The sequence below is a fragment of the Erpetoichthys calabaricus genome, chromosome 2 (assembly GCF_900747795.2).
Source record: "Erpetoichthys calabaricus chromosome 2, fErpCal1.3, whole genome shotgun sequence".
NCBI lineage: Eukaryota > Metazoa > Chordata > Cladistia > Polypteriformes > Polypteridae > Erpetoichthys > Erpetoichthys calabaricus.
In genome coordinates, this window is record NC_041395.2 from 296,156,729 (window position 1) to 296,228,817 (window position 72,089).

Sequence of the window (72,089 nt, forward strand, 5' to 3'; positions counted from 1 at the left end):
CATAAGAGGTTAAGCCTTAAATGGTACAGGTAGGTCCCTACTATTTAAAAAATTGTTCAGCTAGGCTGTAAGCGGCCACATAGGCCTAGCTTTTTAAGGGCAGATTGTGTGATGTGGTGCAAAAATCACAGCAGCAGCCGGAGTGAATTGTGACTACTTATGAGCAAAATGAATTGCACAAAAGCGAATTTGAAACCAAACTCAGTGCAACAAATGACATTTCACTCCCTGCGAAATCTGTGCCATTGACACTTATTTGGTACTTATTTCCTGTCTGAAAGTTTTTTCATGTATTAGTTCCGCATTCATCTGCCTGTCATTTAATATTTACTAGTATTAGTATTAGTATTTGCAGTAAGATGTTGCAGATGTTCTATCAGACGGTTGTGGCGAGTGCCCTCTTCTACGCAGTGGTGTGCTGGGGAGGCAGCATAAAGAAGAGGGACGCCTCACGCCTGGACAAACTGGTGAGGAAGGCAGGCTCTATTGTGGGCATGGAGCTGGACAGTTTGACATCTGTGGCAGAGCGACTGGCTCTGAGCAGGCTCCTGTCAATCATGGAGAATCCACTGCATCCACTGAACAGTATCATCTTCAGACAGAGGAGCAGCTTCAGCGACAGACTGCTGTCACTGTCCTGCTCCACTGACAGACTGAGGAGATCGTTCCTCCCCCACACTCTGCGACTCTTCAATTCCACCTGGCGGGGTAAACGTTAAAATTATACACAGTTATTGTCTGTTCTACCTGCTTTTTTATCACTCTGTAATTTAATATTGTTTCTGGAGTATGTGAATTTCCCCTTGGGATTAATAAAGTATCTATCTATCTAAATAAAATGTAAAAAAAAAACAATATCATGAAGTGTGAATGGGCCTGTAGGGAGCAATATTCTTTGTTTTCTACCACAAAAACACTTCCACTTCAACCACACTCTTAAGTGGCTTTCACGTTTTACAATTGCAAAATACCCAAGAAAATGAATTTTTAGTGTCAGTTTTGCAAAAATTGCATGGGATTCGATCTTCCCTGTTTCACTTATCACTGATTATGACATAAAACCTGACTCAAAGTTGTGCTAGAAGTGTTTCTAAAGGATGCTTCATACTGGTGAGTAATTGATTATTGAGTTAGAGAGTGTTATGATTAGGGAATTGTTTATCATTTTTAATGCTGTTTTTTAGGTCCTTCTATCACCTCCTTTCTGAGAGTTATTGTTTACACCGCTTCCGCCATTTTTGGGGTAGGGCTTCTATGGTTGTGACTACTGGTAATCGGCAGGATGGGATAAAAGGTCGTCTGCTGATTGCTTTTGTTAAGTGATCTGTGGAGACAAATTTCCTAAAAAAAGAAAACTGAGAAAAAGCAATACTTTGTTATAGTGGGTAGGAACAATGACAATAGAAAAGAGCGAAAGAGACAGATGATAAAAAGCATGTTTTTTGAAGAATTGTGAAAATTGAAAAGTCCTGGAGAAACCCCACTTCATAGAAAGGGTCATCCTTCTTCTCAGTTATGACCCACGGGGCTGCAGAATTCAGTTTTCTATCTGATGATATTTGACCACTTGCATTCTTCTTGTGTGTATCACTCCGCTCGTCATTTTGTTTGGAATAAAAACACCATTTTTGTGAAACCTTTTAAATTTTAAAAGCATTTTGTTGTTGGAGTGAATACTAGGTGGCACCCCTTGTTATAATGAGCATTATTATCTCAGTTTACACCAAAGCTTGGCTGGATAGGAGGAGTGTTTGTGTGTAAATTTAAGTCCTTCAAGTCATTAGCACAGTCATCTGAATTAAATTCTTTTGTAAAATTATTAGTGTTGGAAACTATTTTGAAGTTATAGATAGCTAACATGTGCTTTATTCTCCACTAGAGAACAATGACTTTGTCATCTGTGGAAAAGGATTTAAATCCATCATCCATGTAAAAACTGTGTCCATAAATCGTCTGGTGCAATTGCCAAACTCCAGTTCTCCTTTTTTGGTCAGTTGACTAACAGCCACAGGAGGTGATGAATGTTTGCCAAAGCCATATTCTTCCATATTCTTTAAACTAATTTTGAAAGTGTAACAATTAGAGATAAGGTAGTGTAAGGTAGTTGATGCCATAGTTTCTACCTTTTCTAGCTATGAAAGTTGTAAAACTCAAAAGGCAGCACCCCTTGTGCTATGGAATGCAACACATTCAAAATATAAAATCATCGCAGGAACAGATCTGCAACACTTGTATCAATGAAACACTACAGCGAGGCAATCAGCCAGCTGAGTCTCAAATTTGGAACTCAACACACTGTTTGCTGTTGCTTTGCCACACCAGTGAATCAGCACACTAAATTAAATAAATGTTCCTGTAGCTTGGAAGCCGCTGCGAAATGTGCTTCCTGCACTCGATTACTTAGCCACTGGCGTTTTCTGCTACTGTAGTAATGCAGCCATACAGGTGAAAAAAAGATTTGCCTCATATAGTTTGATGCTTGAAAACAAATGAGTACCATCTTTTCAGCCCAGAGAGACCAATAAACATTCTGAATGTATGCAGTCAGGAAAGTAGCTATGTGTTGTAACATGAACTAAATCAGCAACAAAGTATTTATTAAACATATCCATCAAGTTTTACTTAACTCCTCAACACCTGTTATCCTTTAGTAATGGGGATGCTCACTACTCCGTTGCTCCACTTCACTATTCCATGGATAGAATTCACAGACCAGGTCAAAGTTCTGTCTTATTTTGCCCTGATAATTATATTCCCTCAAAAAGAGTAAGTAATAGTTGTAACTTGTAATACTTGTAAGTCAACATAAACAGTAGCATGTAAATTCAAGGCAATGCCAACCCCAAACATCAACGAGATATTATTTCCTTCTTATATACTTCAGGCAGAATTGTGGCTCTGAGGTTAGGGATCTGCACCATCAATCAGAAGGTTGCCGGTTCGAATCTCATAAATGCCAGAAATGACTCTACTCTGTTGGGCCCTTGAGCAAGGCCCTTAAAATGCAATTGCGGGATTGGCACTCCAGCCATCATAAACAAACACTCCAGTGTGGTGCTGAGGTGTCACCCATTGCACAGCTGCATGCAGGTCCAACTCTGGGTGGTTTGTCATGTGGTCGGTGTGGCAACACGCTGTAAATGCAGTGCATACCCCCAACCTTATATACTTCAACAACAAATACATTTTTACACTATATTGTCCTGAAATAAAATGGAATGGAATGATTATACAAGGGCAGACCCAACAATTACCAGAATTGAATGGTAGCAGGGTGTAGTTATCAAGCATACCACTAGGTTTTGTATGTCTACCATTCTGGTTACTCAGTCTGCCGAGTTGCATCATACAACTTTGATCGATTGTGTATTTCTAGCATTTATTCTACATTTGTGCTCTTGACTTCAGAATTTTTTTTTCCTCAAAGCCATGGAGTTTTTCAACATTGACAGACTTGTCCGTAAAGAGTTTATTCACCATCAACAGACTGTTAATCAGTGACAATACTGCTTGGTTATTTTTGGGAAAGCATTAGGAAAAAACATCCAGAGAAGTGACACGCATAAAACTGCATTTTGCACCATGACAACACATCTACACACATCACATTGTCAGTCAAAGAGTTTTTGACCATAAACAATGTGGTTGTTGCTTTGAACCCCTTGAATTCACCAGATCTTGCTCATTACTTCTTTTTGTCCCTGAAATTAAAATTGAATCTGAAGTGAAGAAGATTTGCTACAGTGAAAGAAACCCATGAAAGGATGAGAATAGGAAATGTTTTCAGGACCGGGAGAGGTGTCAGGACAAGTGTATTGCATCTCAAGATAGATAGATAGATAGATACTCAAGGGAGTATTTTTACTATAGCTAAGTTTCCATCCAGTTTTTTGCGACGTTTTGTTATCGACAAACAGAATATACGTAAAAAAAATGTGTGAAATTTGCTGTCTCCAGCCTGTTTCCATCCAACTGGCTTTTTATCGATAAAATGGTGTGCGTGATGACGTCATCCCCCCAAAACGAACTGTCGCATAAGTTTTGTTGTATCGCGAAAAAAATCTGCCCTTGGGCCGTTTCCATACATAATTTTGTGTATGTCGCAAATTATCTACCTTTTGTTTTCCACGTTACACCCCCTCCACTAAACAAAGAAACAAAGAAATGGAGAGATTATTCAGACAGTTTTTTGAAATTTGCCAGCTTACTGTTATTTCAGTTTCACAAATAATTGGAATTGTACATAATATCCGAAGACGACAGCAGAATGAAGCAGTTGCTTGTCTGATAGCCCTAGAGCTCGAAGAAAGTACCCCAGTGCAACGAAACCCACGGGTATGGGAGAGACGACGGAATAAGACCTTCTGGGAGGAGGTGGTGGAGAGACACTTCACAGAAAATCTCTGGCTGCAACATTTTAGAATGACACGGCCGACGTTTGAGATGTTGTGTGGATTCATCAGTCCTGATGTTGTGCCCATCACAGGTTGCCACCGACCACCGGTTCCAACCCAAAAGCGGATTGCCATCGCCCTTTATAAGCTGGCAACCTGCGCCGAGTATAAAGTAGTTGGAGAAACTTTCGGGGTTAGTAAAACTACCGTCCATCGATGTGTATATGCCGTGTGCACCGCTATTAAAGAAAAATTAATGCGGCGTTATATCAGACTTCCGACTGTAGCGGAGGCCAATGAAATTGCATACCGCAATTCCTTGGTGCATCTTGTGCCACAGATTTACGGTGCGCTGGATGGCACGCATGTGCCTATTCTTCCCCCGACGGAAGGCTACCGCGATTACATTAATCGCAAAGGGTGGCCATCTATTGTTCTCCAGGCCCTTGTTGATGACAGGTGCATGATACGAGACATTTGCGTTGGCACTCCTGGAAGTGCCCATGATGCAGCTGTGTTTGCAGCATCGGATCTGTACAGGTGAGCCTACCTTTCAACATCCCTTCTCAGTGCGATAACAACTGAATTAGTACTGTAACCTGCCTCCCTTAAGGTTTTTAATTAAAACTGAAATTTGAATTAATACAAAATAACGACGTTTAATCAAAAAAAAAACTCTCTTCATCAGACCATGCGAACCGCTCCGCCATTCTCGTTTTGATTGCACGTGATGAAAATGTGACACATTTATTTGCGTTAAAGCCCTTTTTTCCGACAAAAAGTGTTTCCAATGTAGTTTTTGCAACATCTGAATTATCGATATGGAATTTATGCGCTAAAGTTAAACAGAAAAATATTATGTCGACATGTACAACATTTTATCGATAATTAGCATTTCCATCAGCTATATCGGTAAAAACATTTGAAGCACTAAATATTTTTTCGCAAAAACTCCTTGGATGGAAACCTGGCTATTGATGGATGGAAGGCCAGATGTCCACATGACCATCATTGTGTAATTCTTCCACATGAAGACTAAAAAGCATGAGGACTGATTGAGATCATTGATGTTAGGTAGAATGCTCAGTTGGGGCTGGGTGGTCTCGTGGCATTGGAACCCCTGCAGATTTTTAGGTTTTTTCCACAGCCCTCCTGAGTTTTTTTTTTTGCTTTTTCTGTCCTCCTGGCCATCAGACCTTTCTTTATTCTTTGTTAATTAGTATTGCCTAATCTTATTTTTATATTTTTCATTTTTCTTCTTCATCTTGTAAATCACTTTGAGCTACATCATTTGTATGAAAGCATGCTATAGAAATACATGTTTTTGTTGTTGTGACTGAAAGGGAATTGCTCTAAGTTTTATAATTAAGTTTTATAATTAACCCTCCTCATACCAGAAGTCCAGCCAATGATCTGTTTATGAAATGAAACGATCTGTAAATGGAGGGAATATACCAGCATTATTAGCACAGAAAACTAGTTTACTTTTGCCAGTATTTGTGGATGCTTCTTAGTCTGATGATCCCCAGCTTTTATTGTTTCCTTTTCCAGTTGAATATGCTGCCTTTTTGGCCAATTGTAAGTCCAAGAGTGTCTGTCTTCCATATTGTAGTCCACAGATAAGATCCCATTCTTCCTTCTCCTTTGGCAGGTATAACAACTATGAGGGAATGACTGCAAATGAACTGTCCTTTTCTCCATTCCACTCTGTGCGACTTCTTTCTGGTACTCCTTTTACTACATCTCTTCTCTACGACTCAGACTGGAACAGATTCACTTTCCCTGAAATAGTCTTTATACCAAGAGTAACACCTTAAAAGAGCACTCAGCCAACCTGCACTGTTTGAGTCCCAACAAACTATTGCTGGTTCACCAATGCAGAGATGGTGCCACAACATGTTAATTATATACAAAATCTTTACATTTGACTTGCAACAAGCTGAAACATTTCATATGGAACAGCTAACATCTTCAAATTCCCTGTGTGTTTGAGACAAAATTCTTTTAGTTCCCTGTAGAAAGATATGCATGTGCTAGTTAATGTAGTTGTGTGCACTGTGAGGCCAAGCCTGGATTAAGACCCCCACAGACCCCCTGGGTGATGTAATGAATAGAGCTGCTTAACAGAGAGTCAATCATACTTTTAACAAAGCAGTGCGCGGACACACAGCTGTTACAAGCAGTGCGGTAATTTCCACTTTTGCTCTTGGCACACAAACACTCGACCTTTTCATAAAGTAAGGGGGTGACACCTCTGTTCCCCCCCCCCCGCCCCCCCCGTGGTGATGTCAGTGCATGGACAGATGATCATTTCACCAACTGGGGGTGTACCTGATGAAAAGGCCCCTTTCTGTCAAGTGATCCTGGGTGCACACCCAGAACGCCTTCATGGTAGACCTGTCCCTATGTGAGGCAATCCAATAAAGAAGAAGGACCTCCTTGGCATCCCCTGTTGTCAGCTGCATCATTAAACTTTTATACTGTTAAAATGTTATGGTACCCACCAACGATTAGCTATAATTATGTTTCAATTAAACGATAACTACATTTAGGGTTGCTGTGAGGAAACGCTTTACAGTTTTATTATTTTTCCCTAGCAGGTTATTGAGTTCAGGGATTTAAAAGGTCATGTTTAAATGCATCAATATTTACTAGGCTTATTTTAGATATTTTTCAGGAGTCCACAGCCAGTGTGATGTGTTCCGAGGAACACAAGAGAATGGAGTGAGGACTGTGCAGATGGCTCAGCTTGGGGGTCCTCAAGCTGTGGTTTGCACTGTCTGTCCTCTCCGAGGCAGCATTTTTAGAGAGGAGGATGCACTAATATGACGTTCTTGTAGCTTATCTAGAGTTTTTCTCCACTTTGTTTGCCATGTTTTGGCTCATTCAATAGATTATTCTAAAGAATGTTTTTTGTGGAATCTTTGTATTTAGAAATCTCTTAATGTATTACTTCATTATCGTTTATCGCTCTGTGGCAACGGAGCCTTGTTTATAAGATGCACTCTGCCATTTTTAGTTTCGCTCACCAGACTGTGATGACGGGTTTCTAGGGGCACATACAGGAAGTCATGTCAGTATGACGTTAGTAAGTGTCGTTATTTTTTAATCCTGCTTGTTCCTATAATCAAGGGTCCAATTTATTTTGTATAAAGGGTTATCAAGCGAATTACTGTAGATTACTGAAATCTTGACTACGAACTTTGTGTGATATTGGTTTGAGTTTTTTGGCATTAGCACTCATTTCTTTTTGATCTCTCATTCCCTGACCTCTGCTGTCTTCTCACCTACTTTCTAACACCGCATCCTTTTCCCTTTTACTTTTTTCTTTCTGTCTCGGCAGCTGTACAGCTATGGCTTTTTGGATGTTTAGTGTAGCAAAAAGTTTAGGCGTGAGAGCACGAGATGATTTGTGACAAACAACTCACGCTGATGACAGCAGGAGTGGGTATTCATGTGCACTCACCATGTGCCCTTGATTTAAACTGAGGAACGTGTACATGAGGGTGGACCGTGATACACAATGCACCATCAGGTGGGAGTTGCATAGGGCATATGAGCTGCCAAAGCCAGTCAGATGGAGTCTGGAGGATGGTTGGTCACTTGTGGAGATGGATGGTCTCTTGTTAGAGAATAATGTTTGGAGGCTACAGGAGTTTTTATTTTTGCAAATTGAGTTAATAAAGAGAGATAAAGAAGTGAAAGTGTGATGAGATGCTAATTAGTTTAAAACCCTATTAGGATTTTTGGACTTTATGGTGAATATTTTCTAAATTTTAATGAGAACAAGACAGAAGTCATGCTCTTTAGACCCAATGGTACCGGCGGGACCCCCTGTTTTCACTCTGGCTCAATATGAGAAATCCATGATCACAAATTTAACTGTGAAAATTGATTCTACTTGACAGCCATGTGAACACAGTGGTAAAATCTTGCTCTTTCCAGTTGAGGTGGCTGTCATAAATCAAGCCTGTCTTGTCTAAACGCAATCTTGAAACAGTGATACATGCTTTTATAATTTCTCGTCTAGACTGCTGCAATGTGCTTCTTTTTGGAATGAGCCAGACCTCCATTGCCCTCCTACAGTTGGTATAAAATGCCGCTGCTCAATTTTTAACTGGTACAAGCAAGCATGATCACGTTACTCCAACTTTGGCTTCCCTTCACTAGCTTCCAGTTCATTTTCGATTCCATTTTAAGATCCTTGAATTTGTTTTTAAATTCTTTAATGGTTGTGCCCCATTTTATCTGTTGGAACTGTTGCACCCTTATGTACCGTCTTCTCTCGCTCTCTTAGGACAGCAGACCAGATGCTTTTTCTTGTTCCTAAGACACAATGCAAATGTAGAGGTGATCGGGCTTTTTCAGTTGTAGCTCCAAAACTCTGGAACAATTTGCCATTGCACATTAGACAGGCTCCTTCACTTGCCGTCTTTAAATCTTATTTAAAAATACGCTTTTACTCCCTGGCCTTTAGCCCAGTGTGAGATGTTGACTATCTGTGTACGTTTTTTATTATGAATTTCTTCAGCTCTTATGACTTTCTGTTTCTTTTACCCTTTGGTTATTGTGTGTCTTATATGTTGGGTTTTATTGTACAGCACTTTGGTCAGCTTTGATGTTGTTTTTAAAATGCTTTATAAATAAATAAATATAGAATTGAAGATTTCTGCAACAAGACAGTTTGGAAAAGAGTATTTTATTGTGGATTTTCATTTCTCTGTTCATTGAGATCTGAAGGAGACTTTTAATTACGCTATTTATTTTTCACTGGATTTTTAGATAAGTGCACTTAAATTGTTTTTTTGAATCTTTTTTTTTTTTTTTGTATTTCTGTACAATTCTGTATGTGCAATTCTGGAGTCTGCCTGTTATTACCATTCCACTGGTATTTGGTCCTGATACTTGACACTCGGGTCCTGGCACAAATACTCAAAGGGGACTTTAGTCGTCACATGGCCTTGAGGATAACCTTTTGGTTTTTTTTTTTTGGTTTTTTTTTGATGGAGTCGTGCTGAAGAAACTCCATCAAAGTAATGAAGACTTTATCAGTTCAAACTGTAATTAGGCCTGCCTTTGTTTTTGAACTTCCCTTAAAAATTTAAAGAGGTATTTTTCAACATTCCTAGTGAACCTTGTAATATTCACCATGAAAGGCACCATACACAATCAAGATTGATTGAAATTTGAAAGAGGCCAACACAAGCTGAGCAGCTAAGTGCTTTGTACTGTTTCTGCCAGACAATCGCCATTGAAATTGAAACTGTCTGAGTGCATGCAAAAAAAAAGGAAATCAAAGCACATTATTCTTATGACTTTGACATCCAACTGCCATGTTAAGGCTGCTGTTATGATATGCATGCTTTTCCTTTTTGTCACTTGCTAATTCCATTGAATTATTAAGTGTAAGCGTCCTTTCTTTTTGTCTCCAAGTAGCAGTCTTCTGTGTGATTTTCCCACAAATCATGATGTGGTGTTCACAATTTAATGTACATACATAGGAACTAAAACAGCCTTTAATTTAGAATTCTTACAGAATAATCATTAAAGGCAAATGTAATATACTCCCTTCTCCTTGCATCTGTTTCATTCTGCAAAAAGCACCGTCTTCCTAAAATGGAATAATGCATGAATGTATGAATACCTCTTGTGAGTTTAATGGGAATTCAAAGGGGATTATTTGAATTCATGCATACATATAGTACATTTAAATTGCAGATTCAAGATATGTATGCCATAAAAAAGATCATCTAAACAGATTTTCCAAAATCATTTTTATTGTATTTAAAGTGTCAGCAAAGTAACAAATTAGAAAAATGAAGCAGATTTGTGATTTATCTCGATGTGCAGTCAAAGACAAACTGCAACATGCTTCGCAAAAAAAAACAGACAACAGAACCAAGATGTGCTTTTTAAGATATTTGACTGATTTAATGCTACTCGTCTGTTTTTATTCTGAATTATAGAATGTTAGACTTTTCCCTATATAAAGTAAGTTGCACTCTTTGATATGACAAGAGACCCTTCTTCAATGCGGTGGGCTGAAAACCAGCATTAAGGTCACAAGCGACACTATGCAAATGCACGCATTACCCGTGTGGTTTCTTTTCATGTGACGGCTGCACCCTTATCAAGCAGTGTACAATCAAACAGCATCATGAAGTCAGAACAATTTGGAAACACAGTTTTCTGCTGTCTTAGCATTTTTGTTCTTTCCTTTTAGTGGAATTAAAAACAAATCAATGTCTCAGTTGTTCTGCATAGCAGTCCAGAAAAATAGTATAAGTTACAGTTTACCCACAAAACAAATCACAGACAGTGATTCCCAAAATGTTTGAACATTACAGAAGATTGAACATAAAAGCATACTTCCATCAATCTGACTCCATCTACTTTCTGAAAATGCTATTTCAATTATAGGGTTATGAGAGAATAAAAACTTGCATTTATTCATTTTCCAAATCCTGTTATTCCAACAAACATTTGTGGGGGAAAGTAGCTAATGTGAAAAATACTGGGCATTACTGGGAATACTGGGAAAGCCTCAAAATTGTCAGGGGTCCCTGAAAATAAATAGGCTTTGCAAGAAAACAGGTTCAAACATGAATTCAGAAGATAATTATTAGGGTGTTTCCTTTTATTACAGCCTGCCTTGCCTTCAACATGGCATACTTTTAACTAATTAATGCTGCAGTGGTGGTCTGTGACTGGGTGATATTAGTGACATTTTGTATTTCCCAACTTTCATTTGAGACAAAACAAAGAAAATAAAGTTCTTTGTTCATAAATGGATTCAAGTACAATGAGAAAGTCCCAAATGATGATATTGCAACCTAAAGCATTACTGCTGTTGAAAAGCATCATAAGAACATAAGAAATCTGACAAATGACAAAACCATCCAGGCTCAGTTGTTTAGCTAACAGCATGACTATCCAAATATCTCATCCAGATACTTCCTAAAGATTGTCAAGGTTTTTACTTCAACTTGATGACTCAATAGTTTGTTCTACATCAGGGGTGGGCAAAGTCGGTCCTGGAGCCCAGCTCACCTGTATGCCAGTATGAGAATGCCAATACATGCAAGGGGCAAACATGTAAAGTCAAAAAGGATGGATTTGATGCAGAACCCTCTAAAAAAATAACAACAACAAGTAACGAAACACTCAAAATACTGGGTGAAATTAATTTAAAGTGTACTCAAGAAGGAAACTGGGAAGAATATCATATAAAGGCTTATGGGAATCTGGAACAAACTTCTAAATCAGGTAACCAACAACTTTTGAAAAGTACTCGAATGAGATATTGGGATGGCTACCTACTTATGTTCTTATGTTATAATTCATTTCATTGTGCTTAATCTATCTTTTCATTGTGTGTATCATCTTTGTATGAGTCACAGGGAGCTAGATTAACAGGAATATGGACATCCTAGATGGGTTGCAAAACTCTTGCAGGACATACTGTGAGTGACTGACTATTATGGTTGGATGTCCAGTGGCCTGTGAAAGAAACTGGAGACTTTGGAAAAAAAACACGCTACCCATAGAATCACTTCTTTTATCTTTTTTTCCCTTTCTGTTGTGCACACTCTTCCATATAAATAGTCATGTACGGTATTAGGTGGATAAACATAGGAGGCTCAGTCATACTGGCTTCCTCCATCACAACACAATGAGATTATTTAATTCGGTTATTATCACTTTCTCTATTGAACTACAGTATACTTGCAGAGGGATACATCTTATAATATAATTTGAAAAGCTGAGTGAATATTTATACATATACCTTCCCATATGCATTGTATCACTCTCATCAGCATGCTGTACATGTTAAGCATAATCCTGACTTGTACTTGGTACATCTCACCATGCAGTCCAACATCCTAGTAGTCATTTTAATCCCATCTGTACACTGTTTGAGTAAGATCCCTTTTTATTGGGTATACTTGGTCCCACCGTACTGAGTAAATATATCTGGTATTTTATCATTTTATCTGTAAGATATAGATTACTTAATTTAGCTGTGTTTTTCCAAAATTTCCAAGGTTCTGCAGCTTTAGTTTAATTCCTAGAAAACAATTCTGGCAACAGGGTGCCATGTGTTCAGATAATTCCACAGTCCAAGTATCTTTTTATTGAAAGTTTTATGAAAATTCCAAGTGATATAGTTCACATAAAAATAGAGAAAAAATTGATGATACAAAATTTGAAAAAGTATGTTTTGTTTAAATTTGATTTATCTTGTTTCATTTGTTTCTCTATATGGTCATACAGTTATACTTTCAAATGTTCATATGTACTGTCGCACATGTGCGCTTATCTAATTGTAATTCCACCCCAGATTGAGGGATGGCGCCGTTGCCTAATGCTTCTCTTCCTTTCTCCCCTACAGGACAGCCTCAGTGATGTCACTTCCTGCTAAGCATTGCTCTATTTCAAAAACACTGCTCTGTAACTGATTATCTTTTAGCATGTATGTCCTGAATGCATCATTCAGGTAGGCCATTCAAGTCTAGCACTGCAAAGTGCCTCAGCTCTGTGTAATAATGATTAGTTTTGAAAGATCAGAGAATTGGTGCAAGAAAATCAAAGCTGAAGCTTTGTCTTTAATTTGAACCTTGGATCATATCTTTCACTACAGTTCTCTTCTGTGAGTAGCCTTGGAGTCATCTTTGACAGCTACCTCAACTTAGACTCTTTCATCTCAGGTTCTGTTAAAAATTAATTGTATTATGTGCATTACATCTCCGATGTCCGATCTTATTGCTGCATCTCAGATGCCAAAGCCCTTTGCCATGCTTTCATTATCTCTGGGTGATTGAATTACTATACTGTATGTCTGTGACCGAAAAGCCCCTACTTTACAAAAAATGCCTACTGTACATTAGAATATTTTCATTTTCATGCCCTCTTCCTGTTCCTTACTATCTCTCTATCTCCTGAACCCACATAATCAAATTTTTGTTTGGGGTGGGAGCTGGAGTAAGACGTGTAGCAACCCTGGAAAGGGATGGCAGTTTGTTGTAGGATACTAGATCAAGAAGAGTTTAGATTAATAAATTGATGTGAATGTCTTTAGCATTAACAGTAGACAAATACTTTTCGCTCATTACACACTAATGAGTGAAATGTGCAAGCATGGCCCAGTAGTGACCAGGCCAGGATTTTCACTTGGCCTGCTGGACGTGAGTCATACTGTATGTGGCTTTACTACTGTGCTGGTGAAACCTACAGTGTGAACAACATAGAATGTCTGACTACCCTTTTGAATCCGGTGTGTTAAAGACTTTCTGTTTTCCATTCATTGGGCAGTTTATGGCATCCACCATGGACATTATTGCAGAAAAACAAAATGTATCCATGTGTATTTTATTATTTCAGTGTGAACTTGTTTTGGGTGTCTGTCCTGTTCAACTAAGAAATTGTGTACCATTTTTACCCTCTACATTACCATGGGAATAATGAGTTGATAACAATTAATACATTTAATTTTGTTCTCAATATGAATTTATATATAAGAAGTTACTTTTTAAACACAGATATGTGTCAAAGATAATCTGGTTAACTGTTTTTTTAGATATTAGGATATAGGTGTTTTAAAAGAATATGCCTTTTATCTGTATGCTGATTGGTGCATGCTAAAATGTTCCTTGACTGTGTAATGGATATGAACCTGAATTACTTAAGATCATTGCTTTGTTATCTTCCTTAGTCTTGACATAGAGTAGAGAACTGGGCTGTTCACATGGCAGACTCCCTTAAGCTTACAGTAAAGTATCTATCTATCTATCTATCTATCTATCTATCTATCTATCTATCTATCTATCTATTTATCTATCTATCTATCTATCTATCTAATAAAGAACATCCAGCAGGTGGAGCTGTTTGTACCGGTGATCTTGACTTTTCTTCATTTAAAATATAAAAATTTCCCTGACAGCATCTATGTTACTTAATCTCCTTTATACTTAAAACTGAAATGCAGCCGATGATCCACCTCATCTTGTTCATATCTTGGAACTTTTTCTTTTTTTTTTGTAACCCTTCTTTTTCTTCCACTGACCTTGACTTATCTGTTCCACGTTGTCTTTCATTTTCAATATCAGTTTGGGTCAAATATTGAAATCTAATGCCAATGGCTTGAGAGGAGTTTTTCTAAATCCAGCCATGGAACAAACTATAGCTTACTCTTGTGATTTACTTTAAATATATTAATTTTACAGATGTTTTGTAAGCTGGTTGGAATTAGGGATACATGTTGTTGCTTGTTGTTACTTATGTATTGTTGCAATGCAGTATTTAATAAAATCATTTGTTTAATAACTGTTTTTACATATTTGATCAATCACAAAGTGACTTTGTCTTGGTTTCTTATGTACATTACAGGTAGAAAGTTTGTCTGGCTAAACTTTTTCAGTCATTACATCACTTTGCACTAGCAATGAACCCTTTTCTATGAAGGGATGTGTTTCCAAGTGTCACATTTATTTGAAATATACTATTCTCTTGTGTGTCTATTAGAAACACTACATTAGTCATTAGCAATTCATGCTGTGCAGCTGCACCACAAGCAATAAAGAAAATCTAGTTTTAAAGTATAAAAAAGCTCATACATTACAAAAGGACGTTTAACCTACATTTAAGTACACTGGAAATGTGTTTAATGTGAATATTCACATCTTAATATTTGGCTAATTTGACGGTCCTGCTTGAGAGTACTGCATAGAGCACCTATTGCCTTAGCCACGATGCTGTGGCATTGGCTCCCAGTGGCTCTGATTTTAGCTGCCATTTATGTCTTGTTATGTAACTTTTTGTGTGTATTTTGGATCTTAAAAACTTTTGTCTCTTCTGGTGTTTGACTTTTAAGTTTTATCTTTAGGATTAGGATTTATTAGGATTTTTTTTAGAACCTTGGATCTATGACTGTAGGCTTTGACGTTCCTTGTACTTTGAATTTTGTAATCTTTCAACTAACCTGTATTCAGGGTTTTCTGGTTTTGGTCAAGATTTACAAGCAATTTAATAAATAATGACAGCATTTTGTTTTTATCTTCCTTAATTTTTGAACAACCAATTTTTAGAGTTGTTTTTTTTATTATAATATATTTTAATTAAATTATTTCAATTCTTTTATTCAATAGTTAACTCTAACAATTTAAAGTTTTGAGGTGTTTTTGAGGTCTACATTTGGGGTACTTTATAACAACAATTTGACCTATGACATCCGTGTCACATAGCTGACAATGAGGGTGACCACATCTACGATCCCTAAAAGTAGAACACTCTGCACGGCAGCAACTGAGAAGAAACCAATGAAAACCATAACTATATAATGGAGCTGAGATGATATGAATTGTGATACCTAAATATGACCTAAGATTTAAAAGCGTTTCACTCACCCAAAGTAGTTGTGATATCTGAGTCCTTTCCTTGTTGCCTCCAAGTGCTTCCTATTGGCTATGAATTTGTGGTACATCTCTGTACATTCTTTAGAGATGTTCTTACATATTTGGGGCTATGCCTTGGTACTTTTAAAATCAGAATGATTTCTTTCATTTCCTCATGCTTTGCTCATCATTGAGAAAGCACTGCACACTTTCTTAAGATCTACCTGAGAGGGACTTCAATTTTACTAAAGAGTTTACAATACCTCTCCTCTCCTGTTGTTCTCGATCTCTGGAGAACTACGAAATATCTCTACAAAACCAGATTATTCCTTAGATAATTTAACCATGTCAATGTCTTTGAGATTATATGCTTGGACTCCTTCTAATGGCTCAACACTTATTGACACTCAAGTTAGATTACTTGGCTGTGTAGAAGCGCTTTTTACAGAAGTCATATCTGTCACTTGGGCATTTCTTGGCCCTTTCATAGGAGAAACAATGAACAGAGCATTACACTTTCAGCTAAATCTGGAATAAATGGTTTGTGCCTGAAGTTCACAACAAAGCCAGAAAGTGATGCTTAAGTCTTCTCCTAAGTTTGTGATTCGGGCTGATCATTAGTTTATATATTAACGTGATATTGAATGACTTTTGGGCTTCAATACCTAAATATGGTCAGTGAATAATTACACATTATGAATAAATCTGAGACAGGCTTTTCTCTTCACTTTATCTGAAGCATGCAAGAGAAATGATTGGCATTCCTCCTCACCCAGATTGTGGAAGTAGAGTGGTCAGAGATTTCAAGTCCTTAAGCTATCCTGTCAGTATCTGGCAATAAAGAGAACCCACTTGTGACACCATGGTGCAAACAATTTCATTTATCATCTTCCAGCAATTCACAGAATTTCAAATCAATTATGCTTTCCTGGTTATCTGAAGTGCTAAGATTACTATGCAGGTTGGAGCATAACATTATCAACATCAGCATTGATTTCTCCAGCAGATTATTTGGTTTGTCCAGCACATGTACCTAGTGAAACACCTTCAAGGTTCTGTAAAAATCTCCACTCCTGGATGAGAGGGGGTTGGCTGTTCCTAATCTGGTTCTTCTCTTTTGTTCTGCAGCTCTGAAGGGTGAATACCAGACCTAACCACCGTGCCAGGCTCACACACCTGGCCTCTTCCAAGCCAGCCACTCGTACATTGGCTTCTAGAGAGGAAGAAAGCGTTCAATCCAACAGACCCATTAATGGGAGAAGAAACTGAGACAGAATATAGAAAAGAATAGAAACAGAGAAAGAATGTCCATTTGAGCTAATTTAAAATTTGAAATACACTGGAGTGTAATGTGCTGTGTGAGAAGACACTTTTCGACTCCAGTCCAGCTTTGCCTACTTTGCAGTGTAGCTGGTTGGTTGCAGCGTCAGATGTTTCATTGCTATCACTGCACAAAATTAAACAGCATGTATTGCACTCCCTTTTCAAAGTTAACAAAGACATTTGTTGCACCTTTGTTTTAAGCATCCGTCATTTTCTTTATTGTAGTCTTATTGCATTTGAACAAAATACAATATAGCTAATACATTTAGTTTGTAGAGCATTTACTTTGATTTTCACAGCTGGTCTACCAACTTTAACACCATAGTCTACACCTCTGTGATGTGGCATGATATGAAAAGCGAATATTTCAAATGTTAGTAGTAAAAAAATAACTCCAGAGATGATTATACTTACTCTTTATGCTTTATCTTGTACTTCTCTGTAGCAGCATGGTACATCAGCAAAGTGTGCAGAGCTTTTCTGTTCTTTAAAATGTATGTGTTCATTGGACCACTCTGAAGTTTTTTTTTTTTTATTTTGCCATTTTGGAATTACAAAATTATAACAAAAACAAAATTATAATATCAATGTGAAAAAGAGGACATGTATATGTCTGTCAAGACTTTTTGTCGAATAGAGGACAGGAATTTGAAAATACAAACTGACCAACTTCAAGCCAGACATCTGGCCACCCTACTGACACTGGGTCCCCTTGTTATAAACAACCAGCCATCCCCCGCAGCTCTGCCCAAGTAGTAATGAAACAGGACAAACTTTAAAAATCAATAAACAAACAGGTATCATTAGCTAAGAGGAGGCAAAGTACACTCAAAAACGAAGATGAGAGGAGACACAAAATCAACAGGAATGTTCAAGCAAATTATAGAAAAAAACCTGAACTAAATCCATTAAGTAGTTCTCTTGTTTGCTAGCTAAGTGCATGCAAGATACGCCCTGAGGCTGGCGTGTGAGTGAGGAGGGCCGCCCTCTCCCCTCAGCCTGCTGTGTCTCTGTTAGATTTGTGCAAATAAATCAGTACCGCAAGCAAACTTTGATACTTAGCACAATGAGAGAGGTCACAAAATAAACCGGAATGTTCAAGCATATTATAGAAAAAAAACCCGATCTAAATCCGTTAAGTAGTTCTCTCATGAAAAGCGGACAGACATACAGACAGACGTTGGATTTTATATATATGTATATATATAAATATATATAGATATGGATGCCAGTTGGATAAGCAAATGCCAAAAAGGCAGCCATGTATACTCAAAACACACAACAAAATCACACGGTGGTGATGCCACAAAAACCACAAATATTTAGTAAATGTTACAAAACCCTAAAGAAATCATTAGAAACAATTCAGTGAGGGACAAAAACAGGATTTATGACTGTAATTGAAAAAATGAGACATGTGGCCTCCTATTCATTCTAAATATTTAATGCCTGCACCAATGCTAAGTTACACTGTAATTGTAGTTATAAGGTATTTAAGGAATTCTTTATTTGCTGCAGAGGAAATGGTAGGTTTATTTTAATAGTATACTTTGCTAGAAATGAGAGGAAATCATTGATGAAATTCTAGAATTGGAGGGCTTGCACTTTTAGTAAAATGAAAAATAACAGCCAAAGTTTTCATTCTGCTGTAAGTTACAGTTATTTATCCATCAACCTTTATTCATTAAGCTACAAATAAATAGGATACGTTGGTGAGTCAATGGCAATCATTAGCAGATCTACTACCTCGCTACAATAGCTGTGGAATATGAAAATACTTAATATGGAGTACTATGTGAAATACTCTTTAAGTGTTTGCATGTACAGCAGACGCCAATGGGAAGCCATCACATGGTTGAAATACTGCAGCAAATTGGCAGCAGAAGCTTGTCACTGGCATGCTGGTGGGGTCAAGATCTTATTATCAGTTTGCTGAAGGAGCCAGCAGAAAAAGAGGAGTTAGATGGATGATGAAGTCAAGATCCTGTGACTGGACTGCTAATGGAAAGATGAGCTTAAATACAGGTAACTTACTGTGACAGGAGCTTCTGTCTAGTTGTCCTATGGACATGGGAGAAATGTGTAAGTAGCTGATGGTAACACAATTTGATCCTTTGTAGTTTAAGGGGACAGGATGGGCTGCTTGATAACAACAGGAGCTTGCTTTTAAATGGTTAATGGAAACAGCAAATTGTTATCTGTTATAGAATGTGAAAGAATGGACTTGTGTTTATTTGCTGTGGAGAAGGCAAAAGGAATTTGATTTTTTCTCACTTTTTGAATGCAACATTTATTGCTGCTTCAAAAGTAATTAATACAGTTGCTCAATATTCATTCATTTTTTGAGATTTTCCACATATTCGTATTATCTACATGCCTTGTCATTTGCACTCTTTTGTAATTATCATGACATAATATGTTTATCATTTTTCTTTTTAAAATGGCAAAATAATAGGTCAACTAAATACAGAAAATGATGCTGCATGTTGTAAGAGTGTGACATTTCTGATTGCTTGCTTCATTACCCAGCAAACACGAAAACAAGAAAAATATGCTTTGAAGATGACGGAACATATCACTGACTGTAGCACTGACAGGGAGAAATAGAACAGCTAAAAAATTAATAAATTATAGGGCCTAAAACTCAAGTCTGGAAAAGGAACAAGGCCTTATGACCAAGCACACAAGAGCTTGTTGCATCTTGAGCTATCATAATCAGAGTGAGCGCCTCTCTAAGACAACAAGATCCTAATGAACACTCAAACACTATTGTTTTGAAATGAAAGGAACAAACAAATAAAACATGTTTAAAACAGACATATGTTAAATATACAACAACAACAACAACATTTATTTGTATAGCACATTTTCATACAAATGATGTAGCTCAAAGTGCTTTACAAGATGAAGAAAGAAAAGTTTATAAGGAAATCAAAATATAAAAATAAGATTAGGCAATACTAAGTAACAAAGAATAAAGTAAGGTCCGATGGCCAGGATGACAGAAAAAATAAAAAATACTGCAGAGGGCTGGAGAAAAAAAGTAAAATCTGCAGGGGTTCCAAGGCTACGAGACCACCCACTCCCCACTAGGCATTCTACCTAACATCAATGATCTCAATCAGTCCTCATGGATTTTAGGCTTCACGTGGAAGAATTAGATGATGATGGTCATGTGGACCTCTGGCCTTCAATCCATCAATGTAGGGACTGCATGGTGCCTTGATCAGGTGGTGGTGTTGAACTCCAGTAAAAGAACAACAGAGAAAGTTAGGGTTAGTACAGATTGTGCAGCCATGATAAAAACGATAATTAAATGCATATACAGAAAATTAGGGTTACACTAAAAGAAGCTATGAGAAAGGCATATTAAAGTAATGGGTTTTTAGCACTTTTTTAAAATGATCCACCGTATTGGCCTGGTGAATTTCTATTGGTAAGCTATTCCAGATTTGAGGTACAGTAATCCCTCCTCGATCGTGGGGGTTGCGTTCCAGAACCCCCCGCAAAAGATGAAAATCCGCGAAGTAGAAACCATATGTTTATATGGTTATTTTTATATTGTCATGCTTGGGTCACAGATTTGCACAGAAGCACAGGAGGTTGTAGAGAGACAGGATCTTTATTCAAACACTGCAAACAAACATTTGTCTCTTTTTCAAAAGTTTAAACTGTGCTCCATGACAAGACAGAGATGACAGTTCCGTCTCACAATTAAAAGAATGCAAACATATCTTCCTCTTCAAAGGAGTGCGCATCTGGAGCAGAGAATGTCAGAGAGAGAGAGAGAGAGAGAAAAAAGCAAACAATCTAAAATCAATAGGGCTGTTTGGCTTTTAAGTATGCGAAGCACCGCTGGACAAAGCAGCTGGAAGGAAGGGAGCAATGTAAAGGTAGTCTTTCAGCATTTTTTAGAGGAGCGTCCGTATCCTCTAGGCCAGTGTGCGAACAGCCCCTCTGCTCACACCCCCTCAGTCAGGAGCGAAAAATGTCAGAGAGAGTGAGAGAGACAGAGAAAAACAAACAATCAAAAATCAATACGTGCCTTTCGAGCTTTTAGGTATGCAAAGCACCGTGCGGGAAGCATGTCGCTTGACAAAGCAGCTACACGGAAGGGAGCAATGTGAAGATAATATTTCAGCATTTTTAGATGAGCGTCCGTATCGTCTAGGGGTGCGAACAGCCCCCCTGCTCACACCCCCTCCGTCAGGAGCAGAGAATGTCAGAGCAAGAGAGAGAGAAAAGTAAACAATCAAAAATCAATACATGCTGTTTGATCTTTTAAGTATGCGAAGCACCGTGCGGGAAGCATATCGCTTGACAAAAAAGCCACATGTAAGCCCAGCAAGGAAGGGAGCAATGTGAAGGTAATCTTTCAGCGTTTTTTGAGGAGCAGCCATATCCTCTAGGGGTGTGAACAGCCCCCGTGGTCACAATATATTTGAGGAGTTTTATTTAATACGTAATACGCGCTCTGGTTGGGTAGCTTCTCAGCCATCTGCCAATAGTGTCCCTTGTATGAAATCAACTGGGCAAACCAACTGAGGAAGCATGTACCAGAAATCAAAAGACCCATTGTCCGCAGAAATCCGTGAACCAGCAAAAAATCTGCGATATATCTTTAAATATGCTTACATATAAAATCCGCGATAGAGTGAAACCGCGAAAGTCGAAGCGCGATATAGCAAGGGATTACCGTACATAACAGCAGAAGGCCGCCTCACCACTTCTTTTAAGTTTAGCTCTTGGAATTCTAAGCAGACACTCATTTGAAGATCTAAGGTCATGATTTGGAGTGTAAGGTGAGAGGCATTCTGAAACATAGTACGGAACAAAGATTAGTTAAGGCTTTGTAAACCATAAGCAGTATTTTAAAGTCAGTTCTAAATAATAATAATGGCATAGGTAACCAGTGTAGTGACCTCAAAACTTGGAGAAATATGCTCAGATTTTCTTTTCCCAGTTAAGATTCTGGCAGCTGCATTCTGCACTAGTTACTGTCGATTGATGTCTTTTTTGGGTAGTCCTGAGAGGAGTGCGTTACAGTAATCTAGTCGACTGAAAACAAAAACGTGAGTGACTTGTTTTTAAAAAAAAAAAAATAGAAAGCCTATTTCTCAGGGAAAACTTTTAGACAGAAATATGCAAAATGAGATCACCACTAACACTTATGGTCACGTACACCACTTGTGTTCATATTGTTCCTCCTTGAAAATGTATTATCCTGTTAAGGTCAAAATAATTCTAAAGTCTCGGTGAGCAGCAATTAAAACCATGTTCCAGGAAAGCCCTGTTCACAAGATGTTGAAAATAAAAGTCTACCCTGTATAACGGTATTTTTAAAAGTGGAAGACACACATACCACAAAGTGGTAGATTTTTTGAAGACCTGAAATAAGAAAACACATGCAGAGAAGCTACACTTTCAGGCTTGATCAACTCATAAATATCATACATGTAATGCTGGCGTAAGTTTTTAGGAAACAGTGTTTATTTTGAAATGCCATCGCTAATTCTTCTAAAGTAATCTGACAATTTTCTGTTAGGCAGGTTAACTTTTTAACATGATGCTTTCCATTATTTCAACTCAAAGTTGTCCTGACTTTCTCTTAAGTGATGAGAAGTGTACTAGCTAAGGTCACCAATGTACTGAACATGAAGCTCCTGCTTTGTAGCATTTCAGTGAAAGTCTGTTCTGTATTTGATATACCAGAAAGAATGGCAATAAATTGTAATCATTTCTTTCACATTACCAAATTGAGTGAAATGCCCATCTTCTAATTTTTGTATTTATAAATGGGTTATCCATGGAGGATAACTTTACCTAAAAAGTATTTGGCTGAAATTTTAAAAGACTTATTGATGGTGCAAAACAATTTGGGAACTGAACTGTGGAAAGATGCTGCATGGGTGGAGGCTGCCTTTGTTTTTAAGAATATCCCGCTTACAGCAAATCAACAGGAACTTCAAGTACAACACACTCAGTTGTCAAGTCAAGAGTCTCAAATATGCTTATATGCAGTTGATTTTCATTGTGACAATAAACATCATTAGTATAATCAGTCTTAGAAATTACATCTGCATGCTTTAAAAAAGCATGAATGAATAATTCACAAATTGATATGTGTCGATTTTTAGAAAAAAATGCTAACATTTTTGGAAAAGCAACATTTTTTGGGATATGTCTCTGGGGAAGGGTAGGTGGTGCAAAGATAGTACAGCTGCCTTGCAGTAAAGAGTCCAGGATTTGCATCCTGGGTCCTCCAGTTTGCATGTTTTCCCCATGTCCGTCACTGGTTTCCTCCCACAGTCCAATGCAGGTATGTTGAATTGGCATTGCTAAATTGGCCCTAGTATGTGTTTGTTGTGTGTGTCTGTGCGCACCGTGAAATAGACTGCACCCTGTCCAGGTTTTGTTCCTGCCTTGTGCCCTATGCTAGCTGGAAGAGGCTTCAGCCCCCCAGCCTGAACCTCCCAACCCTGGTGATCCAGGTCTGTATTAAGCAGGTTAGAAAATGATGTGACAAGTCTCTGGTGTGACAGAAAATGTTACTGACATTTCATTAGACTCTTAAATGTGGAATGCCTTAATTTCCTTTTATTTTACTAAACTACCATTTTCAGGTCTAACTGATTGAGTAAGTACAATTGAGTCTAGGAGCTGCCAGGTTTTATGACAAAAACAACATAGAAGTAATTTCAGGAGAAGTTGGAGAACTATTTCATTTAATTCTCCACATCACCAGTAGGCACCAAGCTTTTCTTTGTTGAGAATTAGAATGTTTACAAGGGGGCTCTGCCCCCTGCTCGCTTCGCTCACCTACCCCTGGTGTTGGGTATCCTGAAATACATTAGTCGAGCTCGTTCGTTTTGGAGCCGTGCCCGCTTTGCCCGCGGCATTTCAGACGCGCGTTGTAGGCGCCTGCGTTCATTGATTGTATCCAGGCGGGCTCGTGTTTGTATATCCGTCAGTCGAGGTCGTTCGTTTTGAACCCGTGCCTGCTTTGCTTCCGCAGTTTCAGACGCGCGTTGTAGGTGCCTGCGTTCATTGATCTTATCCAGGTGGGCTCGTGTTTGTATCGTTGAGCTGTATTGTGTTTGAATTTGGTGTAAAGCGTTCAGCGGTTTGTACAATCCCAAGCAGCACATTATTCCTAACTTCACTCCGCAGTAGTGCCACTCACAATATGGCGGTGACGCCTGCGCCTTTCGTACTCTCTTTGTGGACCTGTGGGGCCTCCGTAGCCTCTCACGTTTGACTCTGGGGTGCAGCGCAGAATCTTCTTTTTTGTGTGGTTGTGTCGTTAGTGGTAGCTATGGGCGCGTTGTTGCTTCATTTCTCATTCACGTTAGTTGAGCTCTTTCGTTCTTGGGCCGTGACTCCTTCGTTCGCAGTGGATACGACTTCGCTTGTGGTTTATGGAATGCGCGCCTGCGCAGTACGTCTCATGGTCCCATCGCCGTGTCCCTGCGTCCATATCCGGTGTATTCTCGGTTAGTAATATGGATTTTCCAGTTGTATTGATGATTGAAAAAAAATCATAGGAATAATTATACTTTTGCCCTAAGGTCTCATTTCCTTAACTTATGTGTTGCTATGATCTGTAAGCATAATAGCAATTTGCTTATTTTTATGCAAAATATATTTAGTTTGCTGTAGGTTAAAGAATAAATGGTCAAGAATCTGATTTGACCAGATGTCAGCAGGGGGCTATAGAAACTTGTTGAGAAGAGCATATGTGTTAATTCAAGATGAGATTGAGAGGGCAGAGTTTCTAATAAAATTACCTAAGGTTTATAAAAGGTAAATGAGACTAAAGCAGGAGGGGCTTCTAACTCACATGGGAAAAGAAAAATTGACACTTCTGCTGATGAAAAGAATGCATGTACAGTATGTCAGTCCAGTCCCTGGAAGGAGTTGGAGAAGAGCCAATGGATAGAAAAGGGCTCATGTATGAACACAAGAACTATTCTTTGTCCCACTTTACTCCAAACTGCTCTACTTTTACACCATCTACTCCTTTGCATCAGTAGAAGACTTAAGACCTTGATGTAATCATTAACTTTCCAATGGGCTTCTATTTGCTGTTGCTAATAAAGAATGTCAGAAAACAGCATTAGAAGAAAACAAGCTAAGTGCTCTCCTTTCTTTGATTTTATAGAGTTTATGTGGTTTTTGATGGAGGGACGTCTCCTGGTTTGTAATCTTTTTTATTACTGTTCTTAAAAGAACAAACTTTCAATGGAGCTAATAGCTCCTACTGGACAGAAAAGCCTGGGAATTTTCTTACAATACAAAATGTAACCTGAGGAATTATTTATGAGCTCTAGTCAAATAAAAAGTTCAGCTAGTATCATCTTTAATGCAAGTTTAATATTTTGTGGGTATTAAAGGAATATTACCCCATGTGTTTTGCAGTGGAAACTGAGAGAATGTTTTAATCTAATTTCTTCATGCTGAGCGGAGATAAAAAAAAAAAAATGATAGAATGACACTCCGTGGTGCCCAACACTGAACCATAGCAAACAGTATTGCAATGGCAATCTAGACAAGTTATATCAGCCAAAAGAATGAGCTGGTATTACATAATAATAATAATAATAATAAATTACATTTCTATAGCATAATCAATAGCAGAAGCACCTATAAAAATGTCAACTCATAGTTGCACATGCATTTTCCAACTAGGACAGTGAAAGACAAGCAGTCCTTTTAAGAATAGCGAGCCACCTCAAAGAACCATGTAAAGAGCAGTGAATCCACCCATTGTGGAGCTCGGCACTGCTGCTATATTGGTGTCAGAAGTGAGATATGGAGCGCCAAGTGCTTTGGAATCCTAAAACGAACCTGCTTGGCTCTTTGGAGGAGGTGCTGGAAAGTCTCAAGGCTCAGATCTGAAATTTGGAGTTCTGTTGGCACGGACACCTCTGCAGTTCTGCCATCATGTCTCCATCTGTTAAGGTTCATTAGCTCAGGTGTGCAGACACCAGTGGAGCATAAGGTTCATGGAGCTGTGAAAAGTGTGACAGACTGAGTTGCCACTGTCTCCAAATGAGCCATGAAAAGCAGGGCCTGTGGTAAAATATGCATGCATATGGACAAAGCAGATTGTAGAGGTGTTGTGAAGCGGCGGTGAATTGAGAGTCTCAAAGCTAAGATCCAGACCTGGAACACAGTGTGCAGCGCCAGTGCAGTAAAGGAACACATCAAAGAGACCAGTACATCTGGAGGTTTGCCTGCTTGCCTACAGCTGACCGGCATTGAACATCATTGCACAGCATGACAACACAGCACTAGGCATCTTGGTTGTTCCACATGCCAGTGCAGCACAAGCACACAACATCCCTGCTCCTCCATCTGACAACACTGCACTCCCAAACCATGCTGATGTGCCCTTGTCACCAGCTACACGACTGATGCGGGAGAGAAAACCACCTCACCATTTCGATGAGTTTGTGTGCCATTGCAAAGAGTTGGAAGTGGCCGCTAGGGACAGCGATTTTGAAGGGAGGGCTATGAAACTGCGCAGGACAAGTTACACAACCAGGGATGAGTCACCAAAAGAATGAGCTGGCATTACATTAACAACAGCAGGAGCGCCTATAAAAATGGCAACTCCACACAGTCACAGGTGCTTTTTCCAACTAGTGTGGCAAAAGGCAAGCAGTCCTTTTAAGGATAGTGAGCCACCTCAAAGAGCCATGTAAAGAGTAGAGAATCCACCAATTGTGGTGTTCTGCACCAACACTATAATATCAAATATGCTTCAGACATTGAGGTGGAGGTTTATTTCTTCCTGTTTTTATGTGGATAACAACAATAAAATGTCCATGAGGTACTTACCCAAATTATGCAAAAATATTTTGTGTACAATGCATTACAGTAAATTTAGTTGTCGCTGTCATCTGTAAGCAGAATTATTACAGATCTTAGATCCCATGATTAAGGTATAATGTGAAAGTGGAACTATTGGCCACTCTAGGTTTCATTTTCTGTAGAATCTGTACTAAATTTTATTTCTGCCTTCGGTTTAGTGTTAATAACATTATTCATTTTTAACGTTGTTTGCTTTACATTTTTATTGCCATTTTCATTATCATTTCTGCCCACAGATGCTTTAATTTTGTGGGGTTTTGTACTTTGAAATGATGGTCCAGTTGCTACTGCATAGTTCATGAAAGTGTGGCACGTGATGTCATAGTACCGATGATGTAAAACATGGCAGTGCCCTCTCCTCCTTTTGCAAATAAAAGCAATACTTTGTGGTGCATGTCACTCTAGGCAGCTAGGATTTTGGGACATAGTTTTCTGATTAAAGTTGTGGTTTTGTACATAGAGGTTTCTTGATTTATAGTATTGATCTTGACTGGATTTTTTACATTAATTCCTCTCATCTCCTTATTTTTTGTGTCTGCTCTGCCAGAACAATTACAAACAGTTGAGTTCTTCAGAAATTTTTCAAAAACATTCTACCTCTAGGCTTTCTTTTGGCATCTCCAAACAGTGTGGGCAAAGGTACATGACAATACAATATCCAACAGACTAAATACACTGTAAATAGCTTGTTGACTTTGAGGATTTTGAGCTTCCATATAATCACTTGAGTCCTTATGTGCAATTTATCCAGGAAACACTCTTAAAGTTTGCTCTTCATTTTACTGTTTCCTACACTTTCCTATCTGCTTTATCCCAGTCCAAGTACACACCAACCTTTTTCATTTCCTTTTTCTTTTTAATATTCATGTTTGATTTCATGTGTCTCCTTAAGTGCTGTCTCCAAATGCACTATTTTACTTAATGTCCGTTTCATTTATGAGGTGCACAAGGTCGTTTTGGGTTTTGGGCCAGGTTTCTTAATGAGTATTCTTTGCCAGGATACTGTACAAATTCTGACTTGCAATGCTGAAATGTGTCTTTTGGTCTGAGCAATCTGAAAATCCACATTCACAGTTACCTCAAACACAATGCAGAGAAAAATCCTTTAGCCCAAGCTTCAAAAACTTTAATGAGTTCAGATATTAACATATGAGCCTAAGGGAAAGAGACAGTGTCACTGAGCAATGTGAGAGATACCTCTGACAGCTCAGTCAATGCACCTCTCATCAGTCCAAAAGGAGTGACAAAGGTAATTGCTCTGATCAGCACTAAGAGAACTCTGTATTTGTGTTCTGTTCTTTATACTCTCATGTTAGCTTCTTCTGTGAGACAATTTCCCTTCCTGATCATATGCAAGTCAACTACAAGCTGAAAAGCATTTTGGGGTAGCATTCTGCTTGAGGGGACAGTCTGAGAGAGTAATACTGAAACAAAAAGGCAGGCATAAAATGTATTAATAAGCTCTCACCACACGACACAAACATACAGAGGATTTAGGGCTGGAACTCATTAAGGGAATGTGCCTGTAGCAATGACCAATTAAAAAGGTATACAATGTGTATTGCTCTGGCACTTTGGACAATGCATGGAAAGTACGATAAGAGCGGCCTGTTACCTGATAAATAAGATGTGAAAATGCTAATGGCTGTAGCAGATTTTTAAGTCATTACTGCAGATGATATATATAGTAAAGAAAAGGACAAGAGGGAGATCACAAAATGTTACGAACCAGCTGGTACCCCATTTAATAGGCAAATAAACTGGGTAAAAGAGAAAAAGTTCCAATGAAATTCTAGCAGATGCTACATGTCCTTGAATGCCTCTTTTCTCTTCTTGGGAGCTCAATGTTCTTCACTCTCTGGTTGACAATGAACACCTACATGTGATGCCAAGGCTCTGTAAATAGCCTGTGGGGCAGAAGAGGTGGAACTTTTGGAGTCAAGCCAGAAGGGATGTCAGTGGGCTTCGTTCTCCAGGCTGCAGGCAGAAAAAGAAAGGAAGTTAGAGATTGCATTTCACCAGGTACTGGCGTCTGTGTCCTTCGCTCCATAGTCCCAATATGATGCTCCAGATTCGCTCATACTTGACCCTATATAAGCAGAGAGAGAGAGAGAGAGAGAGAGGGGAGAAGGATGGGAATCCTGGCCGGGAAAGGGGATGATTTACTACCTGGATGGGAAGTCTGGTCAGACCGAATGTTAAATTGACCAGCTGGACAGAAGGAAACCTTCATGCCCAGTCGGTATTAAATAATGGAAGGACCAGCGGAAGCCAGAACTGGTTTGGGGTCTGTACCTGGACGGGATGCCCATAATGCGGAAGGACAGGGAAGATCAATGATTTATGTCTATTACTACTAGATGGCATCAGCCCTGGATATCAGTATCCATCCGGATTCCCGCAGGGAATGCAGGGAATTCTAGTATGGTAGTGCAGCCCTGCTGGGGTCCGGAGGTGCCACCAGGGGGGGCGCTGCAGGAATTTACACTCCCTAATATTTATGACTTCTGTATGACCAAGAAGTGCTCCGACAGGCCAAGCCCTGGCACTGGAAGTATTCCCGGGTACTCAATAAAAGGGACTGCACCCCCTTGTCCAAGTGAGTCGTAGCTGGGAGGAAGGGAGGCAACATTCAACTGGAGGAGGGCAGTGTGGAGGAGAGAAGAGAGGTGATTGAAGGAGAGACAACTTGTGTTTATGCTTATGCATACAAGGTATTATGTAATAAAACACCCATTTATTTGAACCTGGGATGGTCTGGTGTGTTCAGTTCGGAGCTCTCTGGCACCCCCTTGCCTTCACTATATATATACAGTGATCCCTCGCTATATCGCGCTTCGCCTTTCGCGGCTTCACTCCATCGCGGATTTTATATGTAAGCATATTTAAATATATATCGCGGATTTTTTGCTGGTTCGCGGATTTCTGCGGACAATGGGTCTTTTAATTTCTGGTACATGCTTCCTCAGTTGGTTTGCCCAGTTGATTTCATACAAGGGACGCTATTGGCAGATGGCTGAGAAGCTAGATTGCTTACTTTTCTCTCTCTCTTGCGCTGACTATCTGTGATCCTGACGTATGGGGATTGAGCAGGGGGGCTGTTCGCACACCTAGACGATACGGACGCTCGTCTAAAAATGCTGAAAGATTATCTTCACGTTGCTATCTTTTGTGCAGCTGCTTCCTGAAACAACATGCTGCACAGTGCTTCGCATACTTAAAAGCTCGAAGGGCACGTATTGATTTTTGACTTTAAAACAAACTCTGTCTCTCTCTCTCTCTCTCTCTCTCTCTTTGTCTGCTCCTGACGGAGGAGGTGTGAGCTGCCGCCTTCAACAGCTATGTGCCGCGGTGCTTCGCATACTTAAAAGCCAAACAGCCCTATTGATTTGTTTGCTAGAGATTGTTTTCTCTATCTATGTGACATTCTGTGCTCCTGACACGCACTCCTTTGAAGAGGAAGATATGTTTGCATTCTTTTAATTGTGAGACAGAACTGTCATCTCTGTCTTGTCATGGAGCACAGTTTAAACTTTTGAAAAAGAGACAAATGTTTGTTTGCAGTGTTTGAATAACGTTCCTGTCTCTCAACAACCTCCTGTGTTTCTGCGCAAATCTGTGACCCAAGCATGACAATATAAAAATAACCATATAAACATATGGTTTCTACTTCGCGGATTTTCTTATTTCGCGGGTGGCTCTGGAACGCAACCCCCGCGATGGAGGAGGGATTACTGTATATATATATATATATATATATATATATATATATATACTGTATAATTTTCTTATCTGCTCTGTCCCATGGTAATCTTTGTTTTTACAGCTACAGATAAAAACTACTTATAAAAGTACATTTTGTTCAAAGACTCATTGGTACATAGAACAATAGAACATCTTACTTTATAACTGTTAGTTCAAAGCAGCAACTTGTGGACTTTCAGATTTTAGCACATTAGACAAATATTTGGCCTGTACTCAACATACGTTTTTTATTTATTTTTTCGTATTACGCAAGTCCTCCAACTTGTAGTGATAGAACTTTGTGCACTACAATAATATCCAGTCCTCATAAACAGCTTCATCATTTCTTATATCTCACGCTACAAAGGAGCAACAGGCCGAGTCTTTCCATGATCCCATATGTCACATTTGTTAAATGAATTTAATAATTCTCTTTCTGACGTCTGTCACTCTTTGCCATCTTTCAGAGGTTATACCCTTTCCATTCTCAAGTTCTCCACACTGATATCTTTGTAGTTTGTTTCACCTTTAATTAGAAAGAAGTGAGGTTTCGGCTAGATTCTTCTGATAATGCTAGTAATCTAATAGTGTTATTTTGAACTATTGATCGACTTTTAAACCCAACTCACTCAATGGAAAACCTCCTAAAAAGGACTAGTGAAACTTGTGAAGCTTTTGCCATTTTTAAATAAATAAATAAATCCATCCATCCATTTTCCAACCCGCTGAATCTGAACACAGGGTCATGGGGGTCTGCTGGAGCCAATCCCAGCCAACACAGGGCACAAGGCAGGATCCAATCCCGGGCAGGGTGCCAACCCACCGCTAAATAAATAAATGATATTAATAAATGATTAATGATATTAGAAATAATATAGTACATCCCCCCAAAGTTAATCTAATTGAAGCCCAGCATACCCTTTTAAGTGAGTTAAATTCTCTTTCAATGGAGTAGATTGACCCAAACAATGTAAAATAATTTCTCAGTTGAAACCCTCAACATGCATCCTTGACCCAACACCAACAAGCTTTTTCAAAGAAGTCTCCGATGTCCTTGTTGATAGTCTACTTGACATAGTGAACTCATCATTATATATGGGGCTCTTCCTTGGCTGTCTAAAGAATATAGTTGTTAAACTCAAGAAACGTAATCTCTGCTCTTCAGATTTAGACAACTTTAGACCAATTTCTAACATGCATTTCTTAAGTACAGTTCTAGAAAAGGCAGGCATTAAGCAGCTAAATGATTACATGAATAAGCATTATATTCTTCACAAACTTCAGTCCGGTTTTGGAGCAAACCATAGTACAGAAATTCCACTGGTTAAAGTAGTAAATGATTGGTGAATTAATGTTGAGAGGCCATATATATATATTCTTGCTCTGTTAGACTTGAGTGCAGCATTTGCCACTATAGACCACAGTATTCTAATAAATCACCTTAGGCAGTGGGATGACCCTCTCTACCAATGTCTTAAATTGGTTTCAGTCTTACTTAAAAGGTAAAAAGATTCTGTGCTTAGTTGTGGTGATTGTACTTTGAAGATACATTATATTTTATATGTTGTACCACAACAATCTATTCTGGGTTCAATTTACATTCATATGAAAAAGTTTGGGAACCCCTCTTAATTCTTTGGATTTTTGTTTATCATTGGCTGAGCTTTCAAAGTAGCAACTTCCTTTTAATATATGACATGCCTTATGGAAACAGTAGTATTTCAGCAGTGACATTAAGATTATTGGATTAACAGAAAATATGTAATATGCATCATAACAAAATTAGACAAGTGCATAAATTTGGGAACCCCAACAGAGATATGACATCAATACTTAGTTGAGCCTCCTTTTGCAAATATAACAGCCTCAAGACGCCTCCTATAGCCTTTGATGAGTGTCTGGATTCTGGTTGGAGGTATTTTTGACCATTCTTCCATACAAAATCTCTCCAGTTCAGTTAAATTTGATGGCTGCCGAGCATGGACAGCCTGCTTCAAATCATCCCATAGATTTTCGATGATATTCAAGTCAGGAGACTGTGACGGCCATTCCAGAACATTGTACTTCTCCCTCTGCACGAATGCCTTTGTAGATTTCGAACTGTGTTTTGGGTCATTGACTTGTTGGAATATCCAACCCATGCGTAACTTCAACTTTGTGACTGATGCTTGAACATTATCCTGAAGAATTTGTTGATATTGGGTTGAATTCATCCGACCCTCGACTTTAACAAGGACCTCAGTCTCTGAACTAGCCACACAGCCCCACAGCATGATGGAACCTCCACCAAATTTGACAGTAGGTAGCAGGTGTTTTTCTTGGAATGTGGTGTTTTAATTCCGCCATGCAAAGCGCTTTTTGTTATGACCAAATAACTCAATTTTTGTCTCATTGGTCCAAAGCACTTTGTTCCAAAATGAATCTGGCTTGTCCAACAAGCGACTCTGTTTGTGGCCGGAGTGCAGAAAGGGCTTCTTTCTCATCACCCTGCCATACAGATGTTCTGTGTGCAAATGACGCTGAATTGTAGAACAATGTACAGATACACCATCCGCAGCAAGATATTCTTGCAGGTCTTTGGAGGTGATCTGTGGGTTGTCTGTAACCATTCTCACAATCCTGTGCATATGCCGCTCCTGTATTTTTCTTGAACTGCCAGACCTGCTGGGTTTAACAACAACTGTGCCTGTGGCCTTCCATTTCCTGATTACATTCCTTACAGTTGAAACTGACAGTTTAAACCTCTGAGATAGCTTTTTGTAGCCTTCCCCTAAACCATGATACTGAACAATCCTTTGTTTTCAGATCTTTTGAGAAATGCTTTGAGGATCCCATGCTGTCGCTCTTCAGAGGAGAGTCAAATGGAAGCACAACTTACACTTGACCACCTTAAATACCTTTTCTTATGATTGGACACACCTGTGTATGAAGTTCAAGGCTTAATGAGCTAATCCAACCAATTTGGTGCTGCAAGTAATCAGTGTTGAGCAGTTACATGCATTCAAACCAGCAAAATTACAAGGGGACCCAAATTTTTGCACAGCCAGTTTTTCACATTTGATTTAATTTCATAAAACTAAATACTGCTTCACTGAAAATGTTTGTTCGGAAAACACCCCAGTACTCAGATGTTCATAGGAAATGAAAGACATACAACTGTTATCTTTTTTGTTGAGAGTAAAATTATTATGCAGGCTGAGAGGGGTTCCCAAACTTTTTCATATGACTGTACATGCTTCCATTAGGTCGGATTATCTCTGAGCTCAAGGTGAGCTACCACAGCTATGCAGATGACACACAGCTTTATTTATCTGATGACCCTGACACTCTTGACTCTCTGATCCTGTGTCTTACTTGTGTTTCTGATTGGATGACTAGCAACTTTCTCAAACTAAATAAGGAGAACACAGAAATCTTAGTGATTTGCAAACATGGATATAGTGAGGGTATTAGAAATAAAATTGATCCTTTAGGCTTAGAATTTTGGGGTATTCATCAATTCTGACCCAAACTTTAAATCATGTTAACCAGATTACTAGGTCTGCATTCTTTCACTTATGGAATATAACAAAAGGTAGACCTCTTATAACTTTACAAGACGCTGAAAAATTAATTCATATTTTCATTTTTAATAATAATAATAATAATAATTCATTACATTTATATAGCGCTTTTCTCAGTACTCAAAGCGCTATCCACACAGGGAGGAACCGGGAAGCGAACCCACAATCTTCCACAGTCTCCTTACTGCAAAGCAGCAGCACTACCACTGCGCCACCTGTGAGGACTATTTTAGTCAAATAGATTACTGTAATACACTCTTAACAGGATATCAATCATTTGCAATTAGTGCAAACTAGAAAAAGAAAATTTGAGCACGGCTCACGAGTTTTAGCGTCGTTACATTGGTGACCTGTGTCTTTCGGAATTGACTTTAAAACACTACTAATGGTGTACAAAGCCTTAAATAATCTTGCCCCTTCCTATATTTTGGAATGCCTCTCTCCCTACACTCCAAGTCGTAACCTTAGACTTTCGAATGGAGAGCTGCTTATAATTCCTAGAGCCAAGCTTAAAAGAATTAGTGAAGCGGCTTTTTGCTGTTATGCACCTAAAATCTGGAATGCTTTACCAAAACAAATCCTACCAGCTAATACAGTGGAATGTTAAAAAAAAAAAAAACGTAAAACACCACCTTTTAAAATATAAAAATGTGCTCCAGGAATTCAGATTATCAATACATTATCTAGTGGGCCTAGCAGTGGACCCACTCTCTTATGTTGCTTTTCTTCTCTCAGTTCCCTTCTCCATATGTTCTAGCTCTGTTCCGCTTTGCTATCTATCATTTTGGAAGTCTGTCTGCCATTCTCTATCCTTTCAGTAGCTATTACACTTTTATCTCAAACAATTTTCCTCTTAACACCTTAGCTTTTTTTCAAAATAAGATTTTTTGGTTTCCAAACTACTAAACTTCTCAAGACTCCAGAGCTGGTCAACTAGGAGAACTGATATTCCTAATTTTAACTTTAAGATGTTAGACTTGGGCCTTCATGCATTGTGGATTAATGGATCATTGGGCAAATCATTCAAGGAATGGGCTACAGTCTGGCATTTAAAATCCTGGATGTCTACCAAGCATTAATATCAGTGCACACCAGATACTTGACCTCAGCCCTCTACATTAATGTTGTGGTTAACTTATTTATACATATTTTATTAGATGTTTGTTGGTCTTTTGTCTGCTATAAGGGTTTAGGTAGTTTGGGTCTGGAAGGATAGGGTGCAATAATGATTTGCAAGGGTGGGGTGTTGCTATATTTCACCCTTGTTGTTCTTTTTGTTTATGTATTTAAATGTGCACTTGTACAATTATACTATTTCAATAAAAAACCTGATCACAAAAAAATGAATTCATTTCAGTTTGTTTGTTTATTTAAGGTACCGAGTGGTGAGATTGGCTACCCTGAATTTTCCTTTGTCTTCTGTCCCTTTCTTTACTATTTTTTAAATCACTATGTTCAATTGTTCTTTGATTAAACTGAAAAGAGAAAGTCACATTGTGAGGGTTCATTTTCATTGAACATTCTGCAAAGGTGTTCATTACATATTTTCTTCTATGTCAGAAATTTTGTTCTATGTCAGCAAATGCAAATTTCCTAGTTTAACTCTGTTCTGTTTAAAAAAAATCACCTAAATCTAGCATTAATTGGATGTCAAATAATCTAACGAATGCAATGGAGATTCTCGTAATAACCGGTTCTTATTTTTATTGGAGGGAAATCAGCTGGAAAAAAAAAACGAAGCAATGCAAAATGTGAAGAAATCAGTCAGGAAAACCTTTATTGAAGACATTCTTAAAAATATTTTCTTTTCTGCAGTGTACACCAGTCTCATCCAACACATAGACCCGCTGTGCAGCACTGTTCTTTCTTTTGATTTCTTCAAAAAAGTGCTTTTACTGGAAAAAGCATATTATGTATTATTATCACAAAGAGGCAACCTCTCCAACTGGCGGTACAAAAAGATCTCTTAGCATTTGAGCATCTATCCATTCTTTTTTATTTGCTGAGACATCAACAGAACTTTGCTCACAATTAATAGGAACTATAAAAATACGCGAGCCAAGATGTGTTTCAAGAATTCTTCTACTGTACTGTCTGTGAAAAGCACAAAAAAATAAAATAATGACTTTGATCATCTACTCAAAAGTGCTGTCTTGAAGCCTGAAGAGGCTGCTATTACATAAACCGCATTCTGTGTTTAATTAGTCAGGTACATGGTGACTTGGTGACTCAGTGGTTATCTCCGCTGCCTCCAACCCTGGGAGGATTGCATGTTTAGTGTGTGTGGACTTTACTCATCACCTCAGTGTATTGACACACTGTGAGAGAAGGTGAATTTATGGACCATTACTTCAGAATTGTGTCCCGTTTATGATGCAATATGTTGTAATAGTATGCTGATATATACAAAATATTATAATTCATTGGGCAGTATGATATAATTAGACACAACAATGGGGAACTAGTTAGTGCTTCTGTGTCATCACTTGAGGGACTCTACCTTAATTTTCTGCCTTAAATTTGTTTTCATGTTGGGCAATGACTGACTGACTGACTGTTCTCCAAGTATGCCAGCATCCTTCGACTTAATATCTGTACATTGTGAGAGGCCATGGGTCCATAAGAGAGTTCAGTGCTTCATCCATTTATTCTGCCATGTGCCCAAATAATCTCTGACTGCCAGCAAACATGTAATGGATAAACTGGGTTTAGAAAATAGAAAAAAACTGAAATACGAGGGTGCAGAAACTTTTTGAATGTCCCTCGTATGTTGAAGGTACCATTGCAGATTGATCTCAGGAGGGCATGTAAGCGTTGGAAAAGCACCTGAGTGTGATAGTGTGAGAGAGTGAAGGAAAGATACTAGACATATGTGTGATTTTTTGGTTATTGTTATTATTGTCTTTATAATGCTCCGTTGTCTAAAACTTGACCTTTCTGAGACTGAAGCCCCATAAATTGAACTTAGGGCCTTCGGGTTATAGATCACCTTCTCAGCCAGGATAGCTGAGAACAGTGGCCGATAAGTGCTTCAAACTGCAAGGGTGCACCTTACATAGCAGCAGGTTCTCTTTTTTGGTCTCAGCCTTGCTACCATCACCCCATCTGTTAAAGCTATGTTTCTCAGCCTTATAGAAAATATGAGTATGCTTACAGTCAGTTTGATGCATTTGGGAGTGTGTAATCCTCATGTACCATATGAATGTCCATGTCAGCTCCACGCTCCTGTGTTGCACCTGGGAGTCCTTCAACTAGAAAACATCGATAGTCATGAACTAAGATGAGCCTGGCAAATAAGTACACACACATGCAGCAAAGGGTTGGTGTAAAAGTATCAAATGCCTTTATTTAATATCAAAAACAAAACAGTGTTTAAAAAGTACAAGGCATCAGTTCTTCTATATAAATAAATAATCCATAAAATAAGAGATAAATATGTGGAGGTTAAAAAGTCCTAATAAATAAATACCATAAAACGAGGTTAAGATCCAGAGACAGTTCTTTCAAAAATAAGGGGCCCAGTGCTTGTGTCTACAACCTGGCGTCAACTCCGCTAATCCTATCCGGACCTTACAGCCAAGAGGACACCCACTGACAGGTGTAGTCAACCAGAAATACCTGGCTCAGGTTCCCATTCTCAGTCCTTGAGATGCCACACTGAACCACACACACGTCTCCACCACCACTCCCTTGCCGTCTGAGGGAGACACCAGCTCCTACTCCCCAGCATCACTCAATAGGAGCGCCCCTTCTTCAGCCCCAGGCTCCTCTCCCTGAAATTTGTGCCCGACCACCTGCCTCCATTTCTTTTTATATCATTGGCTCTCCCGATCCCGACTCTTTCTTTCTTTCACAATAACCTCCGTTCTTTCCTATTCAGTCTGTCTTTCTATGCCTTGTCTCCTTCTCCTCCCTCTCTGCCATGTAGGCTCCTTTATACGGCCTGATAGGGTGCCAATGTGTCCCTCCACCCACTTCGAGGTGTGAATGAGACGCCTGACAGATTCAGTCGCATTTGCACGTGAGTGCGCAATCAGCCAAGTACCACTATCAACCCTGGAGTGGCACCATCATGAGTGCACCACAGCTGTTCTGAGTCTGCACGCTCTTGGGACACAATTATTTATTTAAAAACCTACAGTAGGTACAGTAGGTGTTTCGTCTGTCAGTTTTCTCCTGATAGAGCCGTGACAACCACTTAGCCATCACGTGATTTGATGGGTGAATGTATTTCAGACATTTACTGCTGACGTTGCACATTACAGACTTAGTGAAAATTCTCTGTATTCTGTTATGCTTTGTTATTATCTGATTTTGGCTAAATAATTTTTTGTTTTTACTTTTTTTCCCCTGTTTTGCATGTCTTTGTCCACCTACAGTTTTGATGTGCAGAATTTTGCCCTTCTATAGCTTAGCCTACGATTTCACTGTCACATTTTCACACTCTTGTACTCTATTCTTCGTAGAGTTTTGTTTCTGATACTGTTTAAATTAAAGTCCTCATAATATTTTTCACATACCGCCTATCATGATGCTGTAATGCTGTCTGACTTTGAAAATGTCTTTTTACGTTTGATTAATAAGTGGCCATTCTTTAATAATGCAAATAGTTCTTCTTTGGCCAAGTATTCTAGCTCATCAATAATGTCATTCATATAAGAGAATTAACTGTGAATATTAAAGAGAAGGAAATGTATTCTGGGTACAGATGACTGTGTAGCAACGTGTTCACCCCATATAAATATCCGAGTTAGCAATATAGGAAATGTGCCATTTTTTCCCAGCTGCATGTTAGCAACATGAAAATCCCATTATATGCAAATACAGCAGGTAATTTTGCAACACTGGTGGGACTTTTCAAAAAAGGAAAGGAAAAAGCTGAATAATAATGATGAAAACTCTAAAAACTGAGAGTGCGGAATTTGAATTCTTTGAAAAGGGATAAAAGCGTTAACAGTCAGTATTGTGAATGCAGCTTTCCTATTAAAATTTTAAAGCAATAATAATGCAAAGTGAAAAATTAGTGACAAATGAAAATAGGAGAAAAACAAATGAAGGAGCAAACCATTGAACCCTAAAGAATAACATTGGCATTTATCAAATCCTCTTACTTCAAATGCCAGTGTCAAGTGTCTCCATTAGACAGAGGAGAGAGCTCTTCAGTCAACAAGATGCTCATGTTTTTCAAATCGGTTGGGTCTATTCAGTGGTTGTGAATTGTCAATGTACCTAGCACCTACATTCATTTCTAAGATGCATTTCCCTTGCTTTCAAGAGGTCTTTGCACTCTTTATCAAAAATTAGACATTCTGTACATTAATTAAAAATAAAAAACAGCATTAATGAATTAATCTATTTCAAAGAACATTTTCTGCAGCAAAACCCCTACTGGGAACGTCCAATGGCCCCATTTCCCACTTAATTAAGAGTAAGCTTATACGCACACACGCACACACAGACACACACACACACACACACACACATAGTATACAAAGGAAAATATAAGTGAAAGTAATTTCTTTGCTGAAGAGAACTCAAGAAAGAAGAAATGACATATTTGAGCAGTCCAGCCTTCATCTGAAGTGATGCACACCCTCATATACTTTATGTATAGCAGTGAATCTGAATGAAATGGAAATGCTCTCAGTAACAATCTGACTTTTGACACTTTGTCAGACATGACCTGTATATACAGTACACACATACATACAGTAGATCAGCATTAAAACCACTGACAGGAGAAATGAATAACATTGATTATGTCATTAAAATGGCACCTGGCAAGGGGTGGGATATATTAAGCAGTAAGTGCACCTTCAGTCTTTGAAAGTGATGTGTTGGAAGTAGGAAAAACAGATAAGCTTAAGAATCTGAGCAACTTCAACAAGACCCAAATTGTGATGGCCATTTGACTGGGCAGGTCTTTTGGGGTGATCCTGGTATACAGTGGTTAGTACTTACCAAAAGTGGTCCAAGGAAGGGCAACCAGTGAATCAGCAACAGGGTCATGAGCGCCCAAGGCTCATTGATGAGTGTGAGGAGTAAAGGCCAACCCACAGAAGAGTTACTGTAGCACACACTGCTGTAAAACGTAATGCTGGCCACAAAAAGGAAGGTGTCAGAAGACACAGTGCATCACAGCTTTCTGCATATTGGGCTGCGGAGTCACAGAGTGCCCGTGCCGACTCCATCAAACCAGCAAAAGTGCCTTCAATGAGCACGTGAGCAGCAGAAATGGACCACTGAACAATGGAAGAAGGTGACCTGGTCTGATGAATAATTTTTTTCTTTAAGATCATGTGGACGGCCATTTGTGCGTGTGTGTCATTTACCTGGGGAAGAGATGGTAACGGGGTGCACTATGGGAAGAAGGCAAGCCGGCAGATGCAAATTTGATACTATGGGCAATGTTTCCCTGAATATCTTCAATCCTGGAATTTTGATGTTACTTTGACTCATACCACATAAATAAAGAATATTGCAGACCACAAACATTCCTTCATGGCAACAATATTCCCTGATGGCAGCGGCCTCTTTCAGCAAGATAGTGAGCCTTGCCACAATGTAAAATTTTTTCAGGAATTGTTTGGGGAACATGACAAGTTTAAGGTATTGATTTGGTCTACAAATTGTCCAGATCTCAATCCAATCAAGCATCTGTGGGATGTGCTGGAAAATAAATCCAATCTGTGGAAGCCACATAACTTACAAGACGTAAAGAATCTGCTGCCAGATACCACAGGACACCTTCAAAGGTCTTGTGAAGTCCATGCCTTGATGGGTCAGAGCTGCTTTGGTGGCAAAAGGAAGACCTACAGAATATTAGACAGATGGTCTTGAAGTTGTGGCTGATCAGTGTATATTCTAAGACACACACATATATACTTTGTTGCCACTTTATTAGGTACACCTACCAGGCATCAGAAAGGACACCGTTTAGTGTCCAGTATGGTTTGAGTCATGTATTCAATGCGGTGCTTATTGTGCATGCCGAGATCCTTCCTCACACATTCTGCAAAATGTTTCCAATGTTGCAGCTTTGGATTGAAATCTGGGGACTGTATCGTGACTGTGGAACCAGCATGCTTGGTGACATTACACATTATCCTGCTGGAAGTATCTTTTTGAAAAAAGTTAGACCGGCCATAAAAGTGTACACTGTTATAATTTGCCACATGATTACAAAAGGAGACCAAAATTGTAGTTAATTTATTCATGAAAACATAATCCAATAAACAATATTAATTCAGAGGAATGAGCTACAAATGTTACAACTAAATACAAAAGATAAAGATTTAATAAAAATCCAAAACAGGGTTAGGTGAATTGGGTTCACTAAATTGGTTCTAGTCTATGTTTGTGTGTGTGTGTGTGTGTATATGTGTGTTTACCCTGAGATAGTCTGGCGCTCTGTCCAGGGTTTGTTCCTAACTTGCGCCCTATGATAGTTGGGATAGGCTCCAGCACCCAACAAGTCACAGGCCTGGATTAAATGGGTTAGAAAATGACATGATATCTCAAAACTCCACAGCAAAAGAAGCAAAGTATAAAAAAATCAAAGAAAACTCAGAACTAATACAAATGTTAAAAAGGGAAGACAATTACAAAAGAGGCAAAAAGATTAAAGAAAAAGATCAAAAATACAATCAAGATGTCAGAAAAAACACTGTTCCAAAATCCTAAATTTAAAAATATCACAACAAAGCTAAAAATGAAAACACTAAGTCAGCAAGTAAGAAATGGTCAAAGAGCCTCCCAAACCAAAACAATAAAAAGTGAGAAAGGGAGCAGAGTAGGGTGAGGGCAGGGGCAGGGGTGGGCATTTGTGGTTTGGAGGTGATGGCTCAGTGAATACTAAGCTAACTAAAACTGCCTTGAGGGAAGAGAGGCAAGCCAAACAGTTTCTAGCCCACAGGTGCTGTAGCTTGACCTAATAACAGTATTTGAGGGCAGTGATTCATTACAAAGCGTAATTATGTAATTGACAGACATACTGTATACAAAGACAGCAAATGGAACCAATTAATCAAGATTAAACTCAAACAGAACACTACAAAGAAAAAAGAAACATCCAAATTTCAAAGAAAACAAAGAAGGCAAAATCCACAATAATAATATAGCCCTAGGTTCATATAATATAATATTCCCCTTAATAATGTTTACTGGTTGTTTCGTTTGTTTTAAAAAAAAAAAAAAAAACAGAGTTTGACGTGGTTTTCGGAGGCTTTAGAGCTACAGGTAGTGTTCATGTGAGAAGGTGTTGGACGCGAGAAAAAAAAAAAAAAAATTGGTGGTGGTGAGGAGAGCGAGAGAGGCGAAGGAGTGGAGGGAGCCTGCGAAGAAGCACCAGAGACTTGGAATAGCGCTCCAGGTGACAAAAGGAAAGCCTGGCAGCTCCTCGGACAAGGAGGAAAAACAACAAGTTTTACCCCATTGGAACGGACTAGCTGCATTTTGCTTGCAGCACTTGCATTGTGTTTCCATGCGCCAGCCTGCCGGCAGGGCAACTCCATCATTTTTCCACAGCATGAAAGTTCTGCATTTGGACAATGGACACTGATATTCACTCCGCATATTAGTGAGTACTGTTACCTTTTATGTTGGCTCGTTAGAGCGAATGGGCCTTCACGTCTTTGGCCATCACGTTCACGAGCGTCGACCAGGCCTGCAATGAGGGGGGTTTGTGTTAATATTTTATTTGGTGGCCGCTGGCTTGTGTGTGTGTGTCTCTGTGGGCCCCTAAAGTTGTTAAGTTAGAGTGAGGTTTTAGTGATTAAGTTTGCTCATATTATAGATTTTGTTATTGTGTTCTTCTTTAACAGTGGGACGTTTTAAGTGCGGGTAAAAGCAAACAGTTAAGAGTACATTTGTAAGGTTAAGTGCACTGCCTGAACCTATAGGTATTTGTTGTGAAGGGTAAATATACTGCAATTTGTGCGAGTTTCTAATTTCTGTAATCTATGATTTATGGGAATTTTGATTGGACTTTATTTATTTATTTTTTTGAGATATTTTTTCAATTTAGTCAATAAATTTTGTTATATTTGGGAATATATTTGTATTGTGAATTGTGTTACAAATTACTAATTGTGAAACAGCTGGTAGCTTATTACTGGGGAGTAAGTATTAGTTAAGGGAAATAGAGTTTACGAACTTAGGGTGCTATCCTATGGCTAAAGGGTAAAGAAAGCGCTACAATAATAATAATACAATTTATACAGCACATTTCACATGCTCAAGGTGCTTATTTAAACAGCAGGGTATATGTAACATTGAACACTTATGAAATGCATGTATTCCAAATAACAATATACTGTATTATTTACCTTATACAACTCCAGGCACATTACACACAGATAAGGAGACTTTGCTTGAGCTGGGAGAAATTTTTGCCCATGAGCTGAGCTACGTCAAGGCAGGGGACGGGACAGCAGGCTGCTTGCTGCTTGTGTTGATCGACGCATTTAGAAAACAAAAGATGCTGATGGTAGAAGTGCAAGCTTCAGGAATTCTAGTATTAAAGGAATGAATGCAGTGAGATGATCTAATTAATTTAGGGAAGGCATTAGTCAAATAGAGTTGAGTATCATCTGCATAAAAATGATAACCCAGTCCGTAGCCATGAATGATATGGCCAAGGGGAAGCACATAGAAAAGCAGAGGGCTGAGGACAGAGCCCTGAGGAACTCCTTGTGTGACTGTCAGTGAGCTAGACCTGTTGTTGCCAAGTCTCAGTCAGATAGGATTTAAACCACTGGAGAGCAGTGCCAGAAACACCCAGAATGTTCTATATTGTGGACAGCAGAATGTCATGTCTGACAGTGTTTAATGCTCCCCAATAAATGTAACAGAATTAATATGGTGTTTGTCCAGAGTCTGCTGCAATAAGGAAACCATTAGTTACCCAAAGCAGAGCAGATTCACAGCTATGCTGCACTCTCAAACCAGATTGAAAAGGTTCCATCAAAATTATTAGAAGTTAAGTAATTGGTAAGCTGAGAGCCTACAACATGCTCAAGAACTTTTGATAGAAAAAGTAAGTGAGAAATGGGCTGAAAAATTGTTAAGATTGTCAGCATCAAGACAACGCTTTTTTAACATTGGGGTTTACAGAAGCGATTTTAAAAGTGGCTGGCACAAAGCTAGTGTCAAGGGATGTATTACTTATTGTTGTAACAGTCAGGATTATGGCATTAAGGCAGAATTTAAGAAGTGGGGTCCAGAAAACAGGTACTGGGCCTCACAAAGCAATTCATTAACAAATGCAGATGTGACTGGTAAGAATTTAGAAAATGAGTTGGATGGAGTAGGAAGACAAGGAAAGATATACACAGATGATGGATTTACATTATGCTGAATTATTTAGATCTTTATTTTTATTACAGAAAAAGTGGAAGAATTTTTCACAGACTTCAGTAGAGGAGATAATTAGGCCAGGTGCAGGTTGAAGTAGTTTATTAACTATAGAGAACAAAACCCTTGGGTCATCATGGCCATTTTCTATTATTCTGCCATAATGTGTGTTCTTGGCTGCAGTTAGTGCATCCCTGTAAACCCTTTGATGGTTAGACAAAGCCTGGATATGTGCAGTGAGGCCATTCTCTCAGCTGCTTTCATAGACTGCAATTCTGAATTGTACCATGGAAATGAACAACTTAAAAGAAACCTCCTTATAATTTAAAGGAGCTGTTTTATCTAGTGCTGAAAGATAGGCTCAGTTCTAATAGTCAAAAAGACTATCCAGTGTTGATGGAATAGGGGAAGACAGAAAATGATCAGAAATTGACCCAGCAAGGATAGAGGGGCAGATATAGAAGGTTTCTGAAAGAAATTTGACATTTACAGGTAAGAGGGGGGAGAGGTAATGAAACACGAAAAAGTACTGCTTTATGATCAGAGAGTCCCAAATCACTGCTATATATGTTGCTAACAGATAGACCAGATGTACAGATCAGGTCCAATCTATGTCCACCAGAGTGAGTAGGAAAATCAGCATGTTACACCAAGTCAAAACAGTCCAGCAAGGACAAGAATTCATTCTTCAGTTTACACGTCGGAGTGTCAATGTGGATGTTGAAGTCGCCAAGAAGAATGACTCTCTGGGAAAGCAAACATAAGTGGGTTAAAAGTTCAGTAAGATCAGTTTGGAAAGACCCATTGTATTTTGGAGGAATGATAGACAACAATAAGTAAGACAGGACTAGATTTCTTAATTAGTTTAAGAGCCAGACAATCGAAAGACAATGGGCAGTCAATTGGGATTCTTTTAATGTGTAACTTCGATCAACCAATTACTGCGATTTCTCCTCCTCGTCTTGAACTATGAGCCTCTGAGAGATAAATGTATCCAGGTACTGTTGCTTCTGTGGGAGACGTAAATTCATTCAGTTTTTGCCAGGTTTCTGTTAAGCATATTACATGAAGGTTAGAATCTGTAATTAATTCTGATATCACCAATGCTTTACCATTAAGAGATCTTGAATTAAACCATGCAATATTAGCTGATGATAAGTTGTTGTGCACAGATCCATAGCCAGAGGTTACTTTAGCATACTGAGAATTTGGCACGCTGACACTCTTATTTTCAAAGCTATGAGTAGGACCGTGTATTCCTGAACAGATGCTGCCGGTGAACTTTTCATTCGCAGCCCAGCAGTGGCAACAACCCGACTAATTTCGGGTGCCACAAAATGCCAGTCTCTTTTATGCCATTCCAGTCTGACCGCTTGCTATGAACAAACTGTTTAATGTGAAAGTGTTTATCACAAGAGTATTTTAGCTTAGTTTAAAGCAATACTTATCTAACAGTAGCAGAGAAGCAATGCGGCACAGTGAAGAAGGTGAGACGGGGGTTGGGTGGTGCACAGATGAGCAATGACAGCAAAGCAGCAAAAAAAATAAATATCCTGAAGAAGCATAGTAAGAGATATTACAAGAATCACATGAAAGGTAGCTGCCAGTATTTGGAGGATTCAACATACAACCACATACATATAATGCTGGGTATTACAGGCATGATCACCTCAGAGCTGCAAGCCAGGTGGCTGCAAACCACAGATCACTTCTTAGTCATTCCCACTCAAAGCATGTATAGAAGGAACCGAGAGCAATCCAGCATATCCATTATAATCAAAGAGACATAACATCCCCAGGTTCTAGATCTCCACAGTACAAAATATAAAAACACATCAATACCAATGTTTTAAAAAGATGTGGCATTCAAATGACACTCAGCTGATATTAGGAAGCGTGAAGTGTGCCAAGAAAACATTGCCCACCCTGTTACACAACCCATTGACTCAAGGCAGAGTGGATCCACGATTCAAGCTGTTTGCACCATGACATCAGCATGTTGAAACAGAAATTTAGATTTATCAGACCGAGTAACATTTTCAAGTCTTCATTTGTCCAGTTTTGATGATCATTTTCTACAGTTGTCCTCCTGTAATCCATCTTCTTCGAGATTCATTGTGTCATGTGTTCAGAGATGCCTATTGTTGTAAACAGCTGTAGGTATGGCATTTCTGTTAACGTGGATAGATCTGGTCTTTGTCCTCTTATCTCTCATTAACAAGGAGCTATCGCCCACAAATGTATTTATAGATTAGTTCAGTATGCTAGGCAAAATCTAGAGACGGTAGTGTGTAGCACGAACAGCGCAAGAGGACAGTTGTTTGTGAGATGCTAGACCGCCATTCCTCACTCTAACCATCATACCAGTAAAAACCAGTTTGTTATTAAGCGTTTTGTCTGTTCTAATGTTAAATATATATGCTGAGTTGTAACCTCATGATTGTCCATTTTCATTCGCAAGCAAATAAAGTTTATGTAAAGAAGTAGTACATATACCTAATTAGTTGTTAAACTCAGTTGTAGAGGTGATCTGCCTAATATTCAGTCTAAAAAAACCAGCTTGCTGAAAATGCTGTCTTTTATTGAAAACACTTAAACTCAATTATTGTCACTACATATTTAATGCATCTTGCATATCTGCACATTTTGAAAATTGAGTTATAAAGTGAATTTTGCAATGCAGTGTTGAGAACGTTCATTGACTATATTGCACACTCACTTAACAAATTGTCAGAAACATACCAATACTGCGTAGGGCTTTTTTTGCTGTCAAAACAGTTCTTCATGGCATGGATTCCAGGAGATGTTGAAAAATTTTATGAGATTCTGGTCCATATTGACACGATTGAATCATGCATCTGCGGTGGGTTGGCACCCTGCCCAGGATTGGTTCCCTGCCTTGTGCCCTGTGTTGGCTGGGATTGGCTCCAGCAGACCCCCGTGACCCTGTTTGGATTCAGCGGGTTGGAAAATGGATGGATGGATGGATGAATCATGCATTTTCTATTGAGTTATCAGTTACATGTTCATGTTGTAAATCTCCCATTCTAACACACATCCCAAAGATGTTGTACTGGATTCACGTCCAGTATCTGGGAAGACAGCAGTAGAATACTGAACTCATTGTCATGTTCATGATGCCTGTTTGAGAGGCTTTGTGAGATGGTGTATTATCATGCTGGAAGTAGTCATTAGAAGATGGGTGGTCATGAAGCAACAATACTCAAATTGGCTGTGGCATGCAAGTGATGATCGATTGGTATTAACGGGCCCAAAGAGTGCCAAGAAAACATTCCCCACACCATTACACCACCACCACCACCACCACCACCACCACCAGCCCTGTATCTTGACACAAGGCAGGTTGGCTGTATGGATTTATGTTGTTGGTGCCAAATTCTGTCAATGTGTCTCAGCAGAAAGTGCGACTCATTAGACCAGGCTATATTTTTCTAGTCTTCAACTGTCTAGTTTTGCTGAGCCTGTGCCTACTGTAGCTTTAGTCTTCTGTTTTTGGCTGGAACCCAACATGGTCTTCTGCTGTTGTAGCCCTTTCACCCCCTTTGACATGTTGTGCATTCTGAAATGCAGTTATGTTCACCACAGTTATACAGAGCGGTTTTCTGAGTTGCCATAGCCTTTATGTCAGCTTAAACCAGTCTGGCCATTCTCCTCGGACTTCCCTCATCAATGAGGTGTTTCTATCCACAGACCTGCCTCTCACTGGATGTTTTTTGTTTTTTTGCACCATTTGTGTGAAAAATTCCCAACAGATCAGCAGTTACAGAAATATTCAGACCAGCCCATCAGGCACCAACAATCATGCCACGGTCAAAATCCTTGACCTCACATTTTTTCTCATTCTCATTTGATTTGAACAAACTAACTGAGTTTCTAAACTAACTGAACAAATTAACTGAAGCTCCTGACCCATACCAGCATGATTTTATGCTTTGTGCTACTGCCACATGATTGGATGATTAGACAATTACATGGATAAGCAGGAGTACAGGTGTTTCTTATAATTTGTTTAGTGACTTTATATAACATACCTAAATATTGTGTAACTATTTTCGCCAGATGACTTCTGAGCACCCAATATATTTGGGTGAACCTGTTTTCAGCACATCTCCAAAATAAGACAACAACATTTGTTGTAGAATCTTTAAGTCACCGTATATACTCGTGTTTAAGTTCTCCCGCAGATAATGTTAGTCGTATAAATCGAATTCGGAAAACTCAAGCTATTGGTCCAAGAGATTAAGATATGCTAATACCCACCTGAGAGAGTAACCATGGAGCACACTGCCTTTTTTTTCTATGTATTGTGCCTACGTGACCACACGGTAATACCCGAAGTATTCCGAAGCAACGTTTGCACTGTTTTGTGTTTTTTGTATCTCACACCCTCATACACCTTTATTGTAAGTGTTCGATCAGAAGAAAATATAAAGCTGGTTTTAAATTAAAAGTTGTTGAAGTTGCGAAAGAAATTGGCAACTGAGCTGCTGCAACAAAATTTGCTGTGTTTGAGAAACTGGTGCGAGATTGGAGGAAGCAAGAAGATGTAAATAAAAAATATTAAGTGTCGTATTTTTGAATGGGCGTATAAGTCAGGGTCTGAGTTTATGATCGATTTTTCAGGTTTCAAGACCTGCGAGCATATACTGTATTATAAAAAATTTACTGATGGATAACTGTATGTGAAGCATGCTTCTGAATATTTTTATGCTATAGTAATATAAGTAAGACCATATAAACTTTGACCTTCCTAAAGTTAATTCTGGATAACACTCCTTGTGAAAATTATGGGTATTCCAATAGACTGGGAGCTGTTAGCGCATTGCTGCATCCACCACACAATGAACCACCTAGACTGGGACCCAAGTACAGCGGGTGACACCTCAGCACCACACTGGAACAGTGTGAGGTTTTATACGGTGGCTGGAGTGCCAATCCTGCCACCAACCCCCAAGTTTTCCCCGCAAGTTGGAGGACCGCTTGCAAGGCTGGATGCAGGTTAATGTCATACACAGGATGGAGCACTTGCAGGTTAAGGGCCTTGGAGTAGAGTCATTTCTGGTGTTTACAGGATTTGAAGCAGCAACCTTCAGATTGCCAGCACAGATCCCTAGCCTCACAGCCACCACTCCAGTCAATTGCTTAACACTTTACATTAAAAGTGTTCAAATAAAATATGGATTTTCACTTCTATGTTATTTGTAAGTGGTGTTTTATCTGTAGTTTGGGTAAACTGAATTCAAAAATATCAAAAAATTGTTCCTTGGTCAGTTATACTCTGACTTGTTATTTATTTATTTTTAGCAGGTGACAGCATAGTCACACAGCCAAGATTACGATCTGGTTTGCAGTGCATTTCTTTTGGTGCTCATTGTCTCATATTGGAAGCAATTTTCCTGCTGGAAGTTCTCTGGAGATTTTCTCACTGCGTTTAAATAAAACTGTTTGTTTTTTTGGCAGAAAAAGCTGTTGACTCACCATTATATACTCTGTAAAATAACACTATTCCTGGCTAGACATGTGTCATTTCTCTTTTTTCACAAGTAAAGAACTTACAATAGCAAGGGGATAATGGCTTCATTTTCCAGTTTTCGCTTCCTTGGCCAGCCCACTTGACCCTGCCACCTTTTAATTTGAGCTTGTGTTTACTTACAGGCGAGTCACGGACAGGTCAAATCAACAGTTTACTTCAAGATGACTGACATTTTTAACAGCTATGTTTCATTCTGGTCTTATGTTTTTCAGTCTCCTTTCAATTCTAGAAGAGCTGGTCATGTTTTGTGGTGAAAGAGTCCATTATCTATAAGGACTGCATTCCACTTTCCGGAGGATTGGCGTTGAGAACATGTGATTAAAAAAAATCACATTACTGCAATTTCTGGACCATTATCATTCTACCCTTATAAGCTCTTATTAACATTAAATGTTTAATCATCTCTTTTCATAATGCTGAACACAGTCCTTTTTAATTTTTCTTATCCAGTGGGCCAGCAGGTAAACCCTAAGGAGCTGTCGCTGCTGGCATCAAACACCTGACTGGCCTCCAATGAGATCCATACCAGTGGTGTTGGAGGACGGAGTGCTTACCTGGTCTGGTGCACCTGTCAAAACAGGGCAGCATGTAGCAAGCCTAGAACAATAGAAACTTAGATTATTAATAATAATACATTTTATTTATATGACACCTTTCCCATGCTCATGGCACTTGATTACAAGACAAGGGGAACACTTGAAAAAGTCAGATGTAGACCTCATTACATAAACAGCTGCAAATACTCATTTTCTTTCTAGATCACTTGGAAAAACTTGTAGCCTCACAGCGTCAGTCTTGTTTTAATTACTATAACCTATTTGAAAAGTTTTAGACAGGAATCAGTTCCAATCATAGCACTGAAACAACATTCAACTATGACAACTATATTGTCATATCTTAAAAAAGAGGAAATTACACAGTTATCTTGTGGTCAGGCTTTATCGCAGCTTTTGATACTCAGTAGTTTTACACTTGCCTTAATAGCCCAGTTATTTACTGAAATGTGTTTTCTAAAATGCCAGGTAAATCCTTGCATTGGGTTAACACACAAAGATTTCTCCACAGATACCCATAACCCTGAAAGGTCACCACGAAGGAAGATGAGTGGCAGAGTAAAGTGCACAGCTGGTCTCCTATTAAAATGGCTGAATGTCATAACAATGTTTTGCATTTTTCTTTTTTATCTACATAAAACAAATATGAATATGAATGGGAATGTGATGAATATGATGTTTTGTTGTATGTATGTAATCTCGAGACCCTAGAACAGTGTTATTCAATAGGCGGCCCACGGGCCACAACCAGCCCACTGACTACATACCTCTTAATAAATTATTTATTAAATAGCTGCGACTTAACTGTAAGCGCGACAGTTTATAACATTTTGTGACATTTTACGGGACGTCGCGCAGCTGTTTACGCTGTTGATGGAAAGTTTATGACAGTTTAAAACAGCGGGAACATGTCACATTCAAAAGAGAAGAGGCGTAAGGTTGACAGTGAAAATAGAAAATTTAACAATGAGTGGACTTAAGTATGCACACATACAAAATGCTGAGGTAAAACCCATGTGCCTTGCTTGTCTTTTCATTTGCTTGGTAAATAAAGAATACAATGTGCGGAGGCACTTCAAGACGACTCACACTAACTTTGATAATGAATATCCCCCGGGCTCAGAGGCTCGACAGACAAAAATAAAGACACTGACTCAAAACTACCAGCGAAGTTGTGTGGTTTTCACCCAAACCTGCACTTTGCAGCAGAAAGCTACAACAGCATCTCTCCGAATTGCATGGATACTGACTAAAAATAAAAGACCATTTACAGATTTTGAAACAGTAAAAGAATGCATACAAGCTGCTGTCGAGGAAGTGGTAACGGATGAAAAAGTGAAAGAGCAAGTTATATCTTCGATTAAATCACATTGTCCCAGAGATGTTCCCAAACATGAAAAAATTGGCCATGTATATGTTGATCCAAACATTGTTAACACACACATGTGAATCATCCTTCTCTCACATGAATGCCATAAAAACAGACAATCGGATCTCCTTGACAAATGAGCATCTGCATCATTGTTTGCGGATTGCTGTCACCCCATATGAACGTCACTTTTCTCGTCTTGCCCAGTCAATGAAGTGTCACTTTTCTCATTAGAGATAGATCAAAATGTCCTGTAGTATGAAGACTAGACACACTTTTGTTTCCTTTTATATGCTTTAAAAGCCAGCAGTTTAAGTTTGTGATTTCATTCAAAGTTATGTTTGTTCTTATTTGCACAATATGATATTGCTATTACTGTTTATGTGAGTTTGTGACTGTGATTTTTGCTCTTATTTGCACAAAAAGAAATTGTAATTATTGTTTTCTAGGCTTTATTTTATTTAAGCAAAAAGCAAATACTGTCACTGTGAGTTTGTGACTCAGATTTCTGTTAAAACTAAAGCTGGCTATGTTTTGCAGTTTTTATTATTTGCACTAGAAGCCAGCGGTTAATTCTAATGCCATTTGACTCATTTAAATAAAAATGTTGAAAATGCAGTGGTGCTTTGTATTAATGGTACAATACAAGAAATACGGGGAAATGTGCGGCCCACTGGCAAAAGCCGTATGACAATTTGGCTCAATGAAAAATCTAATTGAATATCCCTGCCCTAAAATATACTCTAAAACATGTTTGGCTTGAATAATGAACATACTCAGTAAGTTTTAAGGCTTTTCAATATAACAGGACTTCATTACTCTTCACCTCTATTATAAAAGACAAGATTGGGATAGTTATTATTTTTTTATATTTTTTTGAAATATGTTACACTTTAGAATGTAATTTCATGTTGCAAATGTATACCATGTATACCATGTATTAATGTATACCATGACTGTGAAGAAATAACTTCAACTTGAAAATTACCAAAGTTATCCATTAAATTGACTAAAAGCTTACGGTCTCCTCTCCCTTCTTCAATGAGTTATGTATGTCAGTAATGTGAACTCAAATAATGGGATGCTGAAAACATCATCTTAAGTGTAAATGACTCAGTACATACAGTAAAAGCCCACCAAGTGTTAACACTTAGTTATAACAAACAAACATAATGAAGGAGAAAAAAATGAAGAAAACTATGAAGAGTACTATTCGCCTAAAATAGTACTAACTATATTCAAATCATACTAGAAAATCATAATTTTGCAGTATGGTTTATAGATTAATTACATTTTTATCTATAAAGGTTCTGTCTAAAAATTCAAAACTGAAGATTCAGATTGTTGCATTATTTACATTTCTTCCAAGCCTTGAAAAATATTCTTTGCCATTTTATGTTCTTTGTGTATGCTTTAAATCACAAGGATTCAGAAAGTAATTATTTTCTTTGTAAAATCTTATTTTCACATAATAGAATGTATTTTACTTCTTGACTTTATACCACAAGGCCATCTTGTTTTATATGGTGTAAGAAGAACGACCATAAGATGTCGCGAAGGTTTGGGGCAGCCACCTATATAATTTTCCCCGGCTGCAAAATTGATGCCAAAGCACAGACATGTTCATACAACAAAGCCAAAACACAACTAACTAACTGGGAGCAAGATGGCGGCTTTAAAGGCCAGTGGAGGAAGTGATGTCATCAGGACCAGAACCGGAAGTGATGCCATTGGCTGCCCCAGAGCCAGGCGGGATTTCCCTAGAATGGTCTGTCAAAAATCGAGAGGGAGAATTAGTGCACTTCGCCACTCCCTGGTCTGGCGTGGAATTACATGTACTCAAGCCCTTTAGTTGTCTCCTAAACATGAGTGTGTGACAATGGGTAACTCCCATTTTGAGCACCGTTTGGTTCTATTTATACCAGCACCACGGGTAAGACTTGTCTAAGTCTGTGGATACTTTCTAAAAATCTTGTGTGTTTCTTTGATAGTGCTTCTGAGCAAACAATCTAGGCCTTCATTATTTGACTGTCATTTTTGATGCACATTTTGGCTCTGGTTTTGACCCAGGCTTTCTATCTTGAAAAAAAAAATCATTTCCTGGCCCATCTTCTCTTTCACTCCTCTGCACCTCACCCTATGGTGACAGATCTGTGTATTTAAAAATGGAGAAAGGGTGTGAGCCTTTAGAAGACATAAACCAAGCCAGGGTCTTCCCTAACCTACCCAGAAATAAGCCTTACTCCAGGCAGCCTGTCCAGGACCTAAAAATGGGAAACAGACTTTGGAAATTCAGAAATAACCTAAATGTCCCAAATATGTCAAATGTGCCCTTTGAGGGAGAGGAAATGTAAAAAACTTCAAGATTGGAATGACAAGGCCAAAGCAGGATTGCATTAGACAAAACACTATGAATGCGGTTTTCCAAGACCAAGCTGAGTAAAGGTTTTAGTTTTTGATATCAGGTATTGTACTTACTTTAGATGTGTAGTGACTTGTTAAGTCAGCCCTTCATGTTTTAAAATATTCCAAAATAATTTATTTTCCATGTAGATGTCATAGGCTATGTCCATACTATTACATCTTCATTTAAAATTGGCATTTTTCAGTAAAAATGATCTCCATCCACATAGTATTTCCACATCGCCTATGAAAGTATCTCCCCGACAAAAAGGCCTTTGAAGTTGATTGTATTAAGCATGCATGGTCCAGTGGAAACAGGAAGAGGAAGTGTCTTCCATGCTAGAAATTCATTTGCAGCTTGCAGTTACACACAAAGAAGAGCAACGGAGAACACAAAAACAAAAAAACGGTTGTTTTGTTTGGCCTGATGATGAGGTGGAATTTTAACTGTGAGTAAAGCACAGAGGTGGGTAGAGTAACCAAAAATTGTACTCAAATAAGAGTAGCGTTACTTCAAAATAATATTACTCAAGTAGAAGTAAAAAGTAGTCATTCAAAAAATTACTCAAGTAAGAGTAATAAAGTATTTGGTGAAAAGACTACTCAAATACTGAGTAACTGTTTGATCATAATAAATTATTTATTTTTTAGAAATGTAGACAAAAGACAGACAAAAATATAAAATTATGTGCAAATTCTGCTATTTCCAAATAACAAAATAAAAAATGAGTAAAAATGAATAACATCTTTATAAAATAAAGATGCACAAATAACACAAAGTTCCAAATCTCAGTTTTTCACAACAAAGCTTTTGAAGCCAATACCTACGGTAGGTAACATGTATGTTTGAACAGTGCAAACTACTTACAGTGACAAGATATACCGTACACTGACAGTATAATACTGCATATTCACTTGCCCTCCAAATAGCACAGCTGATAGAAAATAACATTAGAACAAGGCACTAAGTCTCACTTTACCTTGACTGTCTGTGTCTGTGCATGTTTGGTTAAAACGTGCCTGTTCTTCAATCAGTGAAGTGATGTGTAAGCTTCAGCAGGAGTTGGCTCTCAAGGTTCCTGCAGTGAAGCTGTGACCATTTAGCAGTGATCAGGAGCCCTGCATGACTAAAAAGTCTCTCACAGGCTGCAGACGCAGGAAGTTTGTGTGTGGTCATGTGACTGTTTGGCTACGTCTGATTGGTGAAACGGAGTCATGTGATTATTGTTGCTCCGTCTGATTGGTGAAACAGTAGATCCATTGGCAACTTCTCTCCAACTAAAATATAGCATATATAAATGTGTAAATGAGAAAAAGTAATGAGTCGAGTGTTGCCCAATGTAGGGTAGTAAGAGTAGTGTTTCTTCTTCACAAATGTACTCAAGTAAAAGTAAAAAGTATGGTGCAGTAAAACTACTCGTAGAAGTACAATTTTTTAAAAAAGTTACTCAAGTAAATGTAATGGAGTAAATGTAACTCGTTACTACCCACCTCTGGTAAAGCATGAGTATAAGGTGAGCAAACTGGCTGAGAAAATGGAATGAGCAGAATCCACTTAAGGGAGGGCCACATAATAAGCACAAACCAATCACAGTGCGGTCAGAGTTTGAGTTTTCACCCATCTACACCCCAACGCTGAGCCGGCGTTTTCAGAAATATGCAGCTCTGGAGAACATTTTCAAAAATCTATTTTGGCGACTAAAAATGATGAGATTATGTGGATGAAAGGCAAAACTAATGTTTGAATTTTCAAGCTAAAATGTAGTAGGATGGATGTAGCCTTAAACATTCACTTCTAATGGAATGTCTCCAACTAACACATGTTAAACAGACCGTGCTCCGTGCTTTATGCAACATTTCCCATATTTATTAATCTAAACATACTTTCTGAACAGAGGTCAGCTCATTCGTGCCAGAAATTGCATTTGCCAAAATGTAAGCTAACCAGGGGGTCTGCCTGCTATTTTATTTTATTTTTTTTATTTTCTTTTGCTTACTTGCTCATGACTCTTAAAGTTCTTGATGTTTTAAAATTGTTCATGGACAGCTTCCTGTTTTTGGTCTTGATTCACAAAAATAAGCCTGTTCAATAGATTCTTGTCTGCTAATAGTTAAGATGAAACCTCGAAGCTTTAGAGCACCATTTTATAATGCAATTTACCAAATAAGGATTTTTGTTCACAACAGCATAGTCAATATCTCAGCTACCTCCTGACTCTATGGATCCAGGTTTCATTCCTACCATGGACACCAAGGAATTTTCTTTAGGTAATGCAGTTTCATTCCATATTCAAAGATGTAAAGATTAGAATGACTGAGAACTCTAAACTGCCCCAGAGTAGGTATCTGTATATACAGTATATGCTGCCTAACTTCTTTTTCTTACTTTACCAATGACATCTCCTATACTAAGCTCTTTCCTCTGAAACCCAGTTTTAAGTAGAATTCAGTTAAAACCTCTTGTCTTGCCTTTAAGTTCCTTGCACATTTACACTAGTCCATTTCCTAAAGACATTTGTGTCTCCATAGGTCATCACAAGAAATCTCTCTTTTCCTTCAACAAATTAACTTTTTTATCTAGCATTAAAGCATAAGTTTGGTATTTTTCAAGTCGATAACATTTTTGGCTTAAAATATTTTTTTAATGCTTTTGTTTTCATGTTGGACTCCAGTATCCTCCATAATAAAGAACAAACAGGGCATTTTTACAAAACACAATTTCACAATTTAAAAACACAACCATGATTGTGAAGAAGTCATTTTGCCCTGAAAAATACTGATATTATCATTTAAGACTAAGTACATTATTTGAAACTTTGTGCTACATTGTTTGCTAATCATGTACTTTATAGTCACTTAAATATATTGTACTAGCCTTCCCCACTGTTCCGCCCACGTAGTAGTAAAACAGGACAAACTTTAAAAATCACTAAACGAACAGGTATCACTAGCTAAGCGGAGGCAAGGTACACTCCAAAACGCAGAGGTTGACCGACTCCCCACTCCTGATGTCACGCTTCCCCCTACCCTCGGCCCGCAGCCTCTGTCTCGGATTACCGTGAAAATATTGATTCTGCAAACAAGCCATGATTCTTAGCGTGATGAGAGAAGTCGCAAAATCAATGGAATCTTGATGCAAATTCTATGAAAAAAAAGACGATCTAAATCCGTAGAGTAGTTCTCTCATTCACTAGCTAAGCAGATCTAAGATATGCCCCCACCCCCCTCCCCTCGGCCTGCTGTGTCTCTCTTGGATTCACGCAAATAAATCGGCACTGCAAGCAAACTATGATACTTAGTGTGATGAGAGAGGTCGCAAAATCAACCGGAATCTTCAAGCAAATTATAGAAAAAACCTGATCTAAATCCATTAAGTAGTTCTCTCGTGAAAAGCAGACAGACATACACACAGACGTTGGATTTTATATATATATATATATAGAGAGAGAGAGAGAGAGAGAGAGAGAGAGATGAATACATTTTTGTTACAAATTTGGGTAAAGACATCTGCCAATAAATAAATAAATAAACAATAATACTATTTAACAGGGTATTGCAAATTAAACCTTGTCCAATATTGTGGATTTCATCTAAAAATATTTAACACTTCTCTTGTTTTGAACTTTTTTGAGGTAGGGTTTTTAAAATTTTGAGTTTGGTTTATGTATTTGGTTTAGGAGCACGGTCGTTGCCTTTCTGGTTTAGGACTCTGTTTTGTTTTGACTTAACTTTGATCTCCTGGGAGTTTCAAACACAGTGAAGAGGGTGCACAGCTTCCAAACCCTGAGCTACCCTGCCCCCATATCAAAAATGGCTCACAGAACAGAGAAACCCTAAAAAACTCCAACTTGTAGAGACAAGTCCCACAAAGTTTTTTTGTTTTTTTTTAATAAGTGAAAGAATATATTACAAAAATAAAAACTATATATAATTTCTCAAGAGTAAAAAAACAGATATGCAGACAGGGTAATCTGAAGGTAAAGTCCAACAACATCAATCCAAAGGCAAACTCTACAAGCGAGCAAGAAAATCCAGAAACCAGATGAAAAATATCAATACAATAACTCCTAAGCACACTCAATAAACCACTAGGTCCTTCTTTCCTATCGACTTTTAAAGTCAGAGAGAGGACCTAGTAGCCGTGACATCAGGGTGGACCCACATCTTTGGGTTTAACCAAAAAAAGAACAAGGAATAGGTGCCACTTTAAAGAAACAGTACATAATAAACAAGTAATAAACTTATACTCATGTATAAGTCGGGTCTTGAATCCCGAAAAATCTATCATAAAATCAGACCCCAACTTATACGCCCATTCAAAAATACGACACTTAATTTTTTTTTTTTTTACATCTTCTTGCCTCCTCCAATCTCGCATCAGTTTCTCAGGCGCATCAAATTTTGTTGCAGCAGCGTAGTTACCAATTTCTTTTGCTACTTCAATTACATTTAATTTAAAACCAGCTTCATATTTTCTTCTGATCGAACGATAAGGGATGCTCTTACGATAAAGGTGTATGAGGGTGTGAGATAAATAAAACACAAAACAGTGCAAACGTCGCTTCGGAATAGTTCGGGTATTACTGTGTGGTCATGCAGGCACAATATATAGAAAAAAAAGGTAGTGTGGTCCGTGGTTACTCTCTCAGGTGGGCATTAGCATATCATAATCTCTTGGACCAACTGTTTGAGTTTTCCGCATTCGACTTATACAACCAACATTACAGTATAAAATACCAGAAATTATACAGTAAAATCAAGTCCTGACTTATCCATGGGTGGCGCAGTGGTAGCGCTGCTGCCTCGCAGTTAGGAAACCCGGGTTCGCTTCCCGGGTCCTCCCTGCGTGGAGTTTGCATGTTCTCCCCGTGTCTGCGTGGGTTTCCTCCGGGTGCTCCGGTTTCCTCCCACGGTCCAAAGACATGCAGGTTAGGTGGACTGGTGACTCTAAATTGGCCCTAATGTGTGCTTGGGTGTGTTTGTGTGTGTCCTGCGGTGGGTTGGCACCCTGCCCAGGATTGGTTCCCTGCCTTGGCTCCAGCAGACCCCCGTGACCCTGTGTTCGGATTCAGCGGGTTGGAAAATGGATGGATGGATGGATAATTAATAATTACATTTATATAAGGTTTTCTAGCTATTCAAAGTGCTTTACAAAGAGAATGGGGAACCACTTCAACCACCACCAATGAGTAGCATCCACCTGGAAGATGCAATGATAGCCATTTTGCATTAGTAAGCTCACCACACATTAGCTATTAGGTGACGAAGGAGTGAATAAAATAGTCAATTCAAGACAGAAGATGTTTAAAGGGCTGGTAAGGTTAAGACTGTGATGGGTAATTCATCCTGGACATCCGGATACACCCTAATCTTTTTGAAAGTTGCCCAGGGATCTTTCATGACCACAGAAAGTCAGGACCTTGGTTTTAGGTCTCATCCAAAGGTCTGTGTCATTTTTGCAGCTCACTATGTCCCTGTCACTATGCTGGGGCATTGGGATCCCTACACAGACCACAGGGTAAGTGCCCCTTGCTGGCCACCTCTTCCAGCAGCAACCCAAGCTTCTTCTGGTTAAAACCTGTGGCATAACTGAGCAGATCTGACCACACCTTACTGCCACATACAAGCATATTATGGACAGCAGCAGCAGTTCTCTTATCCAAGCTACAAGTTCTTATGTGTGTTGGGGGAGGTTTTGGTTTATTATAATATTTGTACATTTCTTGAGCTTCTTGTAACTAATTATTTCACTATGATTTAAACTGTGTGGATAACTGTAAGCGACAAATACAATTTTATTTGATTTTGAATATGACTACAACTTCCAGTGTGTACTGTACTGTCTTTATGCATTGTGGGTTTGCCTCTGAGTTGAAACAGGGAATGCTGGATTGTGCAATTTTTTAAAACATATCTGAAATATCATATAGAGCCTTCTAATTATTTTTTTAATGAAATGATTCCTCAAGGTGTTTCAAAACTGTCCTTTTACATTTTTCCGTCTGTGCACCTAGGCTCTGGAACTCCTTACCTTTAGTGGTTAGGCAAGCCGCTTCAGTCGCCACATTCAAATCACACCTAAAAACGCACTTCTTCACATTGGCTTTTAATTCTTAACCTGTCTTATTTCCACTTGCTTTTTGCTATTTCTCTGTTTTATTGGGTCCCCTGACCTGTTTTTAGTGTCTCTGTTTTAATTCTCTCTTAATGTTTGTTTTTAATATTTTGCTTTTAGTCTTGCTTGTTTTAACTGTACAGCGCTTCGGTCAGTTGTAATGCTGTGTTTTTAAGCACTTAACAAATAAAAATGGTATGGTATTTTTACTATCCTGTTTTGGAGGCTTGCTACTTAGTACTTTATGCATCCTTGTACCCATTGTGATTATAAACTGTTATTTTTTCAGTGTTTTTGTGATTAGGTTTTTAGTTATGTTGTGCTTGTTTAAATGCTTTTTGAAGCACTTAAATATAACACTCTGCACTTTTTTTGTTAATCTCTTTTTGACTGGTTTACTGTGATTTTTTTACTTTATCGTGTGCCATTGTGGTTCATCACAGTAAATCCATGCTCTTATATCCATTTGACCAATCTTTATGCAGCCTTCTCAAAGCAGCCACCTCTCTTCTTTAAATATGGCCGCTGACATGCTCTATTTTGCCTCATAATGTTACCCATTCTTCTGCTGGGAGCCTCTAGGGTGAGTGAGCACACTTTGGTTCCTGCTGTGACATGCAAACTGAAGACCTTTCATTTCTCCTTAGACTTCAAACAGCTCCATCATCAAAAGGACAATTTCCTTCTCGTTTTCACATTAATGTCATAAAAGCTTTGTTTTTTTCCCCTTGCTCCTCACCAAGGATGTCTTTTGCCTTCATGTCTTTTCCTGTTAAGTACTGATTTTACTGTCTGTGTTCTTTCCACATATTTGATATTACAGGAGTTCTTAATTGTTCAGGGCTTTAGTTCAAAATTCAGCATTATGAGGTGTTGGGAATGGTTCTCTGAGAGAGGCTTCTGACCCCTGGAAGGACAAAGCCACGCAAATCATGCGTCTCAGGCTGGGGAATCGAAATCTTTAATGACGGTCCTGATTATACAGGTGGAGGGCTACTAGAGGGTATGACACTGCTTTGGTGTGCAAATACAGCCACGTGGTGGAATGGCACAAGGTGACGGGGTGGTAAACTTGTGAAGGAAGGAAAGCCAGGGAAGGCTAGCAACAAGGCTGCGAAGCTTCTTGTCCACAAGATTTAAAGGCCCTGTGGCGTCCCACTATCTAGTTTGGACTGCCACCTTAACATTCTCTTAGGTGGCTCTGCATTCCTGACATTATCTTTTACAAACAGGGCTGTAAAGTGAGTATTATGTTGCCAACCTATTGGGATTAGGGCAAGCATTAATAGAGAATCAACAAAAATAAATCTTATAATTACATTATATAAGAGTATAAAAAGATAAGAGTTTTGCCATAAGAAAGGAAAGGCTCATTTGGTTGGCTAGTAGCTAAATTCTCCCAGCTTTTATTGCCTAAGAAGGAGTCAGCATTTTACAAATTAAGGTTGTTTTGTTCAATATTTTTTGGTATCTATAATTCAGGAGTGATTTTATTGATAGTAAAATTAGCATGAAACACGTACACTCACTGAACAAATTATTAGGAACACCATATTTATACTTGGTAGGGCTTCCTTTTGCTGTCGAAACAGCCTCAGTTCTTTGTGTCATGGATCCCACAAGACGGTAGAAACATTCCTTTGAGATGCTGGTCCATGTTGATATGACTGCATCACGTAACATCTGCAGATGTGTCGGCTGCACATTCATGCTGTGAATCTCCCATTCTATCACATCCCAAACATGTTCTATTGGATTCAGATCCGGTAACTGGGAAGGGCACTGAAGAACACTGAACTCATTGTCATGTTCATGAAACCAATTTGTTAACGCCTTTGATATAATACATTACCATGCTGGAAGTAGCCATTAGATGATGGGAAAATTTTGACCATGAGGGATGCACATGGTCAGCAACAATACTCAGATAGGACATGGGATTCGAGCAATGATTGATTGGTATGAACAGGCCCAAAGTGTGCCAAGAAAACATTCCCCACACCATTATATCACCTCCGCCATCTTGGACTGTTGACACAATGCAGGTTGGGGGCATGGATTCATACTGTTGGCTCCTTACTATGACCCTACTATCTTTGTGTGTCAGCAGGAATCAAGATTCTTCAGACCAGGCTAGATTTTCAAGTCTTCAACTACCCTGTTTTGGTGAGTCTGTGCCCACTACAACCCCAGCTTTCTGTTCTTGCCTGACTGGAGTGCAGCCTGACATGATCTTCTTCTGCTGTAGCCAAATGAGGCTCAAGGTTCGATGTGTTGTGCATTGTGAGATGCTTTTCTGCTCAACACAGTTGCACAGAGTGGTTATCTGAGTTACTGTAACCTTTCTGTCAGCTCAAAACAAGTCCAGCCATTTTCCTCTGACCTCGCTCATCAACAAGGGGTTAAATAGATGCATGATAAACATGCTTTTTACTCTGACACCATGCTATTACTCTTCAAAGTTGCCTGCAAAGTTATGTTTTTTGAATTGTTTAAATTCATTGAATATACCTTCCTTGAAATTGTCAGTTTTCTTAATGGCCAAGATATAAGAGAAGTGTTGGAATGTGAATGCGTGTTTGGCTCGTGGAAAGAATTCTGTAATTTTTTTCTCTTCCTTCATGTGTGCATATTTTCAACAGTACAATATAGAATTTCAAAATTTTTAATGACAAAAGGAAAAAAATAAAGAGTCAAAGCTAGGGTATCATCTACTGTATTTTCACTCAAAGTAAAAGCTTAGCATTATATAGAAATATTTTACTCTTAAAACAGCTATGTGTATTCTTAGCCTTTAGATTTTCACAACAGCCACTTACAAAGAATAAAAGAATATAAGAAGTTTGAGAAATAAGTGGAGACCAATCCACCTATCAGGCTTGTTTGTTAAGCTAACAGCGAAGTTGTCTCAGTGTGTCCTCCAGATATTCTTTAAAATTTTATCAAGGTTTCTGCTTCAACTACAAGTAGAGACACTTAAAATTATTGCCTATATGAAAAATAAATAAAACACTTTAAGTATTGATCAGTCTGAAGCAAGGGTTTATTGCTAGATACACAGTAATGTCCTCCACCCTGCTAGGGCCCTGCTGCAGCTCCTAAGATGTGTGTGTGTGCTCATTACATCAAGCAGGCTGCTTTTATAAGCTCACACATACGTTATTATTTACCTCTTATCAAGTGTCATTTCTCTGAAAGAACAAAATGATCTTAAAAACTAATGGGAATGTTAATTCAGCTAGTACAAATCACAGAAAGAGATTTGAGAGTCTTACCATTACTACTGCATTATTTGTCATAAGCCAATATATAAGCTATGGCAATAGATCAAAATAAGCAAACATGGGCTAAAAGCAGTTATGAGCTAATACAAATATGAGCTTAAATAAATTATCAGTCAAGACATGGTTAGAAAAACAATTTAATCCTTAGCACTCATCCTTCAAGATTTTAACGCCCCATATCTTCACCAACCCCTACACATAAGAAGTTTGAGAAATAAGTGGAGACCAACCCGCCCATCAGGCTTGTTTGTTAAGCTAACAGCGGAGTTGTCTCTGTGTCTAGTCCAGATATTCTTTAAAAAGTGGTCACGGTTTCTGCTTCAACTACATGACTTGGTAGTTTGTTTCAGATTCCCACATCTACTTGTGTGAAAAAATTATCTTTAGCATCCAGTGCTCAAGGACTTTATCACAGGCGCGAGATTTGTTTCCCATTATTGTAATTGCAATAAATGGTTGATGACATTTAGTGGGAAATAAAAAAAAATTCTAAACATAATGGCATCTGAATTTCTTAATGCTGTTGGGGTATTTGTTGTAATTGTTCACCAGGATGGTCATAATTTATTTAAATGCTGGTTTTTCTATGCTCAAGTCACTCACCTTGAGAGCTTGTCAGGTACAGACTAAAACAGAAAAAATGAAGCATATGCTGTCATCTCATCTGTACATATTTTAGTTTCAGAATCATAGAGGAGCAATCAGTTCACTCACTTGTTCCCTTATGCATTCCCAGGGTTGGTTCCGCTAAGAGGAACATCTAGCGATCACATTTTTAAGCATTCTGCCATGTTAATGTGAACAACTACATTTATCCATCTGGACTCTATTATAATCTGCCTGATTTCATATCATTAGTGCTATCTGGAAAGGCTCACCCCAATTAAAAGGATCGTGCATACCCCTAAAGCAAAATTACACAAAATGTCAAATATTATTTTCTATGATCTTGGAGAGCTCTGTCTCTTTATCTTGTACTTTATCCTATCTTTCGATTATTTCCAACTTCCAAGCCATGACTTAACCTGACATACTTTTGAAAATATTAAACTGAGATAATTAGCAAAATATATTCAGACATCACCAATGTAAGTGACCAGAACTCTTTATTAAAATGTGCGACTAGTTGTAGAGGATATGTGCCAATATACTGAAACAAAATATGGCCTTCAGTCAACTGCAAACATTTTCCATGTCATTCCTGGTCTCTTGCCAGGAGTTTTGTAGTGACGGAGTCATTAATCACTGAAGAATGCCAAAATTATAGACATTACATCCACCCATCCAGATAATTGTGCTTCACTGTGGTCAGGTTCATGGGGGTAATACACTACTCTAGCAGCTAAGGGCATAATGGAGATGCCAGTCTTCAATGGAACAGTACTTTGGGGTCAATTTAGACTCAAAGTTAGACCAACTACAGGCCTATTCACTATCAGTCAGACAGTCTTTATTTTATACTAGGCTCACCCACCTTTTAAGGCGACCGACTTTTATCCTCAATTTGTGTGCGCTCCATGTGTACATCAGGCATGTAAGTGTAGGGAATGAGAACATCAAAGTGCCCATTCATAACATCTCCCGAAAACCTACGTTTTTTTATCCCCTCGAGTGCCTGTCCAAACTTGGAGTGTAGGACTCCATAATAATATACTTGAAACACATAGGGGAACAACTCTCCCACTGCCATTAGCTCAGAAATGGTACCATAAGCTTGAGACTTTAACATTTCAGTAAGATACTGAAGCTCATTTGTATAAGAGATTCCTGACGGCATCATTGTAAATGGCTGAAACCTTGACCAATTACTTAAAACATGTCATACAATGTCAGCCCGAATCTGTACTGCTAAATACGGAGTTTTATGCACTAAATAAGCTATAGATGAGAATAAGCAAGCACCATCTCCCCTGATATTTACTACGCAGTGAGGCATTTGTACTACATCAACATTATTTCCAGAGACATAATTTTGTCTATTTTTCCAGCGCATCGCGCACAAAAGCAAGGGAACGATGGGAGCACCAGAACTCTGCTCACATCACTTCGCTTCGTACCGCAAGCTGCAAGTAGTAAATCTGTGATAAGTGGAATACCGCTACGCTTTGCACTTTGACGGAAGGACAATCCCGACCGCTTTTATATAGTAGGATAGCACGATTTTCAGTATACATTATAATAATCACTCTATAGATAAAGCAGCATCAAAAAATAAAAACAAATAAAAGGTAGAAAATATATAGTAGAAAAAATAGAAATCCAGCATTAGTGAGCAGTGAAAAAGTATACCACATTAATTTTAATAAATGCAGGTACAAAATTAAATTACAAAGAAAGTTATATGAGAATCAATGTACCACTCTGAGTAGAGCTTCCACAGCTAGTGGTCTGTGCTGCTGTTCATCGGTTAACAGAAGTGGACCATCGAAACTCGAAAAAAGAAATAAAAAAGCCACTTAGGACATTTGGATTAGAATGTCAAACAAGATGAAGCTCCGTGAATCAGTGCAGGAAGAGAGCTCCCATGAGTAAGAACCTCAAAGCTGAATGAGGGTGGAATTGTGTAATGACCTTTTGAAAAAGTTTAGTAAGAAATTAGCGTCAAAAGGTCTCATCAGATGTAGTGTTTGAATTGTGTCCATGTTTTCAGTTTATTTGTGGTTTTGTCTTTTTTTATCATTTATTTCCACTCACTTGTGTTTCCTTTATATATGTATTACGTAGCTTGATCCCTTTCTTCAGAGTCTGTTGTGATTGTTCTTCATTTTTTATTTTTTCTTGGTTAGCATATCAAGTTTCGACGTAGGAATTTATAGTTACTATGGTTTTAAGGGTTGCTGGATTTATTTTTGATGTTGCTGTATGTTTTGATTTGACTTTATTTTCATGTACTTAAAAATTAAAATTAGTTGTGGTGTGGTTCCCACTACAATGCTAAGAATTTTACCAGTGATGTGTAATAGTGGTATGTTGATGATGCATGTGTTATCTTGTGACCTGTTTTTCTTTGTCCTTGTGGTCTGCCATTTTTACACCTGTTGTCAGTATGGATGGATAATCCAAGGTTATCCAAGATTTGTGAATGTGTTATAGTTTGTATTCTCTGCCATTAGAATCATTACCTTTGAGCTTCAAATTAGGGTTTTTGTTTTTGATTTGGTAAAATATCAGCTACATTTGTTGGGTACAAACTTGGATTGGTTGCTGATTTGCATTGCTTCTTTTGGTCTCTAGTTAAGTTCCACCTGCTGAACACAAATGCCCTTCTGGGATAATAAAGTGTACCTAACCTAACCTAAGTACAAAAAAAATCAGAAGTCACTTGAAGGGCTTATTTAAGACACCTCTTGCTTCAACATCCCTACTATGCTTTCTGCCAACTGTTCTTTGGCTGGTTTTTGTTTGCAAGTCTTTGTTTGCAACCTGAGTAGTCTTTTGAACTTTTTTGTTTTGTTGACATGATTTTTATTTTTTTTTTTTGCTTTTGGCTCTGTCCCTGGGTTTAAAATTTGACTTTTGCTTGAGTTGTTAGTTTACTTGCCTCTGTTTTGTAGTAATTTGGCTTCTCTTGGCCTTTTTCTTTTTGATATCATATTTTGGGTTTCCTTTTGATCATTAAAGTACTTAATTTTACTACTTTGAGTTTTTAGCTCCTTTTATGTAACTTTGAAATGTTTAAGGTTTTGTCTTTTTGAGTTTTTGGTCTTTTGTTAGAGTTTAGCTTAATAAATTGTTTACATATTAAAGGCTTTACTTGACAAAACTTTGTGTGGTTTTGGCTTTCCCAATTAGGGTAATCATAATTGAAAGCAGTGTAAACAAATATTCTGGATTGTTGGAATGAATAGTTTTATAAATAGTTTTATTATTATTAAAAGAAAACTGGAGTCTAGTGTACTCAAGCTAAGTGAGAAGTAATGTTATCATAATGTTTTAGTTTGAGCCGCATTGTGTTCTGCATCTTTGGTAACCTAGTCATACTTCACATAGGAAGTAAAAAGATTAATTATTTGATAGATAGATAGATAGATAGATAGATAGATAGATAGATAGATAGATAGATAGATAGATAGATAGATAGATAGATAGATAGATAGATAGATATGCAACTAAAAAGTTATGAAATGAAAGAGTGTGTTGAACTCTGGATAATGTTTCACAGGTGGTAGGCTGACATTTTTAGATGTGGGATTCAAATGTCATGCTGCAGTCCACCAATTCCAAGACTTATTACAGAAGAGACTTTGGCAATTGTGTTGTGTTGTGTAATGGAGTCAAAAACATGGTAAATGGACCTGCAAAGCCCAGCCAGGATCTATACTGACCCTACCACAAGAGGCTCACTTAAACTTAGCCAGGCCCCAAATACTACCTGCTGGCTCCATGAAAGTTAAAAATTCAAGGAAGGTCCCACAGTATATCTAAATGTCTCACAAGTGAGAGAAGAAAAGATCAAACTCTGCCTTGTACAGAGGCCAGTTCTTTATAAATCAAGATTTATTAACAAAAATAGTACTAGGGTGTTGTACCGTGTTAGCCATTATGACTGTAGAGAAAAGCCAAGCAAAATGACACCTTTTATTGGCTAACTAAAAAGATTACAATATGCAAGCTTTCGAGGCAACTCAGGCCCCTTCTTCAGGCAAGATTGATTGCATCTTACCTGAAGAAGGGGCCTGAGTTGCCTCGAAAGCTTGCATATTGTAATCTTTTTAGTTAGTTAACAAAAATAGAAAATAAAGAAAAACTGCCTAACAGATCAAAAAAGGCAAAATCAATTGTTTACAAATGCAATCCACTACAAACAAGTCCCAATACTTAATCCAGTAGTGGTAATCCCAAAAAAGAAACAAAAATCCTGAAACCAAATGGAAAATAACAAGAAATTCAATACTTACAGAAAGCTCCAAATCAAACTTGATGTTCTGCCGTTGAGCCTCTTTTTCCTGACTGAATAATAAGCCAGAGAGAGGACCCAGCAGCAGTGATATGGCTACTCTCACATAGTGTACAGAGTGGCCACATATTTAAAGTTATAGGACAATATTGCCAAATCACAGGCATACATAACAGAAATTATACAAAACATACAAATTAATAATTCAAATATGACAATTAAACAACAAATAAACATAAGCTAGAGAAAAAGCCTGGCTCTAATATAACTGAGACCAGCTTCTTGAGTTGTCCATGTGATTACATACTATGAAGAGGACACACTGTGTAGAACCGACAAAAAGGACTATCACTGTGATAAAGCATTGCAAGCAGATAAAAATGCATTTTTCTGAGGTTTATATATAACAGCATTGATTTACTGCTCGTGATATGTAATCTGTGTGACCCCACTGCAGCCACTAACAGCTTTCTCCTTGTGTAATGTGCATGATAAGTTTGCTACCACAGATTGACCTTCTTCACCAAAAGGACTTTGAGTTTCTTATTTTTGAGAGACTGTAAACATCTCGGACAGAAAATAGGAATCATTGGGTCATCACAATTGCAATGCTCACTTTATTTATGACAGACCTTTTTACCATTCATCAATTTATCCACCGATCAAATGTTCCTCATTTCAAGATCGCATTGTATCCCTGCTGCATGCAGCCCAAAGCCGGAGTCAATCCTGAACGTTGCTCTAGTCCATCTTGTGACATGGTTATACACTGGACCAGTTCTGAGATGCCATTCAGCATGTTTAAAAATCAAAAACTGAACACACTAATTAATTATGTGCTAATCCTTGTATCACTTTATAAAAAAACTGATTTAGTGGTTTTCTATCAGAAAGATATAATTTGTTGTGAGAGTCCTTGTGATTTAGGTTCCCTAAAGATCTGTGAAAACATATTATGCAATGATGAAAATAGGATAGCCTGTCAAAATTTTTAAATTTCTTGATGGAGTAGCCTTGTATTATATTTTCATTGGGATATTTGATACAATGTGCTGATTGTTGGGCCAAAATCCAAACTGTTGAGTCACACCTCAAATGGCTTATCCCAGTGTCCTTGGCTGGTATTTGTTCACAACTCCACTACCACACAGCACACTGCATAAAATAAATGACAAGAACAGAAGAGACGTGACCTTGGTGATAATGCAGGGAAACCTAAACAATAAACAGTCAGTGTTGTAAACATCTAGAATAAAAGCAGCCAATGAGCCTGCAAAGTGAATCTGCACAGGCATCAGAGGTTAAAAGTCTAAATGTGAAATGAGCTTTACCGCTGATCTCACTAGAAGCCCCTTTGTATGCTGAGGTGTACCGCAAGTCAGACCATTTTTATTCAGTACCTTTGGTTTATGTTTTTCACTACAGTGGTTGCATTAATGCAATAGATATAAGAAAAAAGAAATCAGCTTGTTGGTAGTGAGTTAAAACATTCTTGTATCCTGCTTGGGTAATCCAAATATGCAAAACCTTTAAATGTTATTCATATCAAAAAAGCATCAGTATTACCAAAAAAGACCAGTACTCTGTCCAGTGTTAATTTCTACCTTGAGCCCACCATTGTAAGAAAAGGGTCAGTTCCTTCTGCATTAAGATAACAGGGTTTGTAAAATGAAATAAATGAGATGTCAAAAACAGCAAAATACTCTACAATGCATCACTGATCTGAGCCAAGCTCTAAATAAACAGATTCACTCTCTGTGATTGCTATTAACCATCATACATGCTGCTCAGATGGCACTCCTGCCAATTCCAGGGACCAGGGGCTTTGTGTATAAACGATGCATACACACAAAAATGTTGTGTACGCCCATTTGCACGCTCAAATATAAAGTATAAAAACTAAACTTGGCTTAAAGCCACACACGTTTTCACGCTAGTTCAATCACTAGCATACGCAAGTTGTCTGCTCAGTTTTGCAAACTGGTGGCACCCAGCATCAAACCAGTGCTTTTGTTCCAGTGTGGTTTCCCTTTTTTAGATCCACATCCCTGACATGGCTTTATCAAATACATTGAAATTAACCACATATCATTTATTAGTTTAAGGCATCTGATTGTAATTAACCTGTAACAATGTAATGGTCCATGGAATGGCCAAACTATTCCAAATACCATAGCTGCTTTAGCGTTGTTACTCTCAAGTATTTATCCCACTGTATCTGAGTGTGGAATCACAACTCTACAGTAGCTGATAGGAAAGAGAATTATCAGGATACAGCATTAAGCACATGCTGCCTCAGCCATGCACACAGTCAATTTGAACTGCTCTTCTACACATTGTATTCATGCTGGGGCTGGCTCAACACTGGATGGATAGAAGGATGGAATAATTAAACATGTACTAAGAAGATAGTTCAATGTTCCTTAAAAGTTTTGAAGAATCAGAGTTCTAAGCTTACAGATGGCTTAACATCTATTACAGAGCTGATTGTGTGGCGATTGGGTACTCAGAGAAAGAAAAAGAGGGACAGGAATTGAGGAATTGTTTGAGAGAGACAGTACTGCTGCAATAACTCATTTCATATCGAAAGTCGCGCACGGCGCAGCAAGCATCTTGCGGGAGGCAGAAACGATCTCTGGACGGGGCGCCAGCTCATCACTACCACTGTTCCACTGTGTTCCCATGTTTAATAACATGCTTTAATTCCTATCATCATGAAAATGATATCAAGTATACATCTCAGTATTTAAATTATTCAGATAGCTGTAATATCACGAATGTAATGGATTCTGTGTCCTTTAGGAGGAAGAGAAAGCCCATTTAAGAAGCATGTAGTGATTCACACACATAGAGCACATAGAAGAACAGACACAATAAAAAACATTTAACGTGTTACTTTAGTTACGATGGTATTTGAGAAACTAGTAAATTAAACGATTTTAAGATTAAGTTTATGATGTTCTACTTTAATGACAATATAAACTACACGATTAAAGTGGAAATTTCAAAATTAAAGTTGAGATTTCAAGCTTTTTTTCCCACTGTGTGTCTATTTTTTTTCCTTTTCTCTATACCCTAATAAGCTTCCATAATATGACTCTCAGACGGTGAGCTACGACTCGCCTTTTCACAGCGACTTTAATATCTGACAACTTCTTTTTTACAGTATTTCGGGCACTGTGCGACTTTGTGAACTTGAACTTTCAAGTTTCTCAGACACTCTATGTCACTCGATCAACTTCCTTTTGTTGTTTATACCACTGTTTAAAC